Raw genomic sequence first — 72,089 nt, 5'->3', positions numbered from 1 at the left:
GAAATAATTTTCAGAGAACGCGTTTAGTACAATTTCGGATGATGTTTTATGCGTACCTCCGGAACTAACAGTATATTTTTGAGAACATATCGAGGGTAAATTTAAGTCACTACGAACTATTGTCGTATGAGTCGGGTACGTGTTTGAAATCAGACTCAAGTTTTCTTTGAACCTTTCAGCAACTGTATCATCTGAATTGGGAGGCCGTAAATGGCTCCAATTATTATTTTATTCCGGTTTCCAACAATGACCTCTGCCCATACTAACTCACAGGAAGTATCTACTTCAATTTTGTGACAAGTGAAACTACTTCTAACAGCAACAAAAACGTCACCGCCAACCGTGTTTAGCCTACCCTTTCGGAACACAGTTAGGTTCTTCGCAAAAATTTCGGCTCAGCTTATGTCCGGCTTTAGCCAACTTTCAGTGCCTTTACCGATTTGAGCATCAGTGCTTTCTATTAGCGCTTAGAGCTCTGGTACTTTCCCAACACAGCTACGACAATTTACAACTGATATAGCAATGATTCCTCTATCTATGTGACATCATGTGGCGGTGTCTTATAGTGCAAATATACATTGCACGCAGTTAATTATATTATACAGAAACCTACTTGTGGTACATTGATACACACGAACATTTCTCAAAAGAAAAATAGGTACCCTCTTTTCTTTTACAACTATAAATAGTAGCGCAGCTAGTACTGTCCATCGTTCTACTAAACTGAATGAGCGCGACACCATTGATGAAGTTTCAACCTCGAAATAAGTTTACTAATACCAATTAGCTGAGAAAAAACTCATCCAATCCAGAAGTCACTCACAGAGTAATTAATTTCTGCTGTGTGTGTAGCGGTCATTAATACTTAAAAGATCGTTTCAGTAATTCTATCACTGTACTCCGCGCCAATATTTGAGAATTCCCGCACGATTTGTTTGCACCGAAGTCTGGCCGTGGTTCCCCAGAATCATTTTTGAATCAACTCCGGGTTGTAAATTAAGAATTTTTATTCCTGTTTATGAAAGTTACAGCAGATCCGCACTTGTCGACTACTTGATAGAGCATGTTATGTCAAAACATATTTATATCTCATTAAAACCCATTACTATTAAAGGTTGTACACAATTAAATTCTTTACTCTGTAAATAATCAATAAAATTTAGAAATGAACGACATGTATAAAAAAATCACAAGTTGATATGACGTTATGGGCCTGTACTGGTTTTGACTCCCCTGCACTCACGTGACGCAAAGTAGATCCGACTATACAGGGTGCTCCATTGATCGTGACCGGGCCAAATATCTCACGAAATAAGCATCAAACGAAAAAACTACAAAGGACGAAACTTGTCTAGCTTGAAGGGGGAAACCAGATGGCGCTATGGTTGGACCGCTAGATGGCGCTATGGTTGGACCGCTAGATGGCGCTGCCATAGGTCAAACGGATATCAACTGCGTTTTTTTCTAAATAGGACCCACATTTCTATTACATATTCGTATAGTACGTAAAGAAATGTCAATGTTTTAGTTGAACCACTTTTTTCGCTTTGTGACAGATGGCATTGTAATAGTCACAAACATATGGCTCACAATTTTAGACTAACAGTTGGTAACAGGTAGGTTTTTTAAATTAAAATACAGACGTAGGTACGTTTGAACATTTTATTTCGGTTGTTCCAATGTGATACATGTACCTTTGTGAACTTATCATTTCTAAGAACGCATGCTGTTACAGCGCGATTACCTGTAAATACCACATTAATGTAATAAATGCTCAAAATGCGTTGTCCGTCAACCTCAATGCATTTGGCAATACGTTTAACGACATTCCTCTCAACAGCGGGTAGTACGCCCTCCAAAATGTTCGCACATGCATTGACAATGCGCTGACGCATGTTGTCAGGCGTTGCCGGTGGATCACGATAGCAAATATCCTTCAACTTTCCCCACACAAATAAATCCGGGGACGTCATATCCGGTAAACGTGCGGGCCATGGTATGGTGCTTCGACAACCAATCTACATGTCATGAAATATGCTATTCAATACCGCTTCAACCAGTATGTGCCGGGAATCGATCATGTTGTATGTACATCGCCTTTCTGTCATGCAGTGAAACATCTTGTAGTAACATCGGTAGAACATTACGTAGGAAATCAGCATACATTGCACCATTTAGATCACCATCGATAAAATAGGGGCCAATTATCCTTCCTCTCTTAATGACGCACCATACATTAATCCGCCAAGGTCGCTGATGTTCCACTTGTCGCAGCCATCGTGGATTTTCCGTTGCCCAATAGTGCATATAACGCCGGTTTATGTTACCGCTGTTGGTGAATGACGCTTCATCGCTAAATAGAACGCGTGCAAAAAATCGTCCCGTAATTTCTCTTGTGCCCAGTGGCAGAAATGTACACGACGTTCAAAGTCGTCGTCATGCAATTCCTGGTGGATAGAAGTATGGTACGGGTGCAAACGATGTTGATGTAGCATTCTCAACATCGACGTTTTTGAGATTCCCGATTCTCGCGCAGTTTGTCGGCTACTGATGTGCGGATTAGCCGCGGCAGCAGCTAAAACACCTACTTGGTCATCATCATTTGTTGCAGGTCGTGGTTGACGTTTCACATGTGGCTGAACTCTTCTTGCTTCGTTAAATTACGTAACTATCTTGCGAACGGTCCGGACACTTGGATGATTTCGTTCAGGATACCGAGCAGCATACATAGCATACGCCCGTTGGGCATTTTGATCACAATAGCCATACATCAACACGATATCGACCTTTTCCGCAATTGGTAAACGGTCCATTTTAAGAAGGGTAATGTATCACGAAGCAAATACGGTCCGCACTGGCGGAATGTTACGTGATGCCACGTACTGAAACCTTCGTGACTATTACAGCGCCATCTATCACAAAGCGAAAAAACTGGTTCAACTAAAACATTCATATTTGGTTACGTACTACACGAATATGTAATAAAAATGGGGTTCCTATTTAAAAAAAACCCAATTGATATCCGTTTGACCTATGGCAGCGCCATCTAGCGGGCCAACCATAGCGCCATCTGCTTTCCCCCTTCAAGCTAGACGAGTTTCGTTCTTTGTAGTTTTTTCGTTTGACGCTAATTTCGTGAGATATTTGGCTCGGTCACGATCAGTGGACCACACTGAATTGGTTCTCGCGCTGGCACAGGTTTCGCTGGCTACTGGACCCAGCGAGGAGTGTACTTCACTAATACTGTGTTCAAGAAGTACTACTAAATATTAATCGATCTTTTTCACACTTCTTGTACCAAGTTTTGTGGGTAACACAACCATGCTGCTAAAATTTCAAATCAGTAACATCGATATTTTCGGAGATATAAATTTTTACCTAAAACGCATACTAACCGTACTGACATTGTGAAACGGAGTTACGGACTGTAATGTATGCATCTACAGTGTGAGTCACTATTCTCACCTAAAATAACTCCGAAAGTATGATAGTAGTTGAAAAGTTTGCGGAACAAATGTTGCATGCGACAACAGGGGCCAAATATGACGTTGGTTTTTTCTTGCTAAGTGAGGTCGCTTCGGAGATATGAAGGTCACCTTTGATTGGATTCTTTAGTTTGGTACTTATTTTCTGATAGCGGCTATAGAGGCGAATCCAATGATGTGTAACAGTAAGGTCTTTAAAGGTCAACAAAGATCAAAAATGTGGCTTGAACGTCCATTTACAGAAGGTGTTCGAAGTGATGACCATTGGTATCAATGCAGTGCTGCAATCTTCTTATCACGATTGAGTGGTATTCCTTATCACTTCGGCACTTATCGAAGCACATGCTCTGACAATTCTCTCTCGTATTTCGTACAAATAGTAAATATTCGCCGAATACGGCCTATCCATCTAACGTGCCATTGACATGTAAACACCATTCGACGGTTTCGCAATAAAACACTAATAGGAACGGTAAGACTAGTATCGTCGAATCAAGCGAATGTGAATGATGTATTCCTTGGAAGAACTAATGGATATGCTTCTCATTTACGGAGAATGTCAACGAAATTCAGTGAGAAATAAAGACTTACACGCTGAAAAATATTCTCAACCTACTCACTCCACACGTCGTACATTTAAATATGTGTATGATAAATTGAGAACAACTGGATCTTTAACGTATCAGAAACATATCCGGTAAAGTAAAATTACTACCGAGGAAACTGAAATGAGTACTCTTGCCACTGTGGTTCGAGATCCTTGTGTTAGTTCGCGTCAAATCGCAAGGGAATCTCGCATGAACCAGAGTAGTGTTGTTCGTGTTCTTCATCGCCATAAACGTCGTCCATTCCGTCTCAGTCTCCACCAAGAATTAACTCGTACGGATTGTACGCGTCGCATTGATTTCTGCAGATGGGCTCAACATCATACTCAGAGGTATGACACATTTATTAATTTGATTTTATTCCTTGACGAGGCTACATTCACGAACCATGGAAAAGTTAATTTGCATAACATGCATTATTGGGCAACTGAAAATCGATGTTGGCTGCAGCAAGTTGCATACCAAAAACCATGGTCGGTGAATATATGATGTGGGATTTTGGAGACAGAATTATAGGCCCCTATTGCATCTTAGGAAAATTTAATGGTAGGAAGGACACCACATTCCTGCATGAAACATTAGGTCTGTTATTGGAGGAAATGCCTTCAGGAACAAGGAAAAATATGGTTACAACATGATGGGCACATTTTTCGCTGATGGCAAGAAATGAGTTGCAGAGACAGTTCGGAAATCGATGGAGGAGATGTGTCGGGGCCGGCTCGTTCGCCTAATGTTGTTGTTGTTGTCTTCAGTCCTGAGACTGGTTTGATGCAGCTCTCCATGCTACCCTATCCTGTGCAACCTTCTTCATCTCCCAGTACTTACTGCAACCTACATCCTTCTGAATTTGCTTAGTGTATTCATGTCTTGGCCTCCCTCTACGATTTTTACCGTCCACGCTGCCCTCCAATCCTAAATTTGTGATCTCTTCATGACTCAGGACATGTCCTACCAACCTCCTACCAACCGGTCCCTTCTTCTTGTCAAGTTCTGCCACAAACTCCTCTTCTCCCCAATTCTATTCAATACCTCATCATTACCTAATCTTCAGCATTCTACTGTAGCACCACATTTTGGAAGCTTCTATTCTCTTCTTGTCCTAACCATTTATCGTCCACGTTTCACTTCAATACATGGCCACACTCCTGACAAATCTATACTCGACGTTAACAAATTTCTCTTCTTCAGAAACGCTTTCCTTGCCATTCCCAGTCTACATATCATATCTTCTGTACTTCGACCATCATCAGTTATTTTGCTCCCCAAATAGCAAAACTCCTTTACGACTTTAAGTGTCTCATTTCCCAATCTAATTCACTCAGCATCCCCCGACTTAATTCGATTACATTCCATTATCCTTGTTTCCCTTTTGTTGATGTTCATCTTATATCCTTCCTCCAAGACACCATCCACTCCGTTCAACTGCTCTTCCAAGTCCTTTGCTGTCTCTGAAAGAATTACAATGTCATCGGCGAACCTCAAAGTTTTTATTTCTTCTCCATGGATTTTAATACCTACTCCGAATTTTTCTTTTGTTTCCTTCACATCTTGCTCAATATACAGATTCAATAACATCGGGGAGAGACTCTAATAACTGCCATCTGGTTTCTGTACAAATTGCAAATAGCTTTTCGCTCCCTGTATTTTACCCCTGCCACCTTTAGGATTTGAAAGAGAGTATTCCAGTCAACATTGTCAAAAGCTTTCTCTAAGTCTACAAATGCTAGAAACGCAGGTTTGCCTTTCCTCAATCTTTCTTCTAAGATATGTCGTAAGGTCAGTACTGCCTCACGTGTTACAATATTTCTACGGAATCCAAGCTGATCTTCTCCGAGGTCGGCTTCTACCAGTTTTTCCATTCGTCTGTAAAGGATTCGTGTTAGTATTTCGCAGCCGTGGCTTATTAAACTGATAGTTCGGTAATTTTCACATCTGTCAACACCTGCTTTCTTTGGGATTGGAATTATTATATTCTTCTTGAAGTCTGAGGGTATTTCGCCTGTCTCATACATCTTGCTCACCAGATGGTAGAGTTTTGTCAGGACTGGCTCTCCCAAGGCTCTCAGTAGTTCTAATGGAATGTTGTCTACTCTGGGGGCCTTGCTTCGACTCAAGTCCTTCAGTGCTCTGTCAAACTCTTCACGCAGTATCATATCTCCCATTTCATCTTCATCTACATCCTCTTCCATTTCCGTAATATTGTCCTGAAGTACATCGCCCTTGCATAGACCCTCTATATACTCCTACCACCTTTCTGCTTTCCCTTCTTTGCTTAGAACTGGGTTGCCATCAAAGCTCTTGATATTCATGCATGTGGTTCTCCTTTCTCCAAAGGTCTCTATAATTTTCCTGTAGGCAGTATCTATCTTACCCCTAGTGAAATATGCCTCTACGTCCTTACATTTGTCCTCTAGCCATCCCTGCTTAGCAATTTTGCTCTTCCCGTCGAATTCATTTTTGAGACGTTTGTATTACTTTTTGCCTGCTTCATTTACTGAATTTTTATATTCTGTCCTTTCATCAGTTAAATTCAATATTTCTTCTGCTACCCAGGGTTTCTACTAGCCCTCGTCTTTTTACCTATTTGATCCTCTGTTGCCTTCACTATTTCATCCCTCAAAGCTAACCTTTCTTCTTCTACTGTATTTCTTTCCCCCATTCCTGTCAATTGTTCCTTTATGCTCTCCCTGAAACTTTGTACAACCTCTGGTTCTTTCAGTTGATCCAGGTCCCATCTCCTTAAATTCTCACTTTTTTGCAGTTTCTTCACTTTTAATCTACAGTTCATAACCAATAGATTGTGGTCAGAGTCCACATCTGCCCCTGGAAATGTCTTACAATTTAAAGCCTGGCTCCTAAATCTCTGTCTTACCATTATATAATCTATCTGATACCTTTTAGTATCTCCAGGGTTCTTCCACGTATACAACCTTCTTTCATGATTCTTGAACCAAGTGTTGGCTATGATTAAGTTATGCTCTGCGCCTAATTCTACCAGGCGGCTTCCTCTTTCATTTCTTAGCCCCAATCCACTTTCACCTACTATGTTTCCTTCTCTACCCTTTCCTACTCTTGCATTCCAGTCACCCGTGACTATTAAATTTTCGTCTCCCTTCACTAGCTGAATAATATCTTTTATCTCATCATACATTTCATCAATTTCTTCGTCATCTGCAGAGCTAGTTGGCATATAAACTTGTACTACTGTAGTAGGTGTGGGCTTCGTGTTTATCTTGGCCACAATAATGCGTTCACTATGCTGTTTGTAGTCGCTTATTCATTATTAAAACTACTCTTGCATTACCCCTACTTGATTTTGTATTTATAACCCTGTATCCGCCTGACCAAAAGACTTGTTCCTCCTGCCACCGAACTTCACTAATTCCCACTATATCTAACTTTAACCTATCCATTTTCCGTTTCAAATTTTCTAACCATCAGCCCGATTAAGGTATCTGACATTCCACGCTCCGATCCGTAGAATGTCAGTTTTCTTTCTCCTGATAACGACGTCCTCTTAAGTAGTCCCCACCCAGGGATCCGAACGTGGGACTATTTTACCTCCGGAATATTTTACCCAAGTGGACACCATCATCATTTAACCATACAGTAAAGCTGCATGCCCTCGGGAAAAATTACGGCTGTAGTTTCCCCTTGCTTTTAGCCGTTCGCAGTACCAGCACAGCAAGGCCGTTTTGGTTACTGTTACAAGGCCAGATCAGTCAATCATCCAAATAGATATGAGAGAGAAAATTGTCAGAACATGTGCTTCGATAAGTGCCGATCTGATAAAGACTGTCACTCAATCCATGATAAGAAGATTGCAGCACTGCATTGATACCAATGGTCAAATCTTCGAACACCTTCTGTAAATGGACGTTCATGCCAACTTTGTGCCCTTCGTTGACCTTCAAAGACCTTGCTGTTGCACATCATTGCATTCGTCTCGATAGCCGTTATCAGAAAATAAGTACCCTACTATAGCATTCCATTTAAAAAAACAAAGTTGACCTTCATACCTCTGACGCGCCCCCACCTAGCAACAAAAAACCAACATATTATGATCCCTGTTTTCCGATGCAACTTTTGTTCCACAAACGTTTCAGCTCATATCATACTTTCGCAGTTATTCTAGGTGGCAACAGTTAGTGACTCACCCTGTATAGCATCAATTGACACTACAGCCAAGAGAACAGGTTCATATAATCTAATTTTCGGGAATTTTTTTTAGTTTGATTGCCACGTAATTAACAGTACTTTGTAAAATTATTATTTCATCGTGTTTTGGTTGAGAGAGAGGGGGGAGAGAGAGGGGGGAGAGAGAGAGGGGGGAGAGAGAGAGGGGGGAGAGAGAGAGGGGGGAGAGAGAGAGGGGGGAGAGAGAGAGGGGGGGAGAGAGAGGGGGGGGAGAGAGAGAGAGGGGGGGGAGAGAGAGAGAGGGGGGGGAGAGAGAGAGAGAGAGAGAGAGAGAGAATGAAAGACATACATAAAGTGAGAATGTGATATTGTATAAAACTATAGAAATGTATGTATGAGAAAGTTGTTGTGCAATATGGGAATTTGTGACATATGACTGGGTGACCTTGTGACCTTGATTTTGTAAAAGGCAACCAGATGGGCGTTGAGTATAAAATTTATTAGTTCTAATGGGTTTGAGCACTATGGGACTTAACTGCTGACGTCATCATTCCCCTAGAACTTAGCACTACGCCTAGAACCGCTCGCCCACTCCGGCTGGCTAAATTTATTAGTTACTTATTTTTTGGAAAGGAATCATATCTGTTTTCATTAAATTTTATTTAGGTTCGGAATTACGAGATTTCAAGTTTAAATTACGTGTGGTAATCTGATTGGCTGACATTAGAAATACCACGAGTATAGAAATGCTCGAGATGATCTGATTGACTGCTTAACATACCAGCCAACAGGAATTCAGCATTTTCCCGCGCGTTTGAATAGGGCTTCGTGCCTCAAATCTATGAGTCGAGAAAGTCGTTCGGGAGCCGTCTTCTCCTTAACACCTGTGTTAAACCGAGCTGATCAAATTTGTGCCAAAACGAAGAAATTTCGCGAAGTTATTCGGTTCTCGTGTGGTTGACGAAATTTGGCTACGGTGTTGGCTATTTTGTGAAAGTTTGAGCGTTATGAGTGGTTTATTTTTGGAGAACATTTCACGTCACATAAAGTCCAAAAAAATGGTTCAAATGGCTCTGAGCACTATGGGACTTGACATCGGAGGTCATCTGTCCCCTAGAACTTAGAACTACTTAAATCTAACTAACCTAAGGACACCACACACATCCACGCCCGAGGCAGGATCGAACCTGCGACCGTAACGGTCGCGCGGTTCCAGACTGAAGCGCCTATAACCGCTCGGCCACAAGGCCGGCCCATAAAGTCCATGTGGCGTGTTTCGTGCAGATTATGAGACATGATGGCGAGCACTTCTTTGCAAGAAACTGAACGACTGAATATGTTAACTCGCAAGTAGTCTTGGATCAGTGACTGTTCAGTACGTTTCAAATATTGGGTCAGAGTAAATATATTCTGGCTGTTTTTCGGTGTGAAATTCTTGCAGAGACAATCAGTAATACTGCATAATTGATGTCGGGATATTAAACACGGAATTGATACCCATTTTGCTTGTTTTAAAGACCATAAACCAACTAGAAGGAAATTTTTGACATTTCGTTTTTTTCAAACGACTCATGCAAGTGGCCTTTGCGCGGTAGATATTTATTCGAATTTTCGTGGACGCTGCTTTTGTCGACTAAACCAGTATCTACCATGACAGTTGACCGGAATGGACAGCGTCTCGAAAGGAGGATATAAGATGAACATCAACAAAAGCAAAACGAGGATTATGGAATGTAATCTTATTAAGTCAGGTGATGCTGAGGGAATTAGATTAGGAAATGAGACACTTAAAGTAGTAAAGGACTTTTGCCATTTGGGGAGCAAAATAACTGATGATGGTCGAAGTAGAGGAGATATAAAATATAGACTGGCAAAGGCAAGGAAAGCGTTTCAAAAGAAGAGAAATTTGTTAACATCGAGTATAGGAAGTCGTTTCTGAAAGTATTTGTATGGAGTGTAGTCATGTATGGAAGTGAAACATGGACGATAAATAGTTTGGACAAGAAGAGAATAGAAGCTTTCGAAATGTGGTGCTACAGAAGAATGCTGAAGATTAGATGGGTTGATCACATAACTAATGAGGAGATATTGAATAGAATTGGGGTAAGAGGATTTTGCGGCATAACTTGACTAGAAGAAGGGCCCGCTTGGTAGGACACGTTCTGAGGCATCAAGGGATCACAAATTTAGCATTGGAGGGCAGAGCAGATTCAGAAGGATTTAGGTTGCAGGAAGTACTGGGACATGAAGAAGCCTGCACAGGATAGAGTAACATGGAGAGCTGCATCAAACCATTCTCAGGACTGAAGACCACATCAACAACAACCATCACAGAGTGAAGCGGCAGATGACCCCGGAGCTATCCAGGTACTGTAGGTGGCCAGATTGTGAGCTGAGCGTGGCTCGTGTTCGCGCCATCTCTTATTTAGCACCCTATTTTCACCGTATTGCCGCCTCGTTATGTTAATTTTCAATTACTGGTGTCACTGAGTTGCTGCCTTGCCTGCCCGTGAGCGGCAGCAGCAGCAGCAGCAGCGCTTATCGATAGAGGCGCTGCCGTATTTTCTGTGGCACTGCTATTACTTCCTGGTCGGCGTGTGTCGTCCAACGAGTTGGAACTCGCCAGCAGTGCAGTTCGGACCTGGCAGTGTTTGAGTTGGCACACGGCCCAAGTTCAGTCGTGGCAGCAGTCAGGTCCGGAACGACATGACTCGCCCGTCGGTAGCCGACACACGTGATCTGAGCGGGGACGACCTTTGTTGGTCGTCGGTCGGTCGTCTTGTCGGACGACGTGTATTTGGCCGGCGATCGGTTATGGGATGGCTGTGTGTGCCGACTCGTGGTTCGTCTTTGTTATTATACAGTCACTGCCATTAGCATTGTCTAGTTCTTCGGGCAAGTGTTCGTGAAACTGTGTGTGGTTGGTGTGATTTTGACTGACAAGTTATTTTAAATGTTGTCGGCGTACTGGCTCTCAGTAGGTCGGTTGGCGTGAAGCAGCGAGGAATTCTCGGCGAGGCACGGTTTGGCCGGGCCCACTGGCGGTCTCAACCCGATGTCGGAGAGTGTGGCGCTGTTCCCATTACTACGAGGTCCTTGGCTCAGTGACCCTGGACATGAAAGTTGAGTTTCGATTTAACCTACCAGCAAATCGAGACCACATTGAGTCGTTTAGTGTTCGATGTCGGCTGTTGGGATATTGCCGCGAGACTGGGCTGCATCTGCCACCAGCACTAAGTCCTTCACGAGACTCGGTGTCACAGTCCGGCTGACCTGCCGGCTGTGCTTTGCTGCCGTCGGCACTGAGTTCCTAGTGAGACTTGGCACCACAGTGCCGGCTGCCATCTGACACCTGCCAGAGGGCAGCCCGTCATACCCTGTGCTCTCACCTGTCATCACGTGCTGCTGCAATGATGCGAACAGAGCGAGGGGCAGCAAAGGCTCCACAACACCGTGTAAAGCAGTCCACCACTTACATCGATGGCTGTGGCCTCTACAGGCAGTGAGCCTACCATGGGATTTCCGCCAGCATCAGACGATACCGGTTCAGCAGCCAGGATGGAAGCCACCCTCACATATCAGTACCAGTTAGGAACAGCTGAGAGAGGTATGTTTGCCTCGCTACATCATGTACTGGACTTAATAAAAGTCATTCCTAACAGTCACCAGTGTTTCCACTGAGTTCACCAGCCGACCACTCACCCTAAGTCCCCTTCCACAGTAGTGGAGTTTATGCCATAATGTCCGAGCCACAGCCTACAGAATCGTCATTTGGGATGAGAGAACCGCAAGGGCCATTGCCTGGTACGCCAGTAACATAACGCAGGATCAATATTAGTAAGTGCAACCTACAGCGTATAACAAGGCGAAAATCCCCATTAATGTACGAGTACAACATAAATGCCCAGTCTTTGGAAGCGGTAACATCCGTCAAGTATCTGGGTGTGACTATTCGAAATGATCTCAAATGGAATGATCAGACTACACAAGTAACGGGCAAGGCGAACTGTGGATTGCGGTTTATTCGTAGAATCCTGAACCGATACAGTCCTTCAACAATACCTTAGTTCGTCTGTATGGGACCCTTACCAGTTGGATCTGATTCGAGAGATTGAGAAGGTCCAAAGAAGAGCGGCAAGATTCGTAACTGGTACATTTAGCCATTGCGAGAGCGTTTCAAATCGCGTAGAAAGTTTGAACTGGGACACACTTGCAGACAGATGACGCGCTAAACGGAAAGGACTGCTCACTAAATTCTGAAATCCGATCTACGCCGAGGATGTAGAGCATATATTATTACCACCAACTTCCAAATCGCGCAATGATCACCATTGAAAGATAAGGGAAATTAGAGCTCGTACTGAGGCGTTCAGACAGTCGTTTTTCCCTCGTGCGATCCGCGAATGGAACGGGGGGAAATTTGACTTTGGCGCGATTTGTGCCCTCCGCCACACACCGCTTGGTGGATAGCGGAGTGTATATGTTGATATGCAGAAGTAGATTTTAATGGTGAATGAAGCACCAGTGTCTCAGAGGCCACACACAGTATCACAATCACTGCAGTTTGTTTTGGAGGAATTTCTAAATCAACAGTTGACTGATGGGACGAAAAAAAAAATCAGAGTACTAGCGCCTGGATGGTGCAAATCGTCATCTTGTCCAACAAATTTATGGATGGTTCAAAGAAGTATCACTTTGGTTGCGATTACTGTCATTTTGAATAGATGCCTGCCCAATTCTGAACATCACAGAGGCAATATATATGCTAGGGTACAGCTGGTACGTCTCAACAATGGAGTTAAGAAGTGGATACCATTCACTGGAAGTTACCTTGAAGGATGGGCAAAAAACGGAGCTTTCAGCACTAGCAACATTGCAGTGGGCGCTGGACAGAGAGCTGAAAGGATCAAAAGTTACTTGTTGGTCTACCTTGATGGCATAATCGTCCTTTCAAGGAATATGCAGAAGCATAATCAATGGCTGAGGGAAGTGTTCGAGAGGTTATGAGCATTTGACTCTAAGCACTGAGAAATGACACTTAGAACTGGAAGAAGTCGACCATTTAGAGCAGTGATTAGTAGTGATGGTGTAAAAACTGATGCCAGGTTAGCGCAAGCAGTGCAACATTTTCCTGTACCAGGACCAACCAAGGGCTTAAAATCCTTTCTGGGTCTCACAAATTATGAGAGGGAGTTCATAAACAGATTTGCACAGATTGCAAGGATGTTTATGCAGTTGATGAAGAAAGGCATTAAATTTGTGTGGCTGGAGAAACATCGAGGAGAATAGGTGGAATTAAAAACGGTGATAATGTCGAGTCCAGCGTTGGTGTTTCCAGACTTTAATAAGGAGTTTATATCGGCATGTGTTACATCAAACCATTGCGTTCGTGATGAGCTAAGAGGTCGATGGTCACGAACACCCTATTGCTTTTTATCAGATGAACACTATGCAGAGGAGTTTTTCTACAATGGCGTTACCTGTACTGAAGGAAATTCAAAGTAGTAATGCTTCTCTCAAGTTGTTAGTACGTTTATGGGAGTCACCCAGTTGAGTAATGGTGTGGGCATTAAACCTCGGTGAATTTGAATATGAAGTGATCCACAAACCAGGAAAGGAGCACGGAAATGAGGACAGGTTAAGTAGAAAAATATATGTACTATAGACGATATGGCAAGCAACAACAGTTTAGAATGCATGACGGATCATTGTGTAGAGAAACAAAATTAGGACCATGAGTGGCGGTATCAGCCAAATTGAAGCAAGTGATAATACGTGAAATGCATGGTCACATCTTATTGGGCCATGGGGGGTGCAGTACGACGAATTGAAGAGTGACAAAAGTACTGGTGGAAGGGAAGGAAGAATGACATCGATGAGAACTTCAGGAACTGCGTGGACTGTGCACAGCGGGCGGATTTAAATCAGAAGCAGCTACTATTACAGAGACTGACAGAAGCAACAGAACCATTTAAGTTCATTGGGGTGGACCTGTTAGATCCAGTCAGCTGAACACCAGCAGGTAATCGTTTTGTGCTGACCTTCATAGACCGCTTTCCTCGTCATTTCAAGATGGTGCTCATGCCAGACCAACAGGCAGTCACACTCGTGCGGGCTTTAGTTAACATGTGAGTACTGAAGTTTGGGGTATCACAGATACAGAAGGAAGACGCAGTGAAGCGATTGGGAACACTACCTCAGTATAAAGTGGGCCAATGGGTGATGTTGCCGAGGACACTCTGAAGGGAAAAAACGAAGAAGTTTGTGACATGGTGCTATGGCCTGTACCAAGTAATTGAAACCACATCACCAATAAATGTAAAGCTACAGCTACCAACGAAGTCAACAATTGTGCATCTTTGATGTCTAAGACCATTCAAGAGTGCACCAGAGGCAATTCTACTCGAGGCATCAGTGAGTGCGACTAAAGAGGCAAAGAAAAAGAAGCAGAAGAATTAGCAACAAGAAAGGGAGCTCCAGATACCTCACACTCGGTGTGTATTGAGGCCAAGAAAGTAAGTGATATGTATTGTGTTTCTTGATTTCTGAATATTGTTCTTGTGTGTGTAGTTTATGGTATCAGCGATGTTTTAGATACTATTATACTTAGATACGGTTATATGTTTGTGTTAGGATAGGATTTATCGGTTGGTATTAAGACGTGCTGTTCAGAAACACCAGCATTCTAAGGGGAGATTGCCATAGAGAAGAATGGCCGGAAAAGAAGTACTGCACCTCTTCGCCGGGGGCAGAATGGAGCACTGCAAGATCATCGCGTGGATGAAGGAATTCTCTTTTCCAGGGAACCAGTTAGGGTGTTACCCAGCCGCAAACGACAATTAGTTTCAATGTTTAATGTGTGGGAGACTGGAGGAGATGTTTTCAGGAATATGACAGTTTGCAGTTAAAAGAGGGAGGCTGAGTGGGGTTTCGAAGAAACAGAGGAATTTGCCGAGGGATATTCACGATTAAAAGAACAGATGGAGGATGTGATAGGGAGTGGTACTGCAGGAGTCTAGGAGAGCAGAATACTGAAAACTATTTTCAGGGCAGTATATGCAAGTGATGTGAGCGTGTTAAACGAGATACAGGAGGCCGTAAGCGGGTTAGAGCAGGCAAATAAAAGGCGTACAACTTTGCTTTCGCCGTTTACCGATAGGTGGCGACAACGGTTAAGTAGCGGTCGAAAGAAACAGATCGCAGACGCAAGGCAGTTAGCTTGGACCTCGGTCAACATAACGTCATTCAAACATTAGTCCATTTGTTTCTGCATCATAAAGTTGTTCTTGATTGAAAATGCCAGTTTACGAACCTAATTCTCGTCATTTCCGGGAGGTGTTACTGTTCTGTTTCAATATGAAGAAAACAGCGGCTGAGTCTCATCGAATGCTCTCACGTATGTATGGTAAGGACGTGTCGAGAGTTGTTTCAACGCTTCAGGAACGGTAATTTTAACATCGTAGGCCGGCATAGTGGTGGAAGGGAGAACGTTTCGAAGATGCAGAATTGGAGACATTGCTGAGTGAAGAATCGCGTCCAGCTCAAGAATAATTGGCACGATTAGTGGGAGTGACACAGCAAGCCATTTCAAAACGTCTCAAGGCTATGGGCATGATTCAGAAAGAAGGTACGTGGGTCCCGTGTGAGCTGAAACCAAGAGACGTTGAACAGCGTTTGTGTGAACAGTTGCTTCAGAGGCAAAAACGGAAGGGATTTCTGCATCGCACTGTGACCGGGGACGAAAAATGGGTTCGTTACGATAATCCTAAACGCAAAAAATCATCGGGACATCCTGGCCATGCTTCCACGTCGACGGCCAAACCGAATGTTCAAGGCTCCAAGATCATGCTCTGCATCTGGTGGGACCAGCTCAGCGTCGTATACTATGAGGTGTTAAAACCAAGTGAAACAATCACAGGTTCTCGTTATCGAACGCAATCAATGTGTTTGAGCAGAGCATTAAAAGACAAACGGCCGCAATACAGCGAGAGGCGCGATAAGGTGATTTAGCAGCACGACAACGCTCAATCCCACGTCGGAAAAGAGGTCAAAACGTACTTGTAAAAGTTCAAATGGGAAGTCCTACCCCACGCACCATATTCTCCACATATTGCTCCCTCTGATTATCAACTGTTTAGATCAATGGCGCATGGCCTGGCTGACCAATACTTCCGATCTCATGAAGAAGTCACAAATTGGATCGATTCGTGGATCGCTTCAAAAGATGAACAATTTTTTCGACGCTGGATTCGTACACTGCCGGAAAGATGGGAGAAAGTAGTGGCCAGCGATGGAAAATACTTTGAATGATACATGTGTAACCAATTTGCTTCATTAAAGCCTCAAATGTTGGGGAAAAAACGGCGGAAGCACAGTTGTACACCTTGTAAAATAACTATTGAATGGCTTTTCATACAGATTGTGAAATTGGTAAGTGGCTTGTTAAATAACACACGCAAGCTTCGACAGGATACTAAGGAGGTCATGGATTATGGCAGAGCCTCTGCTACCACTGTAAATTGTGATCTGTAACCAGTACAAGCACGAACGCACACAAGAGTATAGAAAACGGATTTTCAGATAGCCGTCCATCAAGTGGTACATGGGCAGTTAAGATCAGCCTTGCTGTCACCGGAGCAGTATCTGGAATGGTTGCAGTTAGTAGCGGAGCCAAGGAGTCAGAACACGCCGCTCGACTACCGTGGTGCTACAGTTGGTGTAACGACAGATAATGCGTGGTTGTACGTACCAGTAAAGTTACCGGTAACATGCAAGCATGAGGTAGTCAGCTGTTACATGGTACACATATATCCGCTGAATTTAGCAGAAGTTGGAAAATTAGTGAAGGTGGGAGAGGAAGACAAAAATCGACATGCGGCGATGACTGAAGATGAGCTGCAACAATGTCACAGGGGTGCAGTCACCATACAGGAAACTTGCTGTGAAATAACGCCTCCTGTGAGTTCCCTTCCTTATCCTTAATCCTTATCTACTGAAAAAACTACACATTGATCTTGCCAGAAGCCGAGAAGCGATTCTTCTTGGTGTTGTAGCTCTCTGGGGAACCATGGGACGCTCTCTGGGGCACTATGTGATGCTAAATGCTCATTAATATTTGTTGATATGGGCGAAAATGTCGTCTCGAAAGTGTTGTAGCTAGTTGCCTATCTGCCGCGACAGGCCACGTAGATTTTTTAATAGGTAAGGATAAGGAGGGGAACTTTATTTAATTTCTACAGGGTGTTACAAAAACGTACGGTCGAACTTTCAGGAAACATTCCTCACACACAAATAAAGAAAATATGTTATGTGGACATGTGTTCGGAAACGCTTAATTTCCATGTTAGAGCTCATTTTAGTTTCGTCAGTATGTACTATACTTCCTCGATTTACCGCCAGTTGGCCCAATTGAAGGAAGCTAATGTTGACTTCGGTGCTTGTGTTGACACGCGACTCACTGCTCTACAGTACTAGCATCAAGCACATCAGTACGTAGCATCAACAGGTTAGTGTTCATCACGAGCATGGTTTTGCAGTCAGTGCAATGTTTACAAATGCGGAGTTGACAGATGCCCATTTGATGTATGGATTAGCACGGGGCAATAGCCGTGGCGCGCTACGTTTGTATCGAGACAGATTTACAGAACGAAGGTGTCACGACAGGAAGACGTTCGAAGCAATTGATCGGCGTCTTAGGGAGCACGGAACATTCCAGCCTATGACTCGCGACTGGGGAAGACCTAGAACGACGAGGACACCTGCAATGGACGAGGCAATTCTTCGTGCTGTTGACGATAACCCTAATGTCAGCGTCAGAGAAATTGCTGCTGTACAAGGTAACGTTGACCACGTCACGGTATGGAGAGTGCTACGGGAGAACCAGTTGTTTCCGTACCATGTACAGCGTGTGCAGGCACTATCAGCAGCTGATTGGCCTCCACGGGTACACTTCTGCGAATGGTTCATCCAACAATGTGTCAATCCTCATTTCAGTGCATATGTTCTCTTTACGGATGAGGCTTCATTCCAACGTGATCAAATTGTAAATTTTCACAATCAACACGTGTGGGCTGATGAGAATCCGCACGAAATTGTGCAATCACGTCATCAACACAGATTTTCTGTGAACGTTTGGGCAGGCATTGTTGATGTCTTGATTGGACCCCATGTTCTTCCACCTACTCTCAATGGAGCACTTTATCATGATTTCATACGGGATACTCTACCTGTGCTGCTAGAACATGTGCCTTTACAAGTACGACACAACATGTGGTTCATGCACGATGGAGCTCCTGCACATTTCAGTCGAAGTGTTCGTGCGCATCTCAACAACAGATTCGATGACCGATGGATTGGTAGAGGCGGACCAATTCCATGGCCTCCACACTCTCCTGACCTCAACCCTCTTGACTTTCATTTATGGGGGTATTTGAAAGCTCTTGTCTACGCAACCCCGGTACCAAATGTAGAGACTCTTCGTGCTCGTATTGTGGACGGCTGTGATACAATACGCCATTCTCCAGGGCTGCATCAGCGCATCAGGGATTCCATGCGACGGAGGGTGGATGCATGTATCCTCGCTAACGGAGGACATTTCGAACATTTCCTGTAACAAAGTGTTTGAAGTCACGCTGGTACGTTCTGTTGCTGTGGGTTTCCATTCCATGATTAATGTGATTTGAAGAGAAGTAATAAAATGAGCTCTAACATGGAAAGTAAGCGTTTCCGGACACATGTCCACATAACATATTTTCTTTCTTTGTGTGTGAGGAATGTTTCCTGAAAGTTTGGCCGTACCTTTTTGTAACACCCGTTACCGTGTTCATTCGTTAGCGAGAGTGAAGTTCAAAACTCCAGCTCAAAACATCGATGGACCATGCAAGATGACTTGGGCGCCTACGAAATCCTTGGGAGTAATAGAAATGTTGTCTATTGCTTTAAAAACTGTAAGACGCGAACGCCTACTCCTCCTAAAATAACGCGGCATAACTAATCTATCTCGATGCTGTTGCACGCACGGCTGCTCGACGACTGACGCTGTCTTTCCAGATTCATTACTTGTATAGCTGCACTGCCCCGCAGCCCGGAAGTTGTGGTTTGATAAATGGCAGCTATATAAGTTTTGAACTTCACTCTCGGTAACAAGGATACGAATGAACACGGTAACGGGTGGGTCACCATTGCTCTTGTACGTGGACCAAAAGTCGATAAAGTAAAAGGGGTACATAATTTCAACCCACGTGATGTCATCACTTATCGGACATTTCAGATTTGTGAAGTTTACAACAGAGATTAGGGTTCATCATATTACATGTCGACTATGCTTTTGGTTCTCAGGACCAGGAATCGTCGCAAAATAAATGAATCGGAATCTGTCTCAGTGTGGGTGAAAGGTGTTGACAACGGAAAAAGGATCGCATTCGTTGGTGATCTGACTCATTATTATAGAAATTAAAAAGAGTTCCCTTCCTTAATGTGTGTAATCCTCAAATGACAGAATTTTGTAAACCTCTTGTGTGAAATTCATGTTAATTCTGGACAGTAATGATGGTTTAATGGTCAGCATTTGCTACTGTGGAAACTTAGCGATGAGACCTCCATCGTGTGTGTAAATTTTGTGCACAGCATGAAACTTTCACATGGACTGTGTTAACTAAACCTTCAGTGGAACTTATATGGGGCAACTCACGGTGAATGCGTCAATAGAGACTTCCACCAAAAAGCGTGTTGGCGTATTTTCCTGTGGACAAAAGTTGTGATTCTCTGAGAACTTTACAAGAAGGTAAAGTTTATCACAACTAACTTTGTATTGTGTTATAAGAGTTTTAGACTTGTGAACAGTGTAATCACGCTTGATTTTGTGTGATGATGTTTCTCCATACATTGCTACGTGTAAATTGTGTGAAGTGCTTGTTTCAGTGAGCAAAGACTGTGTGAAAACCATATATTGATCCCTGAACCATGTACGTTAGTGTGACGAACCGAAGGCAAGTATGATCATAGGACAGAATCCGTAGCGGAACGGCAGTTTCGATCTACTTGTGAAAGACTGTGTTTCGTAAGTGCACCGGAACACTGAGTCGACGTTTTTGCTTCTGCATGAACATTCACATATCAGCCGCAGTCTGCGTCGAGAGGCATTATTGACAAATTACCGCAGCGGTGCGCGGAACAAACCAATATTCGCCGAACCGCTTGTAGTGCATGTCTGTTCGCACCGTCTATCTGTCACTCCTCGCGTAAGTTAAAATGCACCGCGAGGATGACAAAGTTCAGGTCTCTGGATTTGTTTAACCACCTGACTTACCTTACAGGACAGTAACATCTGAAAATACAGTTTTTTATAATACACTATTGGCCATTAAAATTGCTACACTACGAAGATGGCGTGCTACAGATGCGAAATTTAACCGACAGGAAGGAGATGCTATGATATGCAAACGATTAGCTTTTCAGAGCAGTCACACAAGTAAGGCGCCGGTGGCGACACCTACAACGTTCTGACATGAGGAAAGTTTCCAATCGATTTCTCATACACAAACAGCACTTGACCGGCGTTGCCTGGTAAAACCTTGTTGTGATGCCTCGTGTAACGAGGAGAAATGCGTACCATCACGTTTCCGACTTTGATAAAGGTCGGATTGTAGCCTATCGCGATTGTGGTTTATCGTATCGCGACATTGCTGCTCGCGTTGGTTGAGATCCAATGACTGTTAGCAGAATATGGAATGGGTGGGTTCAGGAGGGTAATACGGAACGCCGTGCTGGATCCCAACGGCCTCGTATCACTAGCAGTCGAGATGACAGGCGTCTTATCCGCATGGCTGTAACGGGTCGTGCAGCCACGTCTCGATCCCTGAGTCAACAGATGGGGACGTTCGCAAGACGACAACCATCTACACGAACAGTTCGACGACGTTTGCAGCAGCATGGGCTATTAGCTCGGAGACCATGGCTGCGGTTACCCTTGACGCTGCATCACAGACAGGAGCGCCTGCGATGGTGTACTCAATGACGAACCTGTGTGCACGAATGGCAAAACGTAATTTTTTTGAATCCTATTGGCAATGTTACGTAGCGCTCTGTATGAAAATCACTGGCTGTGCTGTGTGCAGTTGTAGTGGTTAATAAAAAAGAAAAGAAAGAATAAAAGAAAAAGAAAAAAGGTTGAAAATTTGGGAAGAAATGGTGAATAAAAAGGGGGTTTTAAAATCGTAAATGACCGTGAAAAAAAGGGAAAGAAAGAAAGAAAGAAATGCAAATCGGACTTTGTATTACAGAAAAGCTATCGGACTTCGTTATTCGGAAAAGCTATTGTTGGGGTGGTCCTTGTGGCGTTTTTGAGCAAAAGTTAAACCAATTTCCACTACAAAGATTTTTTAAAAAGAACAGAGAATAACAAAATGTTACTGACAGGGGGAAATTGCGTAGCTTAGAGTTCATTCTTTACCAGGTTAACATGTCTTCTTTCGTGCGGCGTCCAGGTCTTCAAAAATCTCCTTCAATTCTGCGTGAAAAGTCTGCTCCGAAATCTTGCAATAGTCCAGGAATCACTAATTTATACCAATTAAAATCATCTTGATACTGTATGCAATTTAATTTACTTTGCAACTTCCATCCTCCGAATTTCTTAACAACTTCCACAACATGTCTACACATTAAAATCAGATCAAGACTAGCTAATAAGTTTTTTTAACGTCTTCATCAGATCACGTCTGCCTTAAGCTCCGGCTATCAAGAGACAATTAAGAAACGAATAGAAAACAAAAAAAGTTACAATTTTAGTAGTTTCTCTGCCGTCAAGCGCTCATACCGCTGCGACGGGATATTTTTTATCTGAGGGAAGGAGTGTAGCGCGGCGAAATTCAAAGTCCCGCTAAACAGTCTGTGGCTAGTTTGCATTGTTGTCTGCCATTGTAGTGTTGGGCAGCTGGATGTTAACAGTGCGTAGCGTTGCGCAGTTGGAGGTGAGCCGTCAGCAGTGGTGGATGTGGGGAGAGAGATGGCGGAGTTTTGAAATTTGTAATACTGGATATTATGAACAGCTATGTATATTATGATTTTTCAACACTATTAAGGTAAATACATTGTTTGTTCTCTATTAAAATCTTTCGTTTGCTAACTATGCCTATCAGTAGTTAGTGCCTTCCGTAGTTTGAATCTTTTATTTAGCTGGCAGTAGTGGCGCTCACTGTATTGCAGTAGTTCGAGTAACCAAGATTTTTGTGAGGTAAGCGATTTGTGAAACGCATAGGTTAATGTTAGTCAGGGCCACTCTTTTGTAGGGATTTCTGAAAGTCAGATTGCGTTGCGCTACAAATATTGTGTGTCAGTTTAAGCACAGTCATGTATAAATTTTTCTAAGGGGACGTTTCACTATGCACCCAAATTGCGTGAAAATGTAATCACACGTCAGTTCTAGTATAATATATTTGTCCAATGAATACCCGTTTATCATCTGCATTTCTTCTTGGCGTACCAATTTTAATGGCCAGTAGTGTATGTATCCCACCCACTTCATGCACATCGCCACCGAGCTACCATCCCTTCTTACTGGGCCGCTATGAAGAGAAGTGCAAGAGTTCCGGTCCATTCCGAAGGAAGGAAGCATCCGAGTGGCAAATCCACCTTTAGTACCGTTATATGTAGGCCCCCGGACGACGATTCTAAGGTTCATAACCTTTGTATCAGCACTGCAATCAACATCCCACAATCAACCAAAGGCATGAAGATATCGAGTATGCTTTGCATTATATAGACTCCAGGAACGTACCTACAGCTTTTGCATGGGGGGGAGGAGGTCCAACACTGTAATTTAGGAAGGTAAACCTGTCTTCGCCCACCACATAAAAGGGTTTTGCTGTTAACGCAAATAGAGTCAATCAAGCGGAAATTAAAAACCAACAAATACGTTAGCATCCATATTACATGCGGGTAAAACTGTAGAGAAACACTGATCCAAGCGAAAACATATGTACCGTACCTGTTGAGGTATTTATTTATGAAAAAGCAACTAATTGTAAGCTAACATTGGACGTAATTATATACTGGGTGAGCAAAGTGTCAGTATAAATTTGAAAACTGATTAAATCACGGAATAATGTAGATAGAAAGGTACAAATTGACACACATGCTTGGAGTGACATGGGGTTTTATTACAACCAAAAAAATACAAAAGTTCAAAAAATGTCCGACAGATGGCGCTTCATCTGATGAGAATAGCGATAATTAGCATAACAAAGTAAGACAAAGCAAACATGATGTTCTTTACAGGAAATGCTCAATATGACCACCATCATTCCTCAACAATAGCTGTAGTCGAGGAATAATGTTGTGAACAGCAATGTAAAGCATGTCAAAAGTTATGGTGAGGCATTGGCGTCGGATGTTGTCTTTCAGCATCCGTAGAGATGTCGGTCGATTACGATACACTTGTGACTTCAGGTAACCCCAAATCCAATAATCGCATGGACTGAGGTCTGGAAACCTGGGAGGCCAAGCATGACGAAAGGGGCAGCTGAGCACACGATCATCACCAAACGACGCGCAAGAGATCTTTCACGCTTCATCTGTCGGACATTTTTGAACTTTTTTTGTTCTAATAAAACCCCATGTCATTCCAAGCATGTGTGTCAATTTTTACCTCTCTATCTACATTATTCCGCGATTTATTAAGTTTTCAAATTTATACTGACTTTTTGATCACCCTGTATTTTTGAATATCATTATTAATCATTTATATTAAGCAATTATATTATTGTATTAGTCTTTGTATTTAAATTGTGACACTGTCATTTTACTGTAACTTCAGAGAGTAAGTTAATTTAAAAATAAACATTAATTACTTTAATTTAAAGTATTATATTTAGTCTTTTACGTCTTGCTGCTATCTTACTAATAATTTCTTCACAATCTAGTTGCACCGCCAGATCACGATGAACACTCATTATAGCAAGACCAGTAAGTCTTTCACCTCCCATTTCATTCCTCATGTAAGTTTTTAGCCTCTTCATAGTCGAGAAACATCTTTCAGGGGTCGCCGTTGACACTAGGAGTGTGACTAATATGATAAGAAGCTTTTTTATCGAAGGGGAAAACAGTTCATCACACTGATCGATAACTTCTATTGCAGTGACAGGTTTTTCCTCTACAGATTTCCGGTGATTGTGCCTACATTCTCACCAAGAAATATTTGCGCTATGTTAAGATTTTCTTTTGTCCTGGGGTCATTATGGGTTTTCTCAGGCAGAAGCATCTGAATACCTTCGATTGATTCTTCATGTGGTTTAAAACGAGCATCAAGTTCTGTGATCACATGTTCAATCAAAGGATAAAATACATTTCGACGATAATATATTTCAGCAGTTTCTCCTGGTACATTGCTGCGCGGGGTTTGCCTTCCAGTTGTTCTTGGAACAGTTATGTCACTTCAGCTCATCTGCTTTGCCTGCTCGAAAAGGACTGAGAACTCTCATTTTTTACAGTAGTTTTAACCGTTTTCGCATAATTGCCAGTGTTCGTCAGGTCAACATTGACCTTCTGCATTGCTTTATCAGGTTTGCTGTATATGAAAAAACTTTTGGTAATATAACAAACGACATGATAAATTGGCTATTTTCCATGGCAGTCTGCAGTTGGTATGCTTCAGTGGCGACATCCGCGTCTTGAAGGGCCTCAAGTGTTGCGTGTACTACAGGAAGAATTTCTGCAAATCTCTCAACAGCCACATGCTTTTCGGTCCACCGCGTCTCACAAAGAGAGATCAGCGTTGAATGAGATGACTCAGTTTGATCTGAAATTTTCTTTAAAAGGTTTTCCCGAAGTGGAGATTGTCGAAAAAAGTTTGCTATACTTTTTATTGTTCCAATACAGTTCCGTATCATAGGTATTTCATACGAATGCCCAAGAACTAAATTAAGAACATGTGCCACACAGTGTACAAATTGCACTCTCGGATTTTGTTCTGCAATTGTCTATGAGTCTATTAGACTCATTCTAAAAATCAAACAACATCTAACTAAAAAGCAGTCTATAAAGTAAACTAACACCTAAGGCAAATTATGCTGTGCACACGCAGCAAAATTCATGAACGCATTTATTTGACAAAAAAGATTTTCTGCAACAAGTATTTTGTATAACAGTAACACCGATTCTAATAATGCTTTTGCATTGTATAAAATACCTGAAACATTTAAATTTTCTTTTTTAAGCCATAATAAACTGTTACTTGTATTACTATTTAACAGTTCTAAGTTGAAATACTTAAGAAATTTACTTAAGCCATTTTCATATTTAACTGAGATATTAGCGAGTACAAAAATGTATTCAAAATATTATACAGTTTTATCGTAATGAAATATTTACTATAACGATTTTCTCTTTTGGAATAACAATTCGCTATCCTAATGTGAAGTGTATATGATTCGTCTATAAGATACTTGAATTATTTAACTCATTCGCATTTACAGCTTCAACGAAACTAAGAAAGTTGTATCATGCAGCAATAGGAAAATATTTAGATTTGTTGAGAAAGCATAACGTTGTATATGACACCTATGCTTCCGAAATATTGTGTAACATTATAACTACCATACTAGAGAAACTTGATTTTTTAAAATAACTAAGTAAATTATTGGATTACATAATTTTTTTAACGAAAGTGGAATCCATACTGAAAAATGTTAACGATCTTTGTGAGATGTGTGTTCCTCGGCTCACGGGGACGGTTTTTTTTTCTCTCATATCCGATTTTGTTTTTCCCGGTTTCCCCTCAGCCAAATGGGTGAGCCCATCATGATAACAAAACCGGCAAGATAATATGAGGACACACTTAGTAGGAATGAGCAGCCAATGGAGGCTCATATGTACATGTGACTAAAGACATGTAAACCCGAAAAAGATTTGTAATCGTCTATACTAGGACATGTTATTTTAAAATTTCAGTTACAAATATAATTTTAAAATACCAGTCCGCGGAGGGGGTGGGGGGGCGATGTGAAATAGGGCCTCCCGCGACTCGGTAGAAATAACTGCAGCGACCATGTAACGCTGATTGAGTGTTAATACCAAGCTTACTGTGATCGGCGCAGCATTAATATCTCTGTTACTACTATAAATTACCGATTTTGCGATCTCTATTGTTCTAGCGCTGTTCTGTTAGCCTCTCGAACTACCAGATTCTATCTTGTCTGAGATTTTAGCTCCAGTGAGCTCTATTTCTTAATATCGTAATTATTATTTTTGTCTTATGACGTATTATTCATCCCAATTACCGCGATATTATTATTTCCCACAATGATTTGCTCTGCTGATGAGCATTCTAATTTCTAAACAGGAAATATTAAACTTTATTGGTCCAAATGGCTCAGAGCACTATGCGACTTAACTTCTGAGGTCATCAGTCGCCTAGAACTTAGAACTAATTAAATCTAACTAACCTAAGGACATCACACACATCCATGCCCGAGGCAGGATTCGAACCTGCGGCCGTGGCGGTCGCTCGGTTCCAGACTGTAGCGCCTAGAACCGCACGGCCACTCCGGCCGGCTAAACTTTATTAACGATAACTAATTTTCGCCGTAAGTTGGCAAATTCCATTGTGTAACTCTTCAGGCTTTCCCGGCGATCTAATGACATCTTGGGTTGTCGGGTGTTCTGCCGGATATCAGCGTCGTACTTGCACGATATTTCGGTCACGTAGCTCGAGACCTTCATCAGGTGCGACCTGAGACTGCTCCTCAAGTGGACCTGGTCCAGTATTTATGCCTATGGCCTTCCCCCTCCACCAACGGCTGCAGGCGCTTCCTCTGTGGTCCGCGCCCATTCCCTGTGACCTGCTGGAGCGTTGCTGCTCCGTTTTCCGTCCGCTGCGGTTCTAGGTGTTCCCTCTGCGGTCCGCGCCCACCAAACCCGCTCCTGGGGGTTTCATCTACGGTCTGGGGTACCAGGCGTTCCCCCTGCGGTCCGCGCCCGCTCACCACGACCTGTTGGAGCGTTGCCGTTCCGTTTTTCGTCTGCTGCGGCTCTGGATGTTCCCTCTGCGGTCCGCGCCCACCAGTCCCACTTCTGGGTGTTCCATCTTCGGTCTGGTGCTCCTGGCAGTCCGTCAGGGGCTCGTTTACCATCTCCATGTCTCTGGTTCTTCTGTTTGTGTAGTGTTGCAGCTGGCCCCGTTGCTCCTTTAACAATTCCAGAGCCGGATCCCTGGCTCTGGTTAGCTGGTACCCTGTGTTACGATTCATAAGATCGTCAGCCATTTTAATCTCAATCGATTCTCTTATAACACTGTCCCAAAAGCTGGGTGTTTGTGCTAGAATCTTGGTATCCTCATACTTCATGGCATGATCTAGTTCTAGACAGTGTTCAGCAATGGCTGACTTAGTCACCTGTCTTAATCTAGTGTGCCTCTGATGTTCTTTGCACCTGATCTCCACAGTTCTTGTCGTCTGGCCAATGTAGGACATGCCACATTGACAAGGTATATTGTAAATCCCTGGTTTTCGTAACACCAGGTCGTCTTTGACACTCCCCAGCAGTCCCCCAATCTTGTTGGATGGACAGAAAACACACTTGATATTGTGTTTACGCAGGATCCTACTGATTCTGGCAGAAAGAGCCAGCATAGGGCAGATATGCCACCTTCCTTGCTTCATCTTGGTCTTCTTCAGGAACTTGTGGTATAGTGGCTGGTCGGAGTGCCCTCTCAATTTGTCTGTCCATGTATCCATTCTTGGAGAAAACTGTTTTGAGACGTTCTATCTCTATGGGTAGATTCTCTTGGTCTGATAGGGCACGTGCTCTGTGGACTAAAGTCTTCAGAACCCCATTCTTCTGTGCAGGGTGGTGACAACTGCTGGCCTGCAGATATAAATCAGTGTGTGTAGGTTTTCGGTACACACTGTGGCCAATGGATCCATCTGCTTTCCTCTGGACTAGTACATCCAGAAATGACAGCTGGCCATTCTTCTCCAGTTCCATGGTGAACTTGATATTAGGGTGGCATGAGTAAGATGTTCAAGAAACTCATTGAGCCTGTCCATCCCATGTGGCCAGATCACGAAGGTGTCATCCACATACCTAAAGAAGCATGTGGGTTTAAATGTTGCTGTCTCCAATGCCCTCTCCTCAAAACTCTCCATAAACATGTTGGCAACCACAGGGGACAGTGGGCTGCCCATAGCTACACCTTCAGTTTGCTCGTAATATTGGTTTCTGTACAGGAAATATGTGGATGTCAGTGTATGACTGAACATATCCAACAGAGCACCATCAAATTTCTCTGCAATCAGTTCTAGTGAGTCCTTCAGTGGGACCCTGGTGAACAGCGATACCACATCGAAACTAACCATGTTGTCCGAATCTGTGATGTGCAGTTGCTTGAGGCGTTGCAGGAAATCTTCTGAGTTGCGGATGTGGTGAATACATTTCCCCACATATGGAGCCAGGAGACCTTTCAGGTACTTGGCTGTTGTGTACGTAGGTGCCCCAATATTACTGACAATAGGACGTAGTGGCACACCCTCCTTGTGTATTTTAGGCAGACCATACAGTCTAGGTGGCACTGGCGCTTTTTCCCGTAGTTGTCTGATGATCTTATCGGGCACCCCTGTTTCCTTCAAGAGAGCACTAGTCTTCTTGGCCACCTTGTCAGTGGGGTCACACTCCAGAATTCTGTAGGCAGGGTTCTCCAGAAGTTGGCGTACTTTCTCATCATAATCCACTCGCTGCAAGATGACAGTGGAGTTCCCTTTGTCTGCTGGCAGTACCACAATGCTGTTGTCTTCCCGTAGTTTCTTGAGTGCAAGCCTCTCCTCGGTTGTGATGTTCGATTTCGGCGGCCTCATCTTGCCAATCTGCAAAGTTTGACCGCATGAGCAAGAAAGCACAGCAGATGGAAGAGACAAGCACGGTGACGAATCTGAGTGGCATACAGTTCGATGATACAACCTTAAAGGTACTCAGCAGGGGTCTCAACTTTGCTACGACCCCTAGAAACGTACCCATTTCAGGTTTCGTCAGTGCAGTAGAGCAAGTTGCAGCCACACTTCCACCTAATGTGGCAGAGGAAGTCCGCCGAGAGACCTGCAGGGCCCTCACCAAGGCCAGGTTGCCGAAATCGAACATCACAACCGACAACAACAGCATTGTGGTACTGCCAGCAGACAAAGGGAACTCCACTGTCATCTTGCAGCGAGTGGATTATGATGAGAAAGTACGCCAACTTCTGGAGAACCCTGCCTACAGAATTCTGGAGTGTGACCCCACTGACAAGGTGGCCAAGGAGACTAGTGCTCTCTTGAAGGAAACAGGGGTGCCCGATAAGATCATCAGACAACTACGGGAAAAAGCGCCAGTGCCACCTAGACTGTATGGTCTGCCTAAAATACACAAGGAGGGTGTGCCACTACGTCCTATTGTCAGTAATATTGGGGCACCTACGTACACAACAGCCAAGTACCTGAAAGGTCTCCTGGCTCCATATGTGGGGAAATGTATTCACCACATCCGCAACTCAGAAGATTTCCTGCAACGCCTCAAGCAACTGCACATCACAGATTCGGACATCATGGTTAGTTTCGATGTGTGGTATCGCTGTTCACCAGGGTCCCACTGAAGGACTCACTAGAACTGATTGCAGAGAAATTTGATGGTGCTCTGTTGGACCTGTTCAGTCATACACTGACATCCACATATTTCCTGTACAGAAACCAATATTACGAGCAAACTGAAGGTGTAGCTATGGGCAGCCCACTGTCCCCTGTGGTTGCCAACATGTTTATGGAGAGTTTTGAGGAGAGGGCATTGGAGACAGCAACATTTAAACCCACATGCTTCTTTAGGTATGTGGATGACACCTTCGTGATCTGGCCACATGGGATGGACAGGCTCAATGAGTTTCTTGAACATCTTACTCATGCCACCCTAATATCAAGTTCATCATGGAACTGGAGAAGAATGGCCAGCTGTCATTTCTGGATGTACTAGTCCAGAGGAAAGCAGATGGATCCATTGGCCACAGTGTGTACCGAAAACCTACACACACTGATTTATATCTGCAGGCCAGCAGTTGTCACCACCCTGCACAGAAGAATGGGGTTCTGAAGACTTTAGTCCACAGAGCACGTGCCCTATCAGACCAAGAGAATCTACCCATAGAGATAGAATGTCTCAAAACAGTTTTCTCCAAGAATGGATACATGGACAGACAAATTGAGAGGGCACTCCGACCAGCCACTATACCACAAGTTCCTGAAGAAGACCAAGATGAAGCAAGGAAGGTGGCATATCTGCCCTATGCTGGCTCTATTTCTGCCAGAATCAGTAGGATCCTGCGTAAACACAATATCAAGTGTGTTTTCTGTCCATCCAACAAGATCGGGGGACTGCTGGGGAGTGTCAAAGACGACCTGGGGTTACGAAAACCAGGGATTTACAATATACCTTGTCAACGTGGCATGTCCTACATTGGCCAGACGACAAGAACTGTGGAGATCAGGTGCAAAGAACATCAGAGGCACACTAGATTAAGACAGGTGACTAAGTCAGCCATTGCTGAACACTGTCTAGAACTAGATCATGCCATGAAGTATGAGGATACCAAGATTCTAGCACAAACACCCAGCTTTTGGGACAGTGTTATAAGAGAATCGATTGAGATTAAAATGGCTGACGATCTTATGAATCGTAACACAGGGTACCAGCTAAGCAGAGCCTGGGATCCGGCTCTGGAATTGTTAAAGGAGCAACGGGGCCAGCTGCAACACTACACAAACAGAAGAACCAGAGACATGGAGATGGTAAACGAGCCCCTGACGGACTGCCAGGAGCACCAGACCGAAGATGGAACACCCAGAAGTGGGACTGGTGGGCGCGGACCGCAGAGGGAACACCTAGAACCACAGCGGACGGAAAACGGAGCAGCAACGCTCCAGCAGGTCACAGGGAATGGGCGCGGACCACAGAGGAAGCGCCTGCAGCCGTTGGTGGAGGGGGAAGGCCATAGGCATAAATACTGGACCAGGTCCACTCGAGGAGCAGTCTCAGGTCGCACCTGATGAAGGTCTCGAGCTACGTGACCGAAATATCGTGCAAGTACGACGCTGATATCCGGCAGAACACCCGACAATCCAAGATGTAAATTCCATTGTGTTTTCTTTGCAGAAGATGTCTCCCATGAAACTTGTCAATGTACGAAACCATTTTTCTAAATAATAACCTTAATTGTTGGAAAAAAGTGGTTTTCACAAAATTATTTAGTAGTTAGATTTCCAGGGTCTCAGATATTCTATATTTCATCATTATTCGACCTCACTTCTGGACACTAATAAGAAAAAATACTTTTCTTAGCAAAGTTTTACCCTGCTCTTTAAAAGCTAGCCATCATACAAACCAAAAACAATATATTTACCGCTGAATGACTTCTTCCAGACTTTGCTTCAGAAACTACAAAAGTGAAATCTTATGTTGCTAACTTAACGTATAAAAGTTACTATTTACTGTCAATAGAAGTCATCTCAATTATAAAATTTTCTCTCTATTTAACAAGATTTAACATTCTTTCGAGTAATATAATTAGAAAGTTATATTTTATTGCGAGATTGCGACAGGTGGCAGCAGATGCATCATGCAACTGTTCAGGGGTAAAACAGAGGGACATCCTTGCCTAAAAGAGGGGACTGGACCACAACCGTACTTTGAGAGAGTGAGTTCACATAAGATATGCAACGACGTAGTGGTGGCTGATAGTTGCTATGAGCAAGAGAAACTTAAGGGGACCAGAGATAATTGCGAGGTAGTGGACAATTATTCAACTGGACTATGTTGGGTATTACAGAACCCAAATTTTATTTAGCAGGTACTATGATGGGGGTTACTCTGTTGAATGTGACACACCTGCAGCTGTACTGGCCAGACAAACCTCTAGAGATGTTGGCCAAAGAAAACCTTACCTTCATTATCGACACCTATGACTGAGCCTGGACTGCTCATAAAGTCAAATGATAACCACAGGGGAGGGGCAGATCACTGCAGAACAGTTGCTGCACCATGTGGAGCTACATCAGGATGGCAGATGGCAGCTAACCATGGCCATGAGTGCCTCAGTACCTAAGGCTATGGTGACTGATTTTGGTCTACCTATCTCTTATGAATTGGAAATGACGAGCCATGCAAAAACTTGATCCAAGGATAAGTCAGGTTCCCATACACTGGATGATCTGAGCAAGGACTGAAGGATAGATTTATGGAGATGCATATCAATATAGTATTGGCATAATAGTTGAGAGCAACCGATTTAGTATTAAGAGCATGTTTTACAGATTAAAGGTAAAGGTAATTACAGTAGAGAACTGGGCCAGAGCAAGACGCGAGCTACCAGGTCTTCTCTGTGGATGGGGACTGTGTGACGCCGCTACCCAGTCTTTGAGCATAAGTTATAAGTCTTTAGCAAAAGTAGTGTGAAGAAATAAATTAACAAACGACGGAGCTGACCCTTCTTGGTACACAAAACGGGTTAGAACACTTTGCAAAAAAAAAAACTAAATAAACATGCGAAATTTAAACAGACGCAAACTCCCCAAGATGGGCGATCTTTTACAGAAGCTCTAAATTTAGCGCGGACTTCAATGCGAGATGCTTGTAACAGTTTCCACAACGAAACTTCGTCTCGACACCTGGCAGAAAATTCGAAGAGATTCTGGTCGTATGTGGAGTATGTTAGCAGCAAGAAACAATCAATGCCTTCTCTGCGTGATAGCAATGGAGATAATATCGAAGACAGTGCTGCCAAAGCAGAGTTACTACACACAGCCTTCCGAAATGCCTTCACAAAAGAAGACGAGGAAAATATTCCAGAATTCGAATCGACAACAGCTACCAACACGAGTAATGTAGAAGTAAATATCGTCGGAGTAGTTAAGCAACTTAAATCACTTAATAAAAGCAAGTCTTCTGGTCCAGACTGTATACCAATTTGGTTCTTTTCGGAGTATGCTGATGCGTTACCTCTACACTTAACAATCATATACAGCCGTTCGCTCGAGAAAAGATCCGTACCCAAAGACTGGAAAGTTGCACAGGTCACACCAATGTTCCAGAAAGGTAGTAGGAGTAATCCATTAAATTACAGGCCCATATCGTTAACGTCGATATGCACCACGATTTTGGAACATATGTGTTCAGACATTATGAATTACCACGAAGAAAACTGTCTGTTGACACACAATCAACATGGGTTTAGAAACCATCGTTCCTGTGAAACCCAACTAGCTCTTATTCACATGAAGTGTTCAGTGCTACTGACAAGGGATTTCAGATCGATTCCGTATTACTGGATTTCCGGAAGGCTTTTGACACTGTACCACAAAAGCGGCTCGTAGTGAAATTGCGTGCGTATTGAATATCGTCTCAGTTATGTGACCGAATTTGTGATTTCCTGTGAGAGAGGTCACAGTTCGTAGTAATTGACGGAAAGTCGGAGTAAAACCGAAGTGATTTCTGGCGTTCCCGAAGGTAGTGTTATAGGCCCATTGCTGTTCCTTAACTACCGGGTGATCAAAAACTCAGTATAAATTTGAAAACATAATAAACCACGGAATAATGTAGATAGAGAGTTAAAAATTGACACACATGCTTGGAATGACATGGGGTTTTATTAGAATAAAAAAAAAGTTCACAAGATGTCCGACAGATGGTGTTGGACAGCAAAACGTCAGTGACTGCGCATGACAATCGTGTTACAGAATCGCATCATCCCCAGCCTGGCTGATACACACCTGCTGGAACATACAATGTTTCTGCAGGATGGCGTTCAACCCCATATTGCTAGACGCAATGATGATGATCGTGTGGTCAGCCGCCACTTACGTCATGCTTGGCCTCCCAGGTCCCCAGATCTCAGTCCGTGCGATTATTGGCTTTGGGGTTACCTGAAGTCGCAAGTGTATCGTGATCGACCGACATCCCTGGGGATGCTGAAAGACAACATCCGACGCCAATGCCTCACCCTAACTCCGGACATGCTTTGCAGTGCTGTTAACTACATTATTCCTTGACTACAGCTATTGTTGAGGAATGATGGTGGACATATTGAGCATTTCCTGTAAAGAACATCATCTTTGCTTTGTCTTACTTTGTTATGCTAATTATTCCTATTCTGGTCATATGAAGCACCATCTGTCGGACATTTTTTGAAAGTTTGTATTGTTTTGGTTCTAATAAAACCCCATGTCATTCCAAGCATGTGTGTCAATTTGTACCTTTCTATCTACATTATTCCGTGACTTATTCAGTTTTCAAATTTATACTGACTTTTTGATCACCCGGTATATAAACGATTTGGGTGACAATCTGAGCAGCCGTCTGCTGTTGTTTGCAGATGACGTTGTCGTTTATCGACTAATAAACTCATCATAACATCAAAACAAACTGCGAAACGATTTAGAAAAGATATCTGAATGGTGCGAAAAGTGGCAGTTGACCCTAAATAACGAAAAGAGTGGGGTCATCCACATGAGTGTTAAAAGTAACTCGTTAAACTTCGTTTACACGATAAATCAGTCTAATCTAAAAGCCGTAAATTCAACTAAATACCTAGGTATTACAATTACGAACAAGTTAAATTGGAAGGAACACATAGAAAATGTTGTGGGGAAGGCTAACCAAAGACTGAGTTTTATTGGCAGGACACTTAGAAAATGTAACAGACCTACTAAGGAGACTGCCTACACTACGCTTGTCCGTCCTCTTTTAGAATACTGCTGCGCGGTGTGGGATCCTTACCAGATAGGACTGACGAAGTACATCGAATAAGTTCAAAGAAAGGTAGCACGTTTTGTATTATCGCGAAATATGGAAGAGTGTGTCACAAAAATGATACAGGATTTGGGCTGGACATCATTAAAAGGAAGGCGTTTTTCGTTGCGACGGAATCTTCTCACGAAATTCGAATCACCAACTTTCTCCCACGAATGCGAAAATATTTTTTTGACGCCGACCTACATAGGGAAATCAGAGCTCGTACGGAAAGATATAGGTGTTCATTCTTTCTGCGCGCTATACGAGATTGCAATAATAGAGAATTGTGAAGGTGGTTGGATGAACCCTCTGCCATGCACTTAAATGTGATCCTTGTAGAAGTGAGAAAGACGCCATGGAGCTTTGTGTTAGCAGCTGTGAGCATGTAGCCACCAGTGTGTCGACATGCGTGTGAGAATAACAGACACACAAAAGGATTGTGAGACAAGGATAGCTGCACCGCACAGTGGAAATCGTGTAGCAACCAGGAAAAGTCTCTTGTTAATAGACGATGACGTTACTAGCTGCGGGATTTTAGTGAAACAAACGGCCACTAGAGGCAATTTTTCCGCCGTGTACAAACTGTAAAGATTGATCGATGAGAGGATATGGAACAAAGAAAGTCTAATCAACTTATGTCCGGAAATGCTTGGTTTTCAAGAGATCATTTATTTACTTACCTTGTCTCAAAAACTGCGATCTAATACGCACTGTACCACGCAGCCACAATTACAGTATGCATGCTCTCCTCCTATAGCGTGGTACTGTTCCTCTTACATCATGCCCTATCGCCCTCTCCTGACCTAGTAGTTGGTTTGTGTCCGATTCACTTCTCTTGCTGACTCACTATGTAGGATATGATACAGCGTTGTACACAGTACTTCTGGATTGTAATCGATATATTACGGTCGTATGTGAAATCTATGAACGCTACAAATAATTCAATACCTTCTCTTGCTGACAGTACGGGTAATGTAACGGATGAAGATAAACAGAAGGTCGAAATTCTAAAACTAGCTTTCAGAAATTCGTTTACGCTAGAGGACTAAAGCACCATTCCCCCTTTCAGTTATCGAACAAAAGCAAGGATGACTGACAGTGTTTAATGCATCTGGGATTCTAAAGCAGTTAAGATCCTTAGACGCCAGGAAGGCATCTGGCCCAGACGGTATCCCCGTAAGATTTTATGTTGACTATGCTACAAATATAGCACCATCATCTATCAGATATCACTGGAACAGCAGGAAGTTCCATGGGACTCAAAGAAGGCTCAGGTCACATCAGTCTATAAAAAGGATAGAAAATCGGATGCACATAATTACCGCCCAATTTCATTGACATCGATTTGTTGTGGAATCATGGAACATGTTTTGTGTTCAGACATAATGACCTTTCTAGACTGAGAAGCTCATCTGCAGAAACCAGCACGGTTTTAGGAAACAGCGGTCATGCGAAACACAGCTGGCCCTCTTTGTGCATGATATACAACAGGCTGTAGATACCGGCTCCCAGGTTGATGCCATGTTCCTCGACTTTCGAAAGGTGTTCGACTCAGTTCCGCACTGTCGCTTGCTACAAAAAGTGCGCGCTTACGGTCTATCCGATGACATATGCGGTTGGATAGAAAGTTTTCTAACAGACAGAGAGCAGTATGTCGTCCTGAACGGGGTAACTTCAACAGAAACAAGAGTAACTTCAGGTGTGCCCCAGGGCAGCGTAATAGGTCCTCTGCTTCTTACGATTTACATAAACGATCTGGTTGATGGTACTGACAGCGGCAATAGATTGTTTGCCGATGATGCTGTAGTCTACAGGAAAGTAGTATCACACGAAAGTTGTGAACAAATCAATGAGGATTTGCAGAAAATAAATGCGTGGTGTAATGACTGGCAGTTATCTCTCAATATTAGTAAGTGTAACCTACTGCGTATAACAAGGCGAAAATCCTCAATAATGTACGAGTACAAAATACTAAATGCCCAGTCTTTGGAAGCGGTAACATCCGCCAAGTATCTGGGTGTGACTATTCGAAATGATCTCAAATTGAATGATCAGATTACACAAGTAACGGGCAAGACGAACTCTAGTTTGCGGTTTATTGGTAGAATCCTGAAGCGATGCAGTCCTTCAACAAAGGAAATTGCTTACAATACGTTAGTTCGTCCAGTCTTATTGTTCGTCTGCATGGGACCCTTACCAGTAGGGTCTCATTCAAGAGGTTGAGAAGGTCCAAAGAAGAGCAGCAAGATTCGTGACTGGTACATTTAGCCATCGCGAAAGCGTTAGAAAACTCTTAGAAAGTTTGAAGTGGGACACACTTGCAGATAGACGACGCGCTAAATGGAAGGAGCTGCTCACTAAATTCCGAAATCCGATCTTCGCCTAGGATGTAGAGCATATATTATTAGCACCAACTTTTCAATCGCGCAATGATCACCATTCACAGATAAGGGAAATAACAGTTCGTCCTGAGGCGTTCAGACAGTCTCTTTTCCCTTGTGCGATCCGCGAATGGAACAGAGAGGAGGGGAGAATATGACTTTGGCACGAATTGTGCCCTCCGCCACACACCGCTTGGTGGCTAGCGGTGTACATATACACAGATGTAGATGTTGTTGTGGTCTTCAGACCTGAGACTGGTTTGATGCAGCTCTCCATGCTAATCTATCCTGTGCAAGCTCCTTCATCTCCCAGTACCTACTGCAACCTACATCCTTCTGAACCTGTTTTGCCGGCCGCGGTGGTCTCACGGTTCTAGGCGCTCTGTCCGGAACCGCGCGACTGCTACGGTCGAAGGTTCGAATCCTGCCTCGGGCATGGATGTGTGTGATAAGGGTATTAACAAGTCTACATTTTAGTATTAGATGTCCTTAGGTTAGTTAGGTTTAATTAGTTCTAAGTTCTAGGGGACTGATGACCACAGATGTTAAGTCCCATAGTGCTCAGAGCCATTTGAACCATTTGAATCTGTTTAGTGTATTCATCTCTTGGTCTCCTACGATTTTTACCCTCCACGCTGCCCACCAATACTAAACTGGTGATCCTTTGATGCCTCAGAATATGTCCTACCAACCGATCCCTTCTTCTAGTCAAGTTGTGTTCCGAAATTCTCTTTTCATCAATTCTATTCAATACCTCCTCATTAGTTTTGTGATCTACCCACCTAATCGTCAGCATTCTGCTGTAGCACCACATTTCGAAAGCTTCTATTCTCTTCTTGTCCAAACTATTTATCATCCATGTTTCACTTCCATACATGGCTACACTCCATACAAATACTTTCAGAAACGACTTCCTGACACTTAAATCTATACTCGATGTTAACAAATTTCTCTTCTTCAGAAACGCTTTCCTTGCCATTGCCAGTCTACATTTTATATCCTCTCTACTTCGACCATCATCAGCTATTTTGCTCCCCAAATAGTAATCCTCCTTTACTATTTTAAGTGTCTCATTTCCTAATCTAATTCCCTCAGCATCAACCGACTTAATTCGACTACATTCCATTATACTCGTTTTTCTTTGGTGATGTTCATCTTATATCTTCCTTTCAAGACACTGTCCATTCCGTTCAACTGCTCTTCCAAGTCCTTTGCTGTCTCTGACAGAATTACAATGTCATCGGCAACCTCAAAGTTTTTATTTCTTTTCCATAGATTTTAATACCTACTCCGAATTTTTCTTTTGTTTCCTTCACTGCTTGCTCAATATAGAGATTGAATAACATCGGGGAGAGGCTACAACCCTGTCTCACTCCCTTCCCAACCACTGCTTCCCTTTCATGGCCCTCGGCTCTTGTAACTGCCATCTGGTTTCTGTACAAATTGTAAATAGCTTTTCGCTCCCTAGATATAGAAAGGCAAATGGCAATGTGCGGCGGACAGCAATACTGTATCAGACGGCCTGTCCCCACTGACAACAACCACAGCATTCAATGTTTGCAACTGTGTTTCGCTGTTTGTCCGAGTGAGTACTGTTTCAGGAAGCAGGAAATCATGAAGGATGTATCCAAAATGTTCGGACACCAGACTTGGAGGAAAATATGGTTAATATTGTGGAAGGCGACAGCTGTGTCAGTATCAGGCAGTTGGTCCGCCAGTACAGGGTAAGCCAGACGACCGTGTGGAACATCCTCCATGACAATTGTTAATACCCTTATCACTTACAGCGTGTGTAGGACTTCCTAGCGACAGACTTTCCACATCAGGAGCAGTTTTATCACTGGTTTCTTCACCAGATAACCACGATTCTGGTATTCGTGTCATGCATCCAATTCACGGATGAGGCTACCTTTACATGGAGTGGTATCTTCAGCTTTCATTAACAACCATCGGTTGGATAGTATGCTGAACCCGCATGGTATGGTGACAGCGAATCCTCAGCATCGGTGCAGCTGGAATCTTTGGGCTGGGATAGTTGAAGACCGTATTTTGCGACCAGTCTTCCTTCCACATCTCCTAACAGGCTGGAACTATTGGCTTTTGTTGCAGGTGACTTAACTTCCCCTAATGGAAAGAGTGCCACTGATAGTTCGAAAGGTTATGTGGGTGCTACGTGACGGTGCTCTAGCCCACTTCGCCATTAATGTCCAGACGCATCTCAATCGTGTGTTCCCTGGTCGATGAATCGGACGAGGGGGTCCAGTTGCATGGCCTGTTCGTTCACAGGTTTTCAACCCCATGCGATTTCTGGTTACAGGGTCATTTTAAAAGAATCGTGTATGCAGAGCTCATTGCACATGTGGAGACACTGGAGCAGCGTGTTCAAGCTGCCTTTGACACTGATCGGGTGCAGCCTGGCCGATGTGAACGTGTGAGACAAACATGCTACAGTGCGTATATGTATGTGTTGAGGCACTCTGAAACCATTTTCACCACATACTGAAACTGTGGCTGCATGGTACAGCACATATCAGACTGCAGTCTCTGTAACAATTTATGACTAAATAAATGGTCTCTAGCATGGAGACCATGCATTTCCGAACGTAAGTTCATTAGACCTTCTTTGTTCTGTATCCTTTCATCGAGCAATTCTTAGAGTTTGTACACGGTGGAAGAAATCGACCTGTGTAAATAAGTCTGGATTGTGGGGCGAGGTGTCACTTCCCGCCACTGGAAACCAGCAACCGCTAGCAGCAGCCACAGGTTAAAGACTGGAATGCGCCTGTCGCCAGCACCAAGTCCTTCATGGGACTCAGTGCCACAGGCACTTACCTGGTGCCCCCGATGCTGAGTTTTTAGTGGGACTGGGTGCCACAGCGCCAGCCACTCTCCGACTCCTGCCAGAGGGCAGCAGATCATATCCCGCACACTGCTATCTTCATGCACCACCAAGGTGATACAAGTGGAATGAGGTGCAGCGAGGGCTCGTGATGTTGAGGAAAGCAGCACGCCGCTGACGTCAAAGGCAGCCGACCTACCGTGGATATTCCGTCAACATCGCAGTGCGCCAGCTCAACAGCTAGGGTGGAATGCTGCAGCTCTGATGTCAGCATCAGCCAAGTTCAAATGGCTCCAAGCACTATGGGACTTAACATCTGAGCTCATCAGTCCCCTAGAACTTAAAACTACTTAAAGCTAACTAACCTAAGGACATCATACACATCCATGCCCGAGGCGGGATTCGAACCTGCGACCGCAGCGGCCGCGCGGTTCCAGACTAGCGCCTAGAACCGCTCGGCCACAGTGGCCGGCCATCAGCCAGGAAATACACAGAATTTGGGAGTAGAAAGGTATTGCGACCACAAAATAAAATATACAGGGTGTTTCAGTAAGAGTGTGCAAAAATTTAACAGGACATAGAGCATGCTACACTGAACAATTTGAGGTAGGGAACCTGGAGTCGAAGAAGCCAGTTTAAGGAGGTAACAGGGATAAAATCGCCCTTCCTGTGTACCTTTTTTCATTGACAGTTAATTGCAAATACCCTCTGTGCACAATGAACGTACCCTTTGTACTGAATCTTACAAAATGTGCTGATACTGACGGCCATCAACCTCAATGTAAGCATGACATCGGCAAACAAGATTCTGACGCACCCTGGCAAATATCCCTGGTGTGTTTCGAGTCACACCACAGGCAGCTGCAATTCTAGCAACTAATTCATCCCCGTATCGACTGGGGCCTCATACACAAGTGACCAGATATCCCCATAGGAAATAATTCAGGAGATTGAGGTCAGGTGACCTTTTCCAATCCAGCGACCACGAAATACTGTACCGGTGCTGCTCCATCATATTGTACTGTACGCCTCTGAGTAGCACTGAGTAATGAATTGGTCTGTTGTTGATTCATAGCACGTTCTGTCATACAACAGAGCCACCTTATGGACAGGTAAAGTAAACAATGCCTGCATCATGACCTCCTGGTAATCAGGCTCCTCCTCTTTGTTTTCTTGCAGGAAATGAGGAATGTACATGTAAACAAACAACGCAGTACATGTTAACTTGTAAGCATGTTTGTTATAAATAACATGCAAAAACTTAAAGCAGTAGACAAGTTTACTTCCATATCTCCTTAAGCTGGCTTCTCCGACCCCTGGTGCTCTACCTCAAATTGTTCACTGGAGCATTCTCTATTGACAAAAAAATACAAAATTTTTGCAGTGAAGAGGTACGTAGTCAAATATAATCGTTGAAATGCATGACTGTAAGATAAAACACTCATGGGAGGAAAAATCACAACACCAAAGAGTTGCACAACATTAACGAAAGTGATATGTATGTCTTACACTCATGCTCATGAATTAAGGATATTGCTGACACATGGTGACAACGCTGCGGTGGGCGGTTTGTGGGTTTAAATCACCTCGGGGTATGACTATGCAGTGCATTTGACCTGCGGTCGTCGCTCGGTGGCACTGGCAGCAGTCCACATTCGCAGAGGTGTGTTGTTGCCTGTCAGAGTACGGTGCAGCGAGTAACTGTGCAGACGTTTTTAGACGTGCTAATTGTGACTGTGTGTCGAAAATGGCTCAAAGAACACATATTGATGACGTTATGAGTGGTAGAATACTAGGGCGACTGGAGGCTGGTCAAACACAGCAGGTCGTATCACGGGCCCTGCATGTGCCACAGAGTGTGATCTCAAGATTACGGCAACGATTCCAGCAGACAGGAAACGTGTCCAGGCGCTACAGTGCGGGACGTCCACAGTGTACAACACCACAAGAAGACCGACATCTCACCATCAGTGCCCGCAGATGGCCACGGAGTACTGCAGGTAGCCTTGCTCGGGACCTCACCGCAGCCACTGGAACAGTTGTCTCCAGACACACAGTCTACAGAAGACTGAACAGACATTGTTTATTCGCCCCGAGACCTGCAAGGTGTATTCCACTGATCCCTGTTCACAGGAGAGCCCATAAAGCCTGGTACCTACGTCCTCAATTATTTGCTTGACATATTCCAATCTGTCTTCCTCTACAGTTTTTGCCCTCTACAGCTCCCTCTAGTACCATGGAAGTCATTCCCTCATGTATTAGCAGATGTCCAATCATCCTGTCCTTTCTCCTTATGAGTGTTTTCCACATATTACTTTCCTCTCCGATTCTGCGTAGAACCTCCTCATTCCTTACCTTATCAGTCCACCTAATTTTCAACATTCGTCTTTAGCACCACATCTCAAATGCTTCGATTCTCTTCTGTTCCGGTTTTCCCACAGTCCATGTTTCACTACCATACAATGCTGTACTCCAGACGTACATCCTCAGAAATTTCTTCCTCAAATTAAGGCCGGTATTTGATATTAGTAGACTTCTCTTGGCCAGAAATGCCTTTTTTGCAATAGCGAGTCTGCTTTTGATGTCCTCCTTGCTCTGTCCGTCATTGGTTATTTTACTGCCTAGGTAGCAGAATTCCTTAACTCCATTGACTTCGCGACCATCAATCCTGATGTTAAGTTTCTCGCTGTTCTCATTTCTACTACTTCTCATTGCCTTCGTCTTTCTCCGATTAACTCTCAAACCATACTGTGTACTCATTAGACTGTTCATTCCGTTCAGCAGATCATTTAATTCTTCTTCACTTTCACTCAGGATAGCAATGTCATCAGCGAATCGTATCATTGATATCCTTTCACCTAGTATTTTAATTCCACTCCTGAACCTTTCTTTTATTTCCATCATTACTTCCTCGATGTACAGATTGAAGAGTAGGGGCGAAAGGCTACAGCCTTGTCTTACACCCTTCTTAATACGAGCACTTCGTTCTTGATCGTCCACTCTTATTATTCCCTCTTGGTTGTTGTACATATTGTATATGACCTGTCTCTCCCTATAGCTTACCCCTACTTTTTTCTGAATCTCGAACAGCTTGCACCATTTTATATTGTCGAACGCTTTTTCCAGGTCGACAAATCCTATGAAAGTGTCTTGATTTTTCTTTATCCTTGCTTCCATTATTAGCCGTAACGTCAGAATTGCCTCTCTCGTCCCTTTACTTTTCCTAAAGCCAAACTGAGCGTTACCTAGCGGATTCTCAATTTTCTTTTCCATTCTTCTGTATATTATTCCTGTAAGCAGCTTCGATGCATGAGCTGTTAAGCTGATTGTGCGATAATTCTCGCACTTGTCAGCTCTTGCCGTCTTCGGAATTGTGTGGATGATGCTTTTCCGAAAGTCAGATGGTATATCGCCAGACTCATATTCGTTTTGTTGCCACTTCCCCCAATGATTTTAGAAATTCTGATTGAATGTTATCTATCCCTTCTGCCTTATTTGACCGGAAGTCCTCCAAAGCTCTTTTAAATTCTGATTCTGGGTCCCCTATCTCTTCTAAATCGACTCCTGTTTCTTCTTCTATCACATCAGACAAATCTTCACCCTCATAGAGGCTTTCAATGTATTCTTTCCACCTACCTGCTCTCTCCTCTGCATTTAACAGTGGAATTACCGTTGCACTCTTAATGTTACCACCGTTGCTTTTAATGTCACCAAAGGTTGTTTTGACTTTCCTGTATGCCGAGTCTCTCCTTCCGACAATCATATCTTTTTCGATGTCTTCACATCTTTCCTGCAGCCATTTCGTCTTTGCATCCCTGCACTTCCTATCTATTTCATTCCTCAGCGACTTGTATTTCTGTATTCCTGATTTTCCCAGAACATGTTTGTACTTCCTCCTTTCATCAATCAACTGAAGTATTTCTTCTGTTACCCATGGTTTCTTCGCAGCTACCTTCTTTGTACTTACGTTTTCCTTCCCAACTTCTGTGATGGCCCTTTTTAGAGATGTCCATTCCTCTTCAACTGTACTGCCTACTGCGCTATTCCTTATTGCTGTATCTATATCGTTAGAGAACTTCAAACGTATCTCGTCATTCCTTAGTACTTCCGTATCCCACTTCTTTGCGTATTGATTCTTCCTGACTAATGTCTTGAACTTCAGCCTACTCTTCATCACTACTATATTGTGATCTGAGTCTATATCTGCTCCTGGGTACGCCTTACAGTCCAGTATCTGATTTCGGAATCTCTCTCTGACCATGATGTAATCTAATTGAAATCTTCCCTTATCTTCCGGCCTTTTCCAAGTATACCTCCTCCTCTTGTGATTCTTGAACCGGGTATTCGCTATTACTAGCTGAAACTTGTTACAGAACTCAATTAGTCTTTCTCCTCTTCCATTCCTTGTACCAAGCCCATATTCTCCTGTAACCTTTTCTTCTACCCCTTCCCCTAGAACTGCATTCCAGTCGCCCATGACTATTAGATTTTCGTCCCCCTTTACATACTGCATTCCCTTTCAATATCCTCATACGCTTCCTCTATCTGTTCATCTTCAGCTTGCGACGTCAGCATGTATACCTGAACTATCTTTGTCGGTGTTGGTCTTCTGTCGATTCTGATTAGAACAACCCGGTCACTGAACTTTCACAGTAACACATCCTCTGCCCTACCTTCCTATTCATAACGAATCCTACACCTGTTATACCATTTTCTGCTGCTGTCGATATTACCTGATACTCATGTGACCAGAAATCCTTGTCTTCCTTCCACTTCACTTCACTGACCCCTACTATATCTAGATTGAGCCTTTGCATTTCCCTTTTCAGATTTTCTAGTTTCCCTACCACGTTCAAGCTTCTGACATGCCACGCCCCGACTCGTAGAACGTTATCCTTTCGTTGATTATTCAGTCATTTTCTCATGGTAACCTCCCCCTTGGCAGTCCCCTCCCAGAGATCCGAATGGGGGACTATTCCGGAATCTTTTGCCAATGGAGAGACCATCATGACACTTCTTCAAATACAGGCCACATGTCCTGTGGATACACGTTACGTGTCTTTAATGCAGTGATTTCCATTGCCTTCTGCATCATCATGTCGTTGATCATTGCTGATTCTTCCGCCTTTAGGGGCAATTTCCCACCCCTAGGACAAGAGAGTGCCCTGAACCTCTATCCGCTCCTCCACCCTCTTTGACAAGGCCGTTGGCAGAATGAGGCTGACTTCTTATGCCGAAAGTCTTCGGCCGCCAATACTGATTATTTATCAAAATTTAGGCAGTGGCGGAGATCGAACCCGGGACCGAAGACATTTTGATTATAAATCAAAGATGCTACCTCTAGACCACGGGTCACGCCTCTGTGTACGCCATATTTTCTCCATTCTGTTATTTTAAATAACTTCGTTGCACAACTACTGTCTTTCGGCTGAAGAGGAACTCGTATGCTGCTGCCACCCGACCCAGTTGGGGAATTGAAACACAAAAAAGGAAAAACAAGCGGTACCACTCAGGTTTTCTAAAACGGAATTTAGAGGAAACCAAGTGCATTAAATCATATACAGATGACGCTGTTGTTGTTGTTGTTGTTGTTGTTGTTGTCTTCAGTCCTGAGACTGGTCTGATGCAGCTCTCCATGCTAATCTATCCTATGCAAGCTTCATTTCCGAGTACTTACTGCAACCTGCATCCTTCTGAATCTGCTTAGTGTATTCATCTCTTGGTCTCCCTCTACGATTTTTACCCTCCACGCTGCCCTCCAACGCTAAATTTGTGATCCCTTGATGGCTCAGAACATGTCCTACCAACCGGTCCCTTCTTCTTCTCAAGTTGTGCCACAAACTCCTCTTCTTCCCAATTCTATTCAATACCTCATTAGTTATGTGATCTACCCATCTAATCTTCAGCATTCTTCTGTAGCACCAAATTTCAAAAGCTTCTATTCTCTTCTTGTCCAAACTATTTATTGTCCATGTTTCACTTCCATACATGGCTATACTCCATACAAATACTTTCAGAAATAACTTCCTGACACTTAAATCTATACTCGATGTTAAATTTCTCTTCTTCAGAAACGCTTTCCTTGCCATTGCCAGTCTACATTTTATATCCTCTCTACTTCGTCCATCATTAGTTATTTTGCTCCCCAAATAGCAAAACTCCTTTACTACTTTAAGTGTCTCATTTCCTAATCTAATACCCTCAGCATCACCCGACTTAACTCGACTACATTCCATTATCCTCGTTTCGCTTTTGTTGATGTTCATCTTATATCCTCCCTTCAAGACACCATCCATTCCGTTCAACCGCTCTTCCAAGTCCTTTGCTGTCTCTGACAGAATTACAATGTCATCGGCAAACCTCAAAGTTTTTATTTCTTCTCCATGGATTTTAATACCTACTCCGAATTTTTCTTTTGTTTCCTTTACTGCTTGCTCAATATAGAGATTGAATAACATCGGGGAGAGGCTACAAACCTGTCTTACTCCCTTCCCAACCACTGCTTCCCTTTCATGTCCCTCGACTCATAACTGCCATCTGGTTTCTGTACAAGTTGTAAATAGCCTTTCGCTCCCTGTATTTTACCCCTGCCACCTTTAGAATTTGAAAGAGAGTATTCCAGTCAACATTTTCAAAAGCTTTCTCTAAGTCTACAAATGCTAGAAACGTAGGTTTGCCTTTCCTTAATCTTTCTTCTAAGATAAGTCGTAAGGTCAGTATTGCCTCACGTGTTCCAGTATTTCTACGGAATCCAAACTGATCTTCCCCGAGGTCGGCTTCTACTAGTTTTTCCATTCGTCTGTAAAGAATTCGTGTTAGTATTTTGCAGCTGTGGCTTATTAAACTGATTGTTCGGTAATTTTCACATCTGTCAGCACCTGCTTTCTTTGGGATTGGAATTATTATATTCTTCTTGAAGTCTGAGGGTATTTCGCCTGTTTCATACATCTTGCTCACCATATGGTAGAGTTTTGTCTGGACTGGGTCTCCCAAGGCCGTTAGTAGTTCCAATGGAATGTTGTCTACTCCGGGGGCCTTGTTTCGACTCAGGTCTTTCAGTGCTCTGTCAAACTCTTCACGCAGTATCGTATCTCCCATTTCATCTTCATCTACATCCTCTTCCATTTCCATAATATTGTCCTCAAGTACATCGCCCTTGTATAGACCTCTATATACTCCTTCCACCTTTCTGCTTTTCCTTCTTTGCTTAGAACTGGGTTTCCATCTGAGCATTTGATATTCATACAAGTGGTTCTCTTATCTCCAAAGGTCTCTTTAATTTTCCTGTAGGCAGTATCTATCTTACCCCTAGTGAGACAAGCCTCTACATCCTTACATTTGTCCTCTAGCCATCCCTGCTTAGCCATTTTGCACTTCCTGTCGATCTCATTTTTCAGACGTTTGTATTCCTTTTTGCCTGCTTCATTTACTGCATTTTTATATTTTCTCCTTTCATCAATTAAATTCAATATTTCTTCTGTTACCCAAGGATTTCTACTAACCCTCTTCTTTTTACCTACTTGATCGTCTGCTGCCTTCACTACTTCATCCCTCAGAGCTACCCCATTCTTCTTCTACTGTATTTCTTTCCCCCTTTCCTGTCAATTGTTCCCTTATGCTCTCCCTGAAACTCTGTACAACCTCTGGTTCTTTCAGTTTATCCAGGTCCCATCTCCTTGAATTCCCACCTTTTTGCAGTTTCTTCAGTTTTAATCTACAGGTCATAACCAATAGATTGTGGTCAGAGTCCACATCTGCCCCTGGAAATGTCTTACAATTTAAAACCTGGTTCCTAAATCTCTGTCTTACCATTATATAATCTATCTGATACCTTTTAGTATCTCCAGGATTCTTCCATGTATACAACCTTCTTTCATGATTCTTAAACCAAGTGTTAGCTATGATTAAGTTGTGCTCTGTGCAAAATTCTATCAGGCGGCTTCCTCATTCATTTCTTAGCCCCAATCCATATTCACCTACTACGTTTCCTTCTCTCCTTTTTCCTACACTCGAATTCCAGTCACCCATGACTATTAAATTTTCGTCTCCCTTCACTATCTGAATAATTTCTTTTATTTCATCATACATTTCTTCAATTTCTTCGTCATCTGCACAGCTAGTTGGCATATAAACTTTTACTACTGTAGTAGGTGTGGGCTTCGTATCTATCTTGGCCACAATAATGCGTTCACTATGCTGTTTGTAGTAGCTTACCCGCATTCCTATTTTCCTATTCATTATTAAACCTACTCCTGCATTACCCCTATTTGATTTTGTGTTTATAACCCTGTAGTCACCTGACCAGAAGTCTTGTTCCTCCTGCCACCGAACTTCACTAATTCCCACTATATCTAACTTTAACCTATCCATTTCCCTTTTTAAATTTTCTAACCTACCTGCCCGATTAAGGGATCTGACATTCCATGCTCCGATCCGTAGAACGCCAGTTTTCTTTCTCCTGATAACGACATCCTCTTGAGTAGTCCCCGCCCGGAGATTCGAATGGGGGACTATTTTACCTCCGGAATATTTTACCCAAGAGGACGCCATCATCATTTAATCATACAGTAGAGCTGCATGCCCTCGGGAAAAATTACAGCCGTAGTTTCCCCTTGCTTTCAGCCGTTCGCAGTACCAGCACAGCAAGGCCGTTTTGGTTATTGTTACAAGGCCAGATCAGTCAATCATCCAGACTGTTGCCCTTGCAACTACTGAAAAGGCTGCTGCCCCTCTTCAGGAACCACATGTTTGTCTGGCCTCTCAACAGATACCCCTCCATTGTGGTTGTACCTACGGTACGGCTATCTGTATCGCTGAGGCACGCAAGCCTCCCCACCAACGCCAAGGTCCATGGTTCATGTCTGTGTAAGCAGAAGAAACTAACGATCAAAGTCCGAAAACAATTTATTGGACTGTTCAATTAACCAAAACAAATTCTCCAAGTAAAACAACACAGAACAGTGATCCATCTTCGAATCAACTACATACAAGAATAATATAGAAAACAACTGAAATAATTTCCTACTAGTCTCCGCCAGAGATTTCTCTGATATACCAAGCTTAATCCAGACATCAGCGAGTAGATACAAGCCAGGCTGCCGGGGTGCAGCTATTCATGTCTGCTGGCGGTTTATGAACTGCCGATGTGCGGTTTTTTTTTTTGTTATTGTAATTTCATTCCCCTGCCCCATATGGGCAGGGGAGGGCTGTCAGCGGCACAATCCGCCGCTCTTCAGCCGAGAGACATGACAACTAAATCAAGAATAAAATTATACGTACAGAAGGAGATAAAAAGGGGAACATAAAACAGAGTAAGGGGAGAAAATGGAGGTAAAAAGACATGGACATGTAGACGTTCATGGGGGACAGTTAAAAAAGTCACCAGAAAGTTAAAAAACACAGTGGGCGATTCTTGAAACACGGAGGAGACACTGAATGTGCATGCACTGGTGAAAAGTTGGCCACAGTATTAAAAACACTCCGAAACAAAACACTTAAAACCCACTTGGAGCACACACGACGAAGAGTAAAACTACCAGGTGGGACCTGCCGAGGGAAAGGTCGGAGAGGATGGAAAAGGAGGGGAGAGCATGGGGTAGCTGAGGAAGTGGCGGGATGAAGAGAGGAGGGGCAACCGTGGGTTCACAAAGAGGCAGGAGACACGTGGGGCGGGAGAGGAAAAGGGAAGACAGGGCAGGAGGGAGTGCAGAGACACTGAAAGGAGGCACAAGAGATGGAGGGGGAGTAGGAGGGGAAAGCCGCTCAGAAGGAGAGAGGGGGAGGAGAAGGAGCCCTGAGGAGGAGGCAGGAAGAGGGGGTTAAGGTTGGTAGGAAGAGTAGATATCAGGGCGAAGATCATCATCCAGGAGGGGTAGATGGTGGAAGTTGTGTTGGGAAAGGAGATGGAGGGTGTGGAGATGGAGAGAGGGAGGGACACAATGGTAAAGGCATGGCAGCTGGTTGGGAGTGGACAGGAAGGGTGACACCAGGGGGTGAGGGGGATCAAGGCGGCGGACAATATATAGTGTGCGGATGTGTTCAAGGAAAAGGAGAAGGTGGAGGAAGGGGATGAGGTCATAGAGGATGCGTGTGGGGGACGGAAGGCGGATGCGGAAGGCAAGGCGGAGTGCATGGCATTCGAGGATTTGGAGGGCTTGATAGAACCAGGGAGGGGTGGAAATCCAAGCGATGCTGGCATAACAATGGATGGGGCGGATCATGGATTTGTAGATGTGAAGGATGGTGGAAGGATGCAGACCCCATGTCCGGCCAGACAGTTTCAGGATGCAGAGGCAGTTGTGACCTTTGTTTTGGATGGTAAGGAGATGGGGAGCCCAGGTGAGGTGGCGGTCGAGTGTGAGGCCAAGGTATTTGAGAGTAGGAGTGAGGTGGATAGGACGGCCATAAATGGTGAGGTAGAAATCATGGAGGCGGAAGGAGCGGGTGGTGCAGCCTATGATGATCGCCTGGGTCTTGGAGGGATTAACACGGAGGAACCACTGGTTGCACCAAGCGGTGAATTGGTCAAGGTGGGTATGGAGGGTACGTTCGGACCGTTGAAGGGTAGGATAAAGGGCTAGGAAGGCGGTGTCATTAGCAAACTGGAGAAGATGAACAGGAGGGGAAGGTTTGGGCACATGAGCAGTGTACAGGAGATAGAGGAGAGGGGAAAGGACAGAACCTTGAGGCACGCCGGCAGAGGGGTAGAAAGTACAGGAGTTGGAATTGTGGATAGTCACATAGGAGGGACAATGGGAGAGGAAGGAAGCAACGAGACGGACGAAGTTGATGGGGAGAGCATAGGTCTGGAGTTTGAAGAGGAGCTCAGGATGCCAGACACGGTCATAGGCGTTCTGGAGATCAAGGGAAACAAAGATAGCAGACCAATGGGAGTTAAGTTGGAGGGAAAGAAGATTGGTAAGGTGAAGGAGCTGGTCGTTGGCAGAGAAGGAAGGCCTGAAGCCACATTGGGTAAGAGGAAGGAGGCGGTGCTGGTTAAGGTGGTGGTGAATACGTCAAGAGAGGATGGCCTGAAAGACCTTACCGAACACGGAGGTGAGGCAGATGGGACGATAGGAAGAGGTAGCAGAGGGGGGTTTGTTAGGCTTAGGGAACTGCAGGACACGGGAAGTCTTCCACAGGTCAGGGTAAAATCCAGTGGAGAGGAGGACATTGTACAGGGTAGCAAGGACAGACAGGAAGGGTGGAGGGGATTCCTTGAGGTGACGGTAGGTGACGCCATCATGACCAGGGGCGATGTTGCGTTTGGAGTGGAGGACGAGTGTGATGTCTTGCGTGGTGATGGGAGTGTTGATGTCTGAGGGGGGTAACCGATCCAAGTACTGGAAGCTAGGGACGAGCAGGGGGCAGAGGTGTCAGTGCGGTCAAGGACGGTGGGGAAGAGTGAGTAATCAAAATGGGGATCGTCAGGAATGGAGAAGACCTCAGATAGGTGGGAAGCAAAGTGGTTAGCCTTACTGAGGTTGTCAGGAAAGGGTCGATCGTCATGGAGGATGGGGTAATGTGGGGTGGGATGGCTACCAGTAAGGCGGTGGAAGGCTGACCAGTACTTGGAGGAGTTGACAGGGAGGGTGGAGTTGAGGCGTGTGCATGTGTCTGACTCCAGGCCCGGCGTTTCTTTGCTGTAAGGAGGTTCCGGATATATCGCTGTAATTGCCGGTGGTGGGTGAGAGTATCCCGGTCACAAGTGCGGAGGAATGAGCGGTAGAGCCTGCGGGATTCACGCAGAAGAGGGACGGCCTGTGGAGGAAGCGTAGGGCAGTGAGGGTGGATGAGTTTTGTAGGGACATGAGCCTCCACAGCGTCAGTGATGGTCTTCTGAAGGAAGGAAGAGGCATGGGTGATGTCATCAGGGTGGTGGAAAGTGAGGGGGTGGCTTTTGACCTGTAAGGCAACGGATTCCCGGTAGGCATCCCAATGGGCATGGTGGTGGTCATGGACAGACTTTGGAGGGGCAGCTGGGCCCATGGCTGCAGTGGCGGGATGGGTAGAGGAGATGGTGGGAAGGACAGGGAGATGGTCACTACCGACAGGATCGAGGACATCAACGGCAATGTGACCAAGGAGGTTGGGGGAAGTGAGGATAACATTGGGGGTGGAGTTACTTTCAGGACGCGTGTGCTGTGGGAGAGGAACAAGGTCACCATGGAGGGTGGTAAGGAACTGATGCCACCGCCAAAGGGTCACGGCTGTGGATGTTGAGGTCAGTGGCGATCACATAGGTGGAGAAGGTACAGTCAACATGGGAAATGAAGTCAAAGGGGAGAGGAGCTGCGGGGCGGATATAGATAGTGGCACAGGCGACGGTGAGGGAGGGAAAAAATAGGCTGAGGAGAAGGTGTTCAGTCGGGTCATTTAGGAGGGGTTGTGGCCGGACAGGGAGATGCCTGAGGTGGCCTATAGCGACCCTGCCTCGAGCTAGGGGAAGGGGATTGTCAGTGTGGTGAAGGAGATAAGGGGAGATGCGGACTACATGGTGGGGTTGGAGGAAGGTTTCATTAAGGATGAAGGAGTCAACCTGGTGCTGGGAGAGGGTATGCATGAAGAGGTATTTGTTTGCAGGGAGTGAGCGAATGTTGAGGTAGAGGAGACGATACTGTGATGCGCCATGAGGTTGGGGGTGGGAAGGGTGCGGGAAGGGGGGAGAGGGGCTTAAACGAGGGTGTCTAGGTGGGTGAAGTTAAAGTGGGCCTGGTTGTGGGAGTATGTGGCGTAGGTGTTTAAGTGGAAAACTGAGCGGGCGGCAAGGGAAATCTGCTGGAGTGTGTGGGGGTGCTGGAAGGGGTGGATGTTCTGCAGGATGACGGTGAGGAACCGGATGATGTCTTCTGCTGTAGGGGGAGGGCGAAGGGAATTGTTAGGGTGGATGGGTGGGTCAATGGGGCGAACGGGGACACTGAGTTCAGGGGTGGTGGGAGGGGGCTTGGCTTTGCATTCGGAGGAATAGGTGGGGTGAGGTTCATTGCAGGTGTTGCAGGATGGGGGGGAGGCAGTTTGAGGAAATGAGAGGCTTTACAATAGGGGCAGGTGGGTGGGTTCTTGCAGTTTTGGGTGAGGTGGTCATTGTACAGAAGACAACGCTGGCAGCGGTAGGATTGAGGAGGGGAACGGGACGGGTCAACAGGGTGGCGGCGGTTGAAAGTCAGCAGGGTCAGTGGGAGGTGGGGCGGGCAGTGGCTTTTTGGATGAGGGAGTAGAGGAGAGGTCGCCACTGGGCCGTTTGGAAGATTTTTTGGCAGGTGTTGCCTGGGAGGAGGGATTAGGGACTGGATGGATGGGGAGGTGGTAGGAGGCAGGGCCCTCCTGTGAGGCAGTAGCACCGGATGAGAGGGTAGGGCGCTCTGTGGCGGCGACTGTGGCGCGGCGGGCGGAGACTCTGGCAGGTGAAGCTGCGGTAGTCGCAGGGGGGAGAAGGGGAAAGTCGTCTCGGCGGGGGACAGGAGCGGGAGGGGGAGGGGGGTTGGGAGCAGGGACAGAGGCAGGAGTGGGAGCAGCAGCAGGGGCAGTAGCAGGGGTAGGAGCAGGAGCAGGAGTGACATACAGGTGGGGATACAGCGATGGAGAGGAGACTGTGAGTAGGGGAGGTGCATGAGACATGAATCCCAGAGGAAGCACTCCATGACGTTACAGTGGGGGCAGATGAAGGAGAGGTGTAGATGATGGTGGTAGTTGGGGCGTCCATGATTGCAGGCGGCAGCGAACACCGAGAGACGTCGGCAGCGGCGGCAGCGGCAGAAGCGGCGAGCACCGAGAGACGGCGACCCGGCGGCGGCGGCGGCGGCGGCGGCGGCGGCAAGCACCGGGCGGTGGCGAACAGACGGTGGCGACGGCGTGCAGACGGGTAACAAATCGACAGGCACGGTTGGGGCTCTTCCACGTCGAAGATACACCCTGAGAGTAGCCCAGGCAGTGCGAGTCCTCGATGAGGAAGTGAGGGAATCCAACCCTCGAATGCCCCGATGTGCGGCCGAGCGCCGGCCTTTATAGCGCTTCGGCGGATGAGTACCTCTGAACTATTTTCCATCACGTGGTTTGGCGCGTGAAAACAGTTCCAGGATCTGCAGTGACCTCTTCCTCATGTTTATGTGGGCCGGTAGTGGCCCCTGGTGGCCGCTGTTGTCTTTGCTGTAGTGTTGTTGTCGTTGTTGTTGTTGTGGTGGTGGCCGTTCATCAATATTGCCTAAGAGAATCATTTCATGTAAATGCTCAATGGTTTCTTCATTTGTGGCGTAAACCGTCGTCCGTCTCCATCGTGCGTAACACTTGTGCGACCATTTCGGAATTTTTCTATCCATTCGTAGACACTCCATTGTGGCAAAACACTGTTCCCATACCGTACCGAAAGTCTTCGATGAATTTCAGCCCCTGATATGTCTTCCAACCACAACGAACGTTGCTCTTCTGTGGTGCAAATAGACAGCAGAGCAGCCATAATTAATAGCGCAGCAGCGATAATGAAACTAACCTAGCAGCTTGAAAACTGCAAAGATATAACAAGAAATAGACAAAGCATGGGTCATCAACGTAAAACGACAGTACTTCAAAAATATAACTAAATTGCGGATAATAATTGACTTACCCTCGTAAAAACATCATTCAACAGCCATGTGGCATTTAATAAGTCAGTAGAAATTTTCTCACTCACGAAGAGAGACACTTGTCATAATCAGGTGTGTAAAGGTAAGAATATTTCTCGTCAATTGATAAGCATTTCAGTAAGTAGCACAAAGTACAAACTCCAAAGTGTAATCATATGTTTACAAGTGATAAGTGTATGTCGTGTTTGTGGTGTGGACTGGATTGGATTCTTTGAGGGAAGAGACCAGACAGCTAGGTCATCGGCCTCCTCGGAGTAGGGAAGGACGGGGAAGGAAGTCGGCCGTGCCCTTTCAAAGGAACCATCCCGGCGTTTGCCCTGGAGCGATTTAGGGAGATCACGGAAAACCTAAATCAGGATGGCCGGACGCTGGATTGAACCGTCGTCCTCCCGAATGCGAGTCCAGTGTGCTAACCACTGCGCCAGCTCGCTCGGTGTTTGTGGTGTATTCTGCAAAGAAATGTTAATAGTGAGGTCAACTGCCTCTTTTCTACAGCTGTGCGAGTGCTTGCGGCTGATGCGACACCATTAAAGCTGACAGGCATCACAACAATTTGTTAATGCCAAGGAGGCTATCGCGCAGCTCAGCAGAGCAGAGCATTACATCAAGGTCACATATACTCTTTAACAAAATACTGACGACAGCAATGACAGTTTCTTACAAATAAAAAAATTACACAGGTCGATAAATTACGGAAGAAACGAAATCTCATCAATAACAGTAACCAAACATTTCCATCGGCATTCTGGTACTCACATTCACATATACAACCACTTTTCGTATTGATCATAATCATATCTCGATGTCATATAACACATCGTTGTCTTCATAATATCATCATAAACCATGTTGACTAAAATACTCTCTTCCAAATTCTAAAGGTGACAGGGGTAAAATACAGGGAGCGAAAGGCTATTTACAATTTGTACAGAAACAAAATGGCAGTTATAAAGAGTCGAGGGGCATGAAAGGGAAGCAGCAGTTGGGAAGGGAGTGAGACAGGGTTGTAGCCTGTCCCCGATGTTATTCAATCTGTATATTGAGCAAGTAGTAAAGGAAACAAAAGAAAAATTCGGAGTAGGTATTAAAATCCATGGAGAAGAAATAAAAACTTTGAGGTTCGCCATTGACATTGTAATTCTGTCAGAGACAGCAAAAGACTTGAAAGAGCAGTTGAACGGAATGGATAGTGTCTTGATAGGAGGGTATAAGATGAACATCAACAAAAGCAAAATGAGGATAATGGAATGTAGTCGAATTAAGTCGGGTGATGCCGAGGGAATTAGATTAGGAAATGAGACACTTAAAGTAGTAAAGGAGTTTTGCTATTTGGGGAGCAAAGTAACTGATGATGGTCGAAGTAGAGAGGATATAAAATGTAGACTGGCAATGGCAAGGAAAGCGTTTCTGAAGAAGAGAAATTTGTTAACATCTAGTATAGATTTAAGTGTCAGGAAGTCGTTTCTGAAAGTATTTGTATGGAGTGTAGCCATGTATGGAAGTGAAACATGGACGATAAATAGTTTGGACAGGAAGAGAGTAGAAGCTTTCGAAATGTGATGCTACAGAAGAATGCTGAAGATTAGATGGGTAGATCACATAACTAATGAGGAGGTATCGAATAGAATTCGGGAGAAGAGGAGTTTGTGGCACAACTTGACTAGAAGAGGGGACCGGTTGGTAGGACATGTTCTGAGGTATCAAGGGATCACAAGTTTAGCATTGGAGGGCAGCGTGGAGAGTAAAAATCGTAGAGGGAGACCAAGAGATGAATACACTAAGCAGATTCAGAAAGATGTAGGTTGCAGTAGGTACTGGGGGATGCAGAAGCTTGCACAGGATAGAGTAGCAAGGAGAGCTGCATCATACCAGTCTCAGGACTGAAGACAACAACAACAACTACAACAACAACACATCAGTGAAATCTCAAAATCGTCGTTGCTTCCTTCAATAATCTCAAAACTTCTAAAAATAACGCTCTCTGGCCTCAGGCGTACTTCAAAAATCATGATCCCATACAATATACATCACTAATACCTCTCACAGTATCACAATGATTCTGAAAATATAAGTGAGCAGTTCACAAAATGCAGACAAAGTACAGTTTCATAAATACGAAGTAATCCAATTGTGTAATTACCTAGACATGTGTCAGAAACGTAGCAAAAAATTATTTCTCTTTGTTAAATGGGCAGATAGCTGTGAAATTCTGTGTTAGAGAAATATGGTACCGATGTATAAAACTATATAAGCAAGTGCCAAACTAGCTAGGGGCTCCTTGTGCTTGCCACACGCATGGTACACAAAGCATGCGTCTCCACATGAGGGACAATGTAATTATACCTCAGATCTTACAGATTAAAACTGCGGAATCAAATGTATCACTGAAGAGCTCTGTATCATTGTAGTTCAAAAATATTTCTACAAAATATTCCAAGTACAAAAAGTAATCACTCAAATGCGTGTCATGTAGCGCTAAACTATACTTCTTGCTGTCAGAAAAATTCTGTCATTGCTTAAAAGTAAAAAAGTACCAAGTGTCGTAGTCCTAAGCAACGTTCTCCTTGTCATCTACAAAAGTAAAGTGCTATGCATATAAATGTCGTAGTTATTACATTCATTGCCGTGGCCTTGGAAGTACTGAACTGTAACGTTTGATGTGACACTGTGCACTCATAAAACAGATACAGTGTAAAAGCAATAAAAAATTGTGTGACTCATAAGTAGGGTCGTAACATAATCGTGTAGCTGTCACACAAACCGAACAGTGTCATCTGTATCCTCTCAGAAAGTACTTTAATTAAAAAATGTTTTTCAATTAAACCAAAATTATGCAGTAAAACCTCATTAGTAGTATATGTTCCAAGAATGTGAACCTTATAGTCGTGACGTAATCGTGCAACTAAAAAGGAAAAATGTACATATAATAAGACTGTGTCGTCTGTTCCCTATAAAAGTGAACTCGTAAAATTACTGTCTTAATATGTACCATAGGTTCTTGACTAGATAGTCAACTTCAAAACATCGCTGCATGCTAAATGTGACAAAGCTATAGTAATTTGAAATGAAAAATTGAATGGCAAAGACTAAGTCAGAAAGCTAATTATTTCTCAATTAACGGTTTTACACGAGAAATGTGGTGTAATCCTTTACTTATCTTAGTACATAGAGTTTCAAATTCAACGCAGTTGTTATGTAGTATACGTCGAATCTGTAAGGTCCATTGTATATCAGAAATAATTTGTGATTCAAATGTTTCTTCTTATGTAACAATGAATGGGCTTTAAAGAGAACTTTTTAACCAATGTGTAGTTTCTTTGCATTTCTCTTACCGTGTAGTTTTCTCCTTTTTTCTGCAGCAGAATTTATATTTTCAAAAGCCAAATCAATTATGTCTTTATGTCGAAGTTTACGTGTACTCGGAAAAGGTACAAGCTCTCTGATTCTGTTCGGAGGTTCTTCATTCTTCAGTACTAGTATATGTTGTAAAGCAGCAGAGTCATGAGGCATTTCATTCAGTACATTTTGAAGTAAGTGTATCTGTCCCAATACTTCCTGTGAAAAAGTCTGCAAAGCTTATTAATTTCTTTCATAGCATGTTCAGAAGAGTTACAATGTGGAGAGTACAATGAAATAAAAACAGGTTTGATTTTAGGATTCCGACGCATGTGTGACCAAACAGCAGATCTGAATTGTGGTCCGTTATCTGAAATGACTTTGGCAATGTGTCCAACTTCACGTACGAAAATTTTAACGAAGGCGTTGGCTACAGGCCGTCAGTGCCTTTGCGTTACAGTGTGAAAGAAACAAATTTTGATAAAAGTTCAAAAGCGACGGGAACGTACGAAAATCGATTCAATGTTTTAACAGGGGTTCCCAGAGAATCAACAACAGCTAATTTTTTTATCTAGTAGAAATAATACGAAAAAAATGGAGTACGATGTGAGATGGTAGATGGTTTAGCTTTTTGACAAAGTTTACAACTAGACAAGGCTCTCCTAATTCTCTTTTCCATGTTGTTAAAATAGCAAGTCGTCCGAAGAATATAACAACATTATCGTGGACCAAAACTTGCGTAGCTGAAATGAATGTACCAGATGAGGTTATTGACAATATCGTCAGGAATGCAGAGTACCCATAGCTTGTCAACAGTTAAACGTTTGAAAAGCATGTTGTTTCTAACCAGATAATGACTAATCTGCGCGTGTGTCTTTTGATGCCATTTACTTTTAATATCGTTCCAAATCGCAGCCGTGTGTTGCTCATGAGCAATGTCCTTTAAAGATGCAGTGGCGAAGTTTTCAAAGGCAACTTTTTGAATGTAAAGAATACTGAAATTTTTCTCAAGATTAGCTTTTGTGTTGTTTTTCTCAAGGCCACCGGTGCACGTGACAGTGCGTCCGCAACAATTTTTTCCATGCCAGGAATGCAGATTATTGTGAAGCGGAATTTTTGCAAAACTATGCCCAACTTTTCAACCTGTCAGGATTTAATTTTGAAGACATAAGAAATTGTAACGCTCAATTATCACTATACACTTCTGCATGTTTGCCAGAAAGAAAGAAACGAAATTTGTCAAATGCCCAAACAATAGCTAAAGCTTCCAGTTCAGTGACGGAATAATTTTTCTCAGATTTTGTTAGCACGTGGCTAGCAAAAGCGATGGTTTTCTGAACAGTAATGTCATTTTCTATGGCTTCTTGGAATAAATGGGCACCAAGACCAACTTTAGAAGAATCCGTGCTAAGGCAGAAATCTTGTGACAGATCGGGGTCAGCTAAGATTGGCTCCTTAAGAAGCGCTTCTCAAAGAATCAAATTCCAACTGGGCCTGTTCGTCCCAGTTCCAAATAGTGTTTTTGCCAGTGAGAGAAAGTTTTGGAGTTACTATAATTTGCATATTCTGGAAACGACGGTAGAAATTCACGAGACCTAGAAACCTGTGAACATGTCTTTTGTGGATGGAAAAGGAATGGCTCTGATTGCTTCCAACTTTTCAGTATCAGGCTGAATGCCCTCAGAAGAAATAATGTGACCCAAAAACTTAACCTTTGTCCTACCGAATTCAGATTTTTCTATGTTAACTGTAATTCCAGATTCAGCAAAAATACGTAACAAACTGCTGAAGATTCAATTATGTTGATCCCAAGAAGCTTCTGCTATTAAAATATGTTCCACGTATGACGTCATGTGTCGTTTTATGAACTCAGGTTAGCCCACAAAAGAATGCTGCCGAAGAGATGTTCAAACCAAAAGGAAGTTTCCGAAATTGATAACAAATGCCGAAACAAAGAAGAAGCCATATATTTTCTACATTCTGGATGAAGTTCAATTTGATAAAAGCTGGATCTGAGATCAATAGAAGACAACACTTTTACGCCATTGAAATTTTAAAGGAGTTCTTCCAACGTTTGCGGCATGTCTGTTTCAGGAATGATTATGGTATTTATTTGTCTGGGATCTAAGACGAGCCTGAACGATCTGTTTTTCTTCTCAACAACTGCATGAGCTTACCGCTGCTTCAATAATGCCCTCGTCAAGCACATATTGTATTTCCGTTCTAACACGGTCCCTATAATGTGCCGGAATTATATGGTCTTACACAAAATTTAGTATGCTCACGAGCACGAAATTTGTATTGAAATCCTTTAATTTTTCTTGTTTTGTGAGTAAAAACTGTGGAATGTGCTTGTAAGATGCCAAAAAGATCCTGCCTATAAGTGTCATTATAGTTCTCAATTGTTTGAATGTTTTCTTAATTAAAACGTTAGTATCTAATACGTCATCAATATCATCCCTGTCAGTACTTGCAAAGTGATTATTAGTGTCAAATCCCGTCTAAAGTTCCAAACTGTGATCTGACAAAAGGTAAAGCCGACTGATTTCCTCGTCATGGTTTGCAAGCCAATCTTGAAATTTCAGCGCTATTGACTTACCTTCTTTCTCTAAACTTATTTCAGCGTCGTGAAAGTTTAAAACTGCTTTATACTCATTCAAAAAGTCTACACCTACTATAGTCTCCATCGACAATAATGGAACAATAAGAAAATTCTTAATAAATCTCTTTGACAAAAGAACTCCAAGTTAGTTTGTTGGCGTACATCTACACTTTTTCCAAAAATTTCACCTTGTAATTTAATCTTATGTAAAGTGTGGGGAAATCGTTCGATTTGTTACATTTGCTAAAGGCTGTTTCACTAATTACCGAAATAGGACTGCCGGAGTCAAGTACTGCCGTAAATTTTGTCATTTTTTTGTGATATGAATAACAGGATATGCAGTATTATTCTGTTCCATGTCATGTTCCTGGAGTAAAATGTAGTCCCTAATGTCTTCCATTTTCACGCAATTGATAGTCACAGTAGCTACGTCATCAGCTTCATAAGTAAGTTTTGTGGTTGCCTGCAGTATGAGTCGTTATCCATTATCTCTTTGCTGTCGAGCATCATTACTGCTATTTGGAGGTCTAATTTCTACAATATCAGGTTGTCGATAGGGCCTTGCCCTATTTGAATCACGCCAGTTCTGAATAAATGCAAGTCTGTTGTCATGACTATAGCGTCTGTCGTCTTGTAGATAATTTCTGTAATTTCTTTCTTGTCGATTACGTGCTGGAGAATTTCTCCCAGAATCGTAATTACGAGGTAGACTGTTGCGTCTGAAGTCATTTTGTCCCCCTTAATAATTATTCTGGTTCCAATATTGTCTATTTCTACGGTTGTCTCCGTCATAGTTATTACCACGGGAATGTGATCTTTCTCTGTAACTATTCTTATTCTGCCAATGGTGGTCATATAGGTGATGTCTGTTTTGGTCACGATTTTCGTTATAATAGTAAACTTGTCATGTCCGGTTATTATTCCTGTTGTCATGAAATAGTGATGGGTGTGACGTGTAATTGTTGTCATTTTCCTGTTTTCACATCATGTGACTGTGTGTCGATTTCCAATTCTTGCAAAAATCCCTGAAAAGCTTCGATATAATCTTTACAACGTCCAGCCAAAATAGTGTGTCTTAAGTATTCAGGAAACTTAATTAAGCAAATATGAATAAATTCAAATGGGTTGTATGGGTTTGACAAATACTGATTCTTGTGTAACATATCTTCAAAATATTTTACGGGGCTGCAAAATTCAGACTGTTCGAAATGTTTCATCATTATAATACTGCGTTTTACTCAATCTTGAGTAGCTTGAGCCCAATAGGCAGAAAGGAAGGCATTATAAAAATCTCCTTCACTGTCACAGCCGCGAATAAACCGATCACATTCTTACACCTGGTAAATTTTCTGAATAGCCACACAAACTCTAATCTAAACTCTAATGAGCATTTAGGAGGAAAACGATGAGAAAATTCATGAAGCCAAGCTTGTGGATGGATGTCATTACTAGAATTCTTGAATGTTTTAAATTTACGCGTTGTGATGAAGAGCTTATAGTCAGTCATTGTGACACTGAGTGGCAAATCGGTCACTCTTACGTCGTGTCGACGGTTCTAACTCAAGGCTCGGTGCACCCTGCCGATTTCTTTAAAAATCTCCGAAATACCATGTATTATTACTTTGTGAATTTTTCGTATTTCTAAATCCCTCTTCCCATGTCTGAGTTCGTGTATCCTCTGAAATATGTAATTTTTGTATCACCTGTGCCAACTGATCTTTTACTTCCCGCATTTCTCTTTTGTGTTGCGTGTTTATTTTTTCCTGAATTTGTTTGAATTTCCTAATTTCCTCGTACTCCTCTGCGTCAGTAAAGGCTACCGGTCTTGTATCATTGGAATCATCATCTACCTTTGTAGATAAATTTGTTAACTGATCCGATAGTTCGGCTACTTTTTCCGATAATGTGCTGATTTCCTCCGTGTGTTTTTCTGGGCCAAGTTTTAGCATGTCCATTTGTGTCGTAATCGTACCTGCTGTGTCCTTTAAGTTTTCCTGATTTTTTACAAGTTGCACGACCGTATCGCAAGATGCAACAGTGTCAATTCTAGGCTACAAGGTGTCGTGATTTTCGTGTAGAATGGTCTGCCGTTCTTTTATGGCTGCTTCATGATTGTGCAATGTGTTTTCACGTCGCGAAGAAGTAGGTTCATAATGTTCACAAATTTGTGTTTTATATCTTCAGAAATGTTTTGATATATCAACTCTATTTTGAGTATCTCAGTCGTTAAATCTTCACGTGTTTGTTCAAGCGCTTGTTTAATTTCGTCAAGTATGTCTAACTTTTGAAGTTGTTACAGTGTTTGTGTCTGATTTTGTTCCATTGTGTTTAACTTTTGAAGTGTTGCTGTGTTTGTTTCTCTGTTTCATCAAAATTTTTAATTAATTGCAGTAACAATGCATTAGTGACTGAAAGATGTTCGTTTGTGTTTTTCGTCAGTGCGTATGCACCGGCAAATTCTTATTTTGAAAAGCAGAGTGTGTGTCTTAATTGAGAAAAGTGCATTGACGCAAAACCTGAATCTACGGTATTCACAAGATTTTTTTCTGTTATTTCGCATTCCTGAAGCGAACTGTTACCGATTGATCGATCGACAATAGTTCCCTGTTCACTGATTGTTTCAGTTTCTACCCCATTACTTAGTGCCTGGTCCATGTCTCTATGCACTGTTACCAAATTATTGTCTTGAACATTTGTCAGTTCGTTTCCAGGTGATGCTAACAAGCTAAGCTCGTCGTCACTTATTTCTCACTTTGCTTTGCAGCCTGGTTTTACGCTTTTCACTCACCATGATTATCACACTATTTCACACAATAACACACAATAACACACAAAAAAGATTTGAAAAGCAAAAACAGGGAGACTCACTAAAATAGCACTGAAAATAATCAATGTCTAATTACTTGTAAAAGCGACTGCGAGATACTTAGTGCAAATCCACATGAATGCCACAATTGCTTTGCTCATTACAATACAGTACAACAATAAGAAACTACAGCTACACAGGAAATTTCATACACACAATTACGCGCTAGCAGTGAACAATAACTAATTTCTAATCATGGGCTAATTATTCAAACAAACAAAAATCAGAAGATTCCTGTTAAGTATCCTCGCCTAAGGGTCGACAGGTGAAACTCATTTGTTTGAGTCTTAAACTGAAATAACTGAGTAGGTGAAACTTCTTCGTGTTTACATAAACGGCTGAGTGCAAGTGAACCTACTGTCTCGTTACTTATTTTTATCGTTTTAACACTGACCTACAGGATTTTCCCTGACAAAGACGACTCAAACTTAACATATTCATTCATTATCCACAATATACAAGCGCAACGCAATCTGACTGCTCTAAAATGACAACATGACTTCAAATAATTAACACAAAAGAATGTACCTGAATTGGAAGAAATCCTAACAATAACCCATACTTTTTCATAAGTCTCTTAGCTCACAGATATTCTTTATAACACGAACTACAGCAATTACAACAGCGTCCGCCCCCGTTACATGAGTGGTCAGCGGGGCGGAATGCCATGAAAGGGGCCCAGGTTCGATTACCGGCTGGGACAGGAGATTTTCTCCGCTTAGGGACTGGGTGTTGTGTTGTCCTTATCATTTCATCTCCGACGCACAAGTCACGCAATGTGGCATCGAATGCAATAAGTACTTGCCCTCGGCGGCAGAGATTCCCCGAGTGGAGGATTCACGGCCCACAATGCCGTACGCTCATTTCCACAGCAAGCAGCGACTATAGCCAGTGAAATAAAAGGATTCTAACTACTAAAGGCTCTAAATATTAGGAGGCATATGTTTAGCAAGAGAAAGATTTTGTTGAAGAGCAAACAATATATTTCGCAGATATTACCTTATTCATGTGACGTCCAGTTCCAAAAATTATATAGTCATCGATAGCTCCAGTACCCAAACATTGCCAACCACAGCCATCTGCATTTTACAATTCATGTTCAACAAACACTGAGTCTCCACGAAGGAGACATGTCCAAGCTGTCCGCTCGCTAACTGCTCACTGTAAGACCGTCCAACCACAAAGTCTGTTACCGAGGGCGCAGAGAGCTGTCAGCGATATTACAGTCTACAGTGCTGCCAACATACAAACATATAAAGAGGCTACTTACACCTTCAGCTTATCTCTGTACTCTTCCTGGTTGTGGCGTTCATCTCAGTAGGATGTATTATCGTCTGCTCTGGCCAATTGCTTGCATTAAGTGAAAATTGTTACTTTTCATGCTCAGGAAGAGTAGCGTTCAGTGTAACATTCACGTATATAATTAAAATAGAAGAAGCCATTAAAAGAAACAGGTAAAGGTAAGCTTCCAAGTTATTCATGTGTATTGCATAGTAAACTTGTCTCATTGCTAAACCAGATGTTTCTGTTCAAGTGTATTTCTTTAAATTGTGACGTCGAGAAACCTACAAAACATCTGCAAGAACAAAGTGAGAACGTATATAGCTGGGCGTTTACTCATTTCATTGCCGGAATCTTAATTTTACAGTTAAACGCAAGTGTTTTAACTGTACTTGAAACTGATTTACCTGATATTGACTGCTTAATATTAGCTAAGGTACTTAATATTTCTCCAAATACGTTTAACAGATACTGTATAAAATATTTTTGTAACATCACTATTTTTCTTCAGTAGGGGACGCCATAGACTCGTCTGTGATTGATCATGCTCTCAGGGAGCTTCACAGGCCTAATCAGCGCCAATTTGGCTTGATGAAATGAAAATGCGTTGAATATTTAGCAAGATGGTCAAAACACTGGACACCTGACAAAAAATAGGCAATTCTATCATTAATTGACATCATGGGAGCATTTATACTCCAGTGTCTTTATTGTAAAAGTACAGCTGTGGAATGGTTAGGTGGCACACAAATGGTAATAAAAAGAATTACCAAAGGGTGACCACGGGGGCAATTTGCTGGCCAATATTTTGGCACTCTAACCTTTCCTGTGTGAATTGAAAGGAGATGATTAAGCTAGTGAGGTGGTGGCATGGCATATGCTGATGATGTTTTGGTTGTGGTGTGGAAACTCTAGAGCTGAGGTAGAGGGAATGGCAAATGTGTTCCTCTCCCAGATGCATTGATGATGTGTAGGCAATAAATCTGCAATAGCCCCATAGACAACCACTTACATACTGCTCGAAGGTCAACTTAGAAAATCTCTCTGTCACATGACAAATAGTCAAATAGTACCTTGGTGCCCACAAGGACGAAAACTGTAACTGCACACAACACGTCCAGATAGTTGTACACAAAGCAAGCTAAATTCAGCACAAAACTGCCTGCGCCTCAGTAGGTAACTACACGTTAGCGCTGCATATGGCAAGGACATATCACGATGCTATTTTCACATCCATTATAGGCTTTGCAGCAAGTGCTTGGACGCACAACTTCAGTGTGACTTGAACTGAGGGGAGCAGTCATCAGGCTTACAGGGGCCTTTGGCACAACGCCAAAGTATGCTTTACTTTTGATCATGGGGATCTACCCAGGAGTAATTAACTATAAGATGTCGTGCAGCCTCCTACTGGTTACATAAGAGGGATCTGGTGAGAGTCCAACAAATCTTTCACTAAAGATAACGATTTCGGTCCAACTGTGAACTGGAACATGAATAGATGTCAGAACAGTGAAACGAGGCGAGGAATCCACACTAACTTTTCCTGTGTATTCGAGAAAGTCCAGTGCTTGGCCAAGTAAACACCAGTCAGTGAGTGAAGCCTTACCTAACATGACATTACCCATATCTAGTTCACCTGTACAGTTTCAATAGGAAATGAATGACGTCTGTAACAGTGATCACAAGTGAACTTTCGATCACACTATCCTTAATGGAGACGTCTATAAAGAAATTAGGAAACCAGTAGAGACGAATAATACACAATGTGGCTAACACCATTTCCCAGCATGAAACATACAAATTTGCCAGGGTGTAGCAAATACAAATTTCCTCATATCCCACACAACATTGCCATAGAAGTGTGAGTTTGACTAACAAAGTACTAATGAGTGCACCTTGTACTGTGGAAGATGTGAACACGAGTCTTACATTACAGAATATGCGGTGTGCAACTAGGGCCACAGTGCCACCACACTCTTTCTTCTTTCTTAAACTTTCATTTTCTTTACTTTTAGTCTACACACATCCATATAGTGTCTCAACTAATATTGTTACTGATTCACAGTACACTCTAGTACAAAAGAAAACTCGCACTGCAAAGAAATTATCCGAATGGAATGCAAATCAGCAGATTTGATGTACATTTATGGACAAACAAACAATTACACTTCCAGAAAAATGGATGATTTATTCATGAGAAAGAGATTCACAAATTGAGAAAGTCAGCCGGCCGGAGTGGCCGAGCGGTTAAAGGCGCTACAGTCTGGAATCGCACGACCGCTATGTCGCAGGTTCGAATCCTGCCTCGGGCATGGATGTGTGTGGTGTCCTTAGGTTATTTAGGTTTAAGTAGTTCTAAGTTCTAGGGGACTAATGACCTCAGCAGTTGAGTCCCATAGTGCTCAGAGCCATTTGAACCATTTTTTTTTTTTTTTTTTGAGAAAGTCAATAACGTATTGGTCCACCTCTAGCTCTTATGCAGGCAGTTATTTGGCTTGCATTAATTGATAGATTTGTTGCATCTTATCCCGAGGGATTTAATGCCAAATTCTGTTTAATTGGTAAAGTTGGTTGTCAAAATCCTGCAACGATAGGAGAGCCCTGCCCATAAATGCTCACTGTAATAGCACTACCTATAGTAGAATTGTCTTCAGTGATGAGTCCCGCTTCAAATTGAGACCCGATGACCAGTGAAGACGTATCAGGAGATGCCCTGGACAGAAGTGGGGTACCAATCCCACTGTCACCCGGCATATGGCCCAACAACTGGGAGGAACGGTCTAGGGTGCCATTTCTTTTCATAGCTGGACCCCTTTGGTTGTCATCTGCGACGCCCTGCCAGCACACCGGTATGTCGACGGTACTCTCTGCCCCGTTTTCTTGCCCTTTATGGCAAAACATCCTAGGCTTACATTTCAGCAAGATGTGCCCACCCACAAACGCAGAGACTTTCTAGTGCTTGTCCATGTGCTTGCCAAAACCTACCTTCTCCAGAAAGGTCGCCGGATCCCTCCCCAGTTGAGAATGTTTGGAACAGTATGGGTATGGCCCTCCTACTGTCTCAGGATTTTGACGAGCTAATGCAGCAATTGGAAAAGCTGGGGAGATATTCGTCAGGACAGCAAACAACTCTATCAATCAGTACCAAGTCAAATAACTGCTTGCATAAGGGCCAGAGGTGGACGAACTCGTTATTGACTGACAATTTGTGAAATTCTTTCTCTAGAAAAAATCATCCACCTGTAATCATTTGTTTGTCTGCACATCGCATCAACCGATTTCCTTCCCATTTAGTTAATTCCTTCCTCATGTGTGTCTTTTTGGTTTTCTTCTGAGTCTGGATTTATGAATATAATGACATTTCTTTTTTACCATTGCTTACTTATTATTATTATTTCCTTCACTTTCTCAGACATTAAGTCCGGTTAAAAATGGAGTGACGCGGACCTTGATCAAGCATCACTTCCTTTTAATTGTACGGTATGTATTATATTGCATTTAGGAACTTTCGGGCTATTGAACATGTATCAATAATTACGGATTTCTGTAGTTGTATATATATGTTTGGATGTAGCTGTATTGCATTGATGTACTGGAGGATATTGTGTGGTATGACTCCTGTAGTTGATAGTATAATTGGTATGATGTCAACTTTATCCTGATGCCACATGTCTTTGACTTCCTCAGCCAGTTGGATGTATCTTTCAATTTTTTCTCCTGTTTTCTTTTGTATATTTGTTGTATTGGGTATGGATATTTCGATTAGTTGTGTTAATTTCTTCTTTTTATTGGTGAGTATGATGTCAGGTTTGTTATGTGGCGTTGTTTTATCTGTTATAATGGTTCTGTTCCAGTATAATTTGTATTCATCATTCTCCAGTACATTTTGTGGTGTATACTTGTATGTAGGAACGTGTTGTTTTAAAAGTTTATGTTGTAAGGCAAGCTGTTGATGTATTATTTTTGCGACATTGTCATGTCTTCTGGGGTATTCTGTATTTGCTAGTATTGTACATCCGCTTGTGATGTGATCTACTGTTTCTATTTGTTGTTTACAAAGTCTGCATTTATCCGTTGCGATATTGGGATCTTTAATAATATGCTTGCTGTAATACGTGGTGTTTATTGTTTGATCCTGTATTGCAATCATGAATCCTTCTGTCTCACTGTATATATTGCCCTTTCTTAGCCATGTGTTGGATGCGTCTTGATCGATATGTGGCTGTGTTAGATGATACAGGTGCTTGCCATGAAGTGTTTTCTTTTTCCGATTTACTTTCTTCGTATCTGTTGATGTTATGTGATCTAAAGGGTTGTAGAAGTGGTTATGAAATTGCAATGCTGTAGCCGATGTATTTATATGAGTGATTGCCTTGTGTATTTAGCTAGTTTCTGCTCGTTCTAGAAAGAATTTTCTTAAATTGTCTACCTGTCCATAATGTAGGTTTTTTATGTCGATAAATCCCCTTCCTCCTTCCTTTCTGCTTAATGTGAATCTTTCTGTTGTTGAATGTATGTGATGTATTCTATATTTGTGGCATTGTGATCGTGTAAGTGTATTGAGTGCTTCTAGGTCTGTGTTACTCCATTTCACTACTCCAAATGAGTAGGTCAATATTGGTATGGCATAAGTATTTATAGCTTTTGTCTTGTTTCTTGCTGTCAATTCTGTTTTCTGTATTTTTGTTAGTCTTTGTCTATATTTTTCTTTTAGTTCTTCTTTAATATTTGTATTATCTATTCCTACTTTTTGTCTGTATCCTAGATATTTATAGGCATCCGTTTTTTCCATCGCTTCTATGCAGTCGCTGGGGTTATCCAATATGTAATCTTCTTGTTTAGTGTGTTTTCCCTTGACTATGCTATTTTTCTTACATTTGTCTGTTCCAAAAGCCATACTTATATCATTGCTGAATCCTTCTGTTATCTTTAGTAATTGGTTGAGTTGTTGATTTGTTGCTGCCAGTAGTTTTAGATCATCCATGTATAGCAAATGTGTGATTTTGTGTGGGTATGTTCCAGTAATATTATATCCATAATTTGTATTATTTAGCATGTTGGATAGTGGGTTCAGAGCAAGGCAGAACCAGAAAGGACTTAATGAGTCTCCTTGGTATATTCCACGCTTAATCTGTATTGGCTGTGATGTGATATTATTTGAATTTGTTTGGATATTAAGTGCATCATCATCATCATCATCATCATCATCATCATCATCATCATCATCATCATCATCATCATCATCATCATCATCATCATCATCATCATCATCATCATCATCATCATCATCATCATCATCATCATCATCATCATGTAATCAATCAAAACACAAAAGATATTAAAAATGAGACCTAATATGGAGTAGATCTAAAGAAAACACTGAAATAAAAATTTTAAGAAAATCGATATATGATATCACGGCTGAACTGAATCTGTTTCAAATTTTCAATCACAATGGCGCAATGGGATCGCAATTCATTCATAGCTGACCTGCACTATGCCAATGAGATTTCATCTTTTAGGAGACTGTTGTAGACAATACTTACAATTAGTCGCCAGACAACAGGTGATTTGCTATAAAATTGTTTCGGTTTCTGACATAATTTAAAAAAGGATAAAATTTCAGTTTACTTGATACATTATTAATATTACTCTAAGAATCTGTATTAAATGAAAATTAAATGCATATTAACATTCGTTACTAACTATAAATATGGCTATTTAAAATTTTGACATGCAATTAACCAACATATACCTAGTACAAGATTTTCACATTTGTTTTCTAGGCTCACTTTTTGTTCCAAAACCAGCCAACCTCACTATCATGTAATTTTCAGAAGTCCGTCACTGATCTGCATAAAATCGAGTTTTCCACTTACAAGATTAATTCAACTGCTAAAAACCAAAAGAGCCTGAAGCACATTGTCGATTTTATGACATCTGTTTACCTTACGGTATACCAGCTTTATCTATGCTGAAGGCCCACATTGTATGTATGAACATATACGAAAAGCTGTCTCAGTGATTTCGCTCATATTCATTTCCATCAGTGCCCAAGCACAAAGCATAATTTGGTTGCTCAGCACTGCTTAGTTGTTACGTGGATTGGCCAACATAATTTCGTATATATACACCTGCATAGCAGGGGTGATGTGATAGGAGGAGACAAATGCCAATGATAAATGCAACATACTTCTTGATAAATTTAGATACATTTTTGAACACTGCTGCCCCCAAAAAAATATTAAATGCAACACCAAACAGTTTTCAAAGAAATCTTGGATCACTACGGGCATTTAAGTGCCTTCAGGAAGGAAAAGAAAATTGAATGAGGCAGCAAGAAATAGTAAAGGCACAAAAGTAATTTTGCACTATAAAAATTATTGTAACGTACTGAGAAAAGTTATCAGAAAATCAAAAAATATGTATATTACAGATGAAATTAACAACAGGCAATAAAATCAGTAATGAATGTTGTTAGAAGAGAGACAGGAAAAGTAGCCACTGGGGCAGAAAGTATTATTATTAAAGAGAATGAGACCATCTTAACCAACAGTACACAAGTAGCTAATGCATTTAACAACCATTTCTTATGTGTACGTGAAAAAACTGGTGAGCCATGCAGTACATGGAAGAGTCAGTTTTGAGAAAACAGTCAGATTAATTTCCTGATAACGGCGTCTTGTGAAATAAGGAAAAATCATTAAATCGTTGAAAAATAAATGTTCTGTTGTACTAGATGACATCTCTAACAAGACATTAAAATGGTGCAGAGCAATTACAGCTGATGTTCTGAGTCACATCTGTAAAGCATCACTAACTCAAGGTATTTTCTCAGACAGGTTAAAATATGCCATTGTAAAGCCTCTCTACAAAAAAGAGGCATCTGTCAATAATTACCAGCCAGTATCCTTGATCACAGAATTTCAAAAATTGTATAGAAAGTAATGTAGTCAAAGTGGTTAGCCATCTCATCAGTAATGGAATACTTAGTAAATCACAGTTTGGATTTCAAAAATGGTGTTCCACTAAAGACAGCAATATACAATTTCACTACCGACATAACAGAGTTTTTAAATAGTAAAATGCCACCATTCGGATCTCCGGGAGGGGACTGCCAAGGGGGAGGTTACCATGAGAAAAAGA

This window comes from Schistocerca serialis, chromosome 10 (assembly GCF_023864345.2).
Source record: "Schistocerca serialis cubense isolate TAMUIC-IGC-003099 chromosome 10, iqSchSeri2.2, whole genome shotgun sequence".
NCBI lineage: Eukaryota > Metazoa > Arthropoda > Insecta > Orthoptera > Acrididae > Schistocerca > Schistocerca serialis.
Note: the sequence above shows the minus strand (reverse complement) of the source record.